General features: G+C 36.5%; 2 protein-coding genes across 2 annotated transcripts; both read right to left on the bottom strand.

The window, feature by feature from the left end:
* Nucleotides 1–14,822: 14,822 nt before the first annotated feature.
* On the bottom strand, nucleotides 14,823–49,827 carry LOC121992395. Its single transcript, XM_042546726.1, has 9 exons — nucleotides 49,759–49,827; nucleotides 49,444–49,647; nucleotides 48,882–49,361; nucleotides 48,574–48,783; nucleotides 47,784–47,975; nucleotides 34,143–34,306; nucleotides 31,234–31,386; nucleotides 16,819–16,897; nucleotides 14,823–15,494 (listed from the first exon to the last, which is right to left on the bottom strand). Exons 2-9 carry the CDS (start codon nucleotides 49,609–49,611, stop codon nucleotides 15,057–15,059), a joined length of 1,884 nt encoding a protein of 627 aa, XP_042402660.1. The 5' UTR covers nucleotides 49,612–49,647; nucleotides 49,759–49,827; the 3' UTR covers nucleotides 14,823–15,056.
* Nucleotides 49,828–49,847: 20 nt separating this feature from the next.
* Nucleotides 49,848–52,838, bottom strand: LOC121990948. The gene is made up of 6 exons (XM_042544991.1): nucleotides 52,358–52,838; nucleotides 52,189–52,275; nucleotides 51,372–51,428; nucleotides 51,128–51,201; nucleotides 50,182–50,353; nucleotides 49,848–50,048 (listed from the first exon to the last, which is right to left on the bottom strand). Exons 1-6 carry the CDS (start codon nucleotides 52,769–52,771, stop codon nucleotides 49,848–49,850), a joined length of 1,005 nt encoding a protein of 334 aa, XP_042400925.1. The 5' UTR covers nucleotides 52,772–52,838.
* Between the last annotated feature and the right edge of the window lie 19,251 nt (nucleotides 52,839–72,089).

Here is a 72,089-nt window from a genome sequence, read left to right as displayed (position 1 = left end):
GTGTTTCCTGATCGGTCTGGTGACCGATCAGATTCCACTCAGTAGCATACTGTGGAGTTCCTGATCGGTCCACAGACCGATCAGGCAACGATCAGAAGCGGAGAAAAGAAGCTCCTGATCGGTCCAGGGACCGATCAGGTGTATGCCTGATCGGTCTCCACGATCGATCAAGAGACGAGTGCGATTCTCTGTCTGTGAGAGAGCTGGGAGAGCTGGGATCGGTCTGGGGACCGATCAGGACAGAGCCTGATCGGTCCGCAGACCGATCAGGGATTCGATCGCGACACCTGATCGGTCTGGGGACCGATCAGGTGTCGAACAGAGGGTTCATACGCCTAGGCTGATCGGTCTGGTGACCGATCAGAGTTCTAGCCGTTGCGACGCAACGGCTAGTTTCTTCGCTGTTTCTTCTCCGCAGGTATAAAGGGGCTGAGGGCTTCTACAGGATAACTTCTTCTTCTTCTTGCTCTTCTTTCTGCTGCTGAGCTCTGCTGAGTTCTTGAAGCGTTGAAGCTTTGCGTGAGCTTCCCTTTGGCTGGGTCACCTGCTGTTGTAGGCGCTTGGAGCTGCTGCTTCTTCCAGTCGAAGAGAAGGCAAGCAAGAGTTTTCTTACTGTTGTATTTCTTGCTGTCTTTCTTTGTATTTCTGTACTCTCCTTACTTGCTGTTGCAAGAGTGTGTTGTGGCGAGGTTTCTCCACCCATAAGGAGTTTGTATTAGCCGGTTCTCCGGGGACTCATCCACCGACGGATTGACTGGACTCGTCCACCTTACGGACACGCCGAGGAGTAGGAGCCCTAATCTCCGAACCTCGTTACATCGGTTTGTTTGAGGTTTGTATTCTTCCTCTCGTTTCTAGTTTATTTTTCCGCTGCGCTAACGAATTGTAGGAAGAAACGAGCGATTTGGGGCGGCTATTCACACCCCCCCTCTCTAGCCGAGTACGAAGGATCCTAACATTAGGTTCATCAAAACACATAGTTATGTGTTTTCCAATCATTGGAAAAGCTAATGTACAAGTCACGTGCATTGAGCCCAAAGAACATGGTTGGATATTGGTTTTGAAAGTGTTTTTAAATATATTTTGGAAAACCTTGGTGAAGACTATCTTTTGATAGTATTCATCATTGAAAAGTTAGACACAAACTAGAAGAAAACACTAATGTTTTTACAAGTTTTCAAGTTTGTGTCAATCTTGGAAAATAGGATGTAGTTTCATAGAAAACTATTTTTCCTTGATAATATATGCCCTCAAGAATGTCTACATGAATTTTCATGATTTTTCGATTTTTGTAGAATTTTAGGGGAGTTTCTGAAATTCACTAAAATAAATTTTCAATTTTTCAGAGCTCCAATCGATCACCCGATCGATTGGAGTGCCTCAATCGATCGGGCGATTGATTAAGAGGAGTTTTTCCCGCGAGCAGAAGCTCGCTGGATCGATCAGCTGATCCATCCACGCAGTCTGAATCGATCAGTGGATCGATTCAGCAGGGTTCAATCGATTGGAACCCAACTCCAATCGATTGGGGATGCTGATTTTAGCTGGGAAAGCTTATTTTCAGCATCTTGATCCATTTTTAGTCTCTATAACCATTCCTTACCCCTCAAAACACATTTGTATATACATTTAGAGGGAGTTCTCATGATGAAAACAAGGATGGATTGGTTAAGGATGACTAAGTAGAGGTTTAGGTTGAGGTTTGGTTTCAATATTGAATTTTTGAACCTCAAAACTTCTAAATTTGGGTTTCCTATATGTTTAGGAATTCCAAGTCATTGTTGGTGCAATGACAGAAGTAACGTGCATATCTTTAGGGGGAGTTACTCTTTAAGGACATGAAAATCTCTTTTTCATACACCTTGGAAGGTGGTTAACCTTCTTTAGTAAAAATGCTCACGGTTGGGCATTTGAATATAATGGAGAGTGGATATCTTCATTATTCAAGTGGTGTATGCTCACGGATGAGCATTTGATGGCAATGAAGGGTATGAGACCTTCATTTGAGCGTTAAGAATAATAAAGGGTATGAGACCTTCATTATTGTGTTGTGAACAACGAGTGAACTTGTAAACAACGTTGGGTAACTCTTTAGGGGAGAGTTTTTGATGTGTGCCAATAGGGGGAGAATGTGTGGTTAAGTTAGGCCTTCATTACCTGAAGAGGGAGTTTGCCCTCTAGAAAAGGAGGAGAATGAAGGAAACCATCATATCTTACATTGGCATGAAGGAGAGTTGAGACTATGAGATTAGCCTAACTTAAAGGTATTGTCAAACATCAAAAAAGGGGAGATTGTTGGTACAATATTCCCTAGGTCAAGGTTGACCTGGTTGATTGAGCTTGAATTGGGTCAAGCTCGAGTCTTGATGTTTGGGTTTCGATGTTTGACAATACATGGAAACAAGACATGGAGATTACAGGTGTAATTGTTCATGTGGTGAGATTGTGAAGGAGAGACAAGTAGGTCAAGGGATTGACCGGATACTTGACTGGAAAAGTCCTGGTGAGTGAAACCAGACAGTTGAGGAAAATCCTGGTGAGTGAAGCCAGGTGAAAGACCTAGTGAGTGAAGCTAGGTAGTATGGAAAATCCTAGTAAGTGAAGTCAGGTGAAAGACCTAGTGAGTGAAGCTAGGAAGAAGGAAAATCCTGGTGAGTGAAGCCAGGTGAAAGACCTAGTGAGTGAAGCTAGGCAGTATGGGAAATCCTGGTGAGTGAAGCCAGGTGAAAGACCTAGTGAGTTAAGCTAGGCAGAAGGGAAGTCCTGGTGAGTGAAGCCAGGCACAGGAATTTCAGATGGATCAATATTGATCGGACATCTGGTGCTGGGAAGTCCAAGTAGGTCAAAGGGATTGACCGGATACTTGACACAAGGAAATCCAGATGAGTCAAGGTTGACCAGACATCTGGTGGAAGTCCAAGTGGGTCAAAGGGATTGACCGGACACTTGGTGAGGGAGTCCTAGCAGGTCAAGGGTGACCGGATGCTAGACATGTTGAACCAACAGGTCATAGTTGACCGGTTGTTGGTGTAGGGGACTTTGGACTTGTTTTTGGGCAAAAACAGGAGCTGAATCGATCAGCCGATCGATCAGCTCTTGCCCAATCGATCGACTGATTGATTGGGTGAGTCCCCGCGACACGCCTCCTCCCAATCGATTAGTAGATCGATTGGGGAGAAGTGTCGCACGAACAGAAAACCTCCCATCGATCTGCCGATCGATTGGGATCCTCCAATCGATCGAGTGATCGATTGGGAGTTGCGACTTTTCGCGATAAGCCCTTGATCGATCAACCGATCGATCTAGACAATTTCCAGGAGCACAGAGGCGCTCTGGATCGATCGGTCGATCGATCCAAAGCCTCCCCAATCAATTGGGAGCAATCCAATCGATTGGGATTCGACCGTTGGCGTTGTATTTAGCTGTTGGTGAGCGTTTTCTCTCAACAGATCTCTCAGCTTTCATCTTCGATTCACTGCGACTTCACAGAGCTTCTCCACAGTCACTCTCGCGCTAGATCTTGAAGGTTCTTAGAGGCATTTCCAAGTCAAGAGGCGAATCTACAGCAATAGAAGAAACTAGGGTTAGGGTTTCTTATGTAAACCGTGTAAGCTTTCCCTTGTATTTACTTCTCTTTGTTTCTTATTGTATTGAGAGCATTGTAGGGCTTCTCTACCTTTGGTAGTTACCGTAAAGGAGAGTTTTCTTAGTGGAGGGTGCGTGAGTGTATGGATCCTTGGATTAGTCACCTCTTCTTGAGGTGGATACCAAGTAAATCCCTTGTGTTACCGTTGTGTGTTTGTTTTCTTATATTTTCCGCTGCACATCATCTCAAGAAACAAGCGAACGACGAGCACGAGATCGCGCCGAGCTATTCACCCCCACCCCACCCCTTTCTAGCTACATTTCGGTCCTAACATAGATAACGGGGAAGGCTAAGTCGAGAGGATGGGGACGCATCCAAACCTAGCCGAGCATAAGACTCTTTGCATATGCCCGGATGGGAAAGGCTGGTCGGGCTCAAAGATGCTTAGCCTTATCAAGTTTGTGCCATACAAAGGGATAGGTAAAGGTTGACTGACCGAGGGATTCTAAGCATCCACCCGGACGGACATAAATTTGACTAAGATAAAAGGCATCCAGCCTTACAAAGCTTCTAGCATACATTCAGCTGAGTGAAGACCAAACAAGCGTAAGAGTGCTTGTATACGCTCGACCGGGCAAAGCCTGGCCGAGCTTAAAAGCACTTAGCCTTATGAAGTTTCTAGCATACGTTCGACCGAGCAAAGACTGAACGAGAACAAGGGTGCTGGTATGCACTCGACCGGGCAAAGCCCGATCAAGCTTAAAGACACTTAGCCTTATAAAGTTTCTAGCATACATTCGGCCGAGCGAAAACCGAACGAGTGTGAGGATGCTTATATGTGCTCAACTGGGCAAAGCCCGGCCAAGCTTAAAGGCACTCGGCCTTATAAAGTTTTTGGCATATGTTCGATCGAGTGAAGGCTAAATAAACATAAGGGTGCTTGTATGTGCTCGACCAAGCAAATCCCGGCCGAGCTTAAAGGTACTCAGCTTTACAAGAATTTTAGCATACGACTGGCTTAATGATCGACCGAGAGGTATTCAACAGAAGGTGTTCTCAATATATGATTGGCTTAATGACCAGTCGGGAGATATTCAATAGAAGGTATTCTCAATATATGACTAACTTAAGGATCAGTCCGGAGGTATTCAATAGAAGATATTCTCAATATATGACCAGCTTTGGACCGATCAGAAGGTATTCAATAGAAGGTGTCCTGTCATAATTCCCTAGAATTTGGATAGGTCTGTAGAACAGACATTATTGGTAGCTTGTATTAAACAACAGGCTAATCTGGAAATATAAAGTGGTTAGAGGACACCAATCATTCTATTCTTGCAACAAGGCATTCTATCCACTGATGGAGAGAAAACGCATTACTCAAGAAAAGAGTTGGATGTTTTACTATGATTGGGGATCATCTTTATAAAAGGATGTTCTCCTATCCTTTACTTAAGTGTATAGGACCCGATGACAAACAGGATATCTTACAAGAAGCACGTCAAGGCTCTTGTGGTAATCATATGGGAGGTCGATCTCTTGCTAGAAGAATATTATTAGCAGGATATTTTTGACCCATTTTGCAAACAGATGCTGCTCAACTTGTGAGAACATGTTTATCTTGTCAAAAACATCAGAATATTCCTCATGACCCCACTGAATTATTGAAGACCTCTATTGTATCCTGTCCTTTTGATCAATGGGGTATGGATATAGGAGGACTATTCCTTATTGCATCTGGTCAGAGGAGGTTTTTATTCATAGTTGTGGATTATTTTTCAAAATGGGTAGAAGTTGAACCATTGGCCAAGATTACTAAACAAGCAGTAATTAAGTTCTTATGATAACATATTATTTACATATTTGGTATTTCACAAAAGCTAGTTTCTGATAACGAAAGGCAATTCCAAGGCAGAAGAATCTGGGAATGGTGTTTGGGATATGTCATTACACTAGCTTTCACCTCTGTGGCATATCCACAGAGTAATGGGCAAGTTGAGATAGCCAACCGAGAAATTATTAGAGAACTAAAAACTAAGCTAGATCACATTGGAGGAAGTTGGGTGGACGAGCTACCAGTATATTATAGGTATATCGTACAACTCCTTGGGAATCAATAAGTATAACTCCTTTTCATTTAGTATATGGTGGTGAAGCTATAGTCCTGATTGAGATGGGCATGGAATCTGACCGGATATGTTTATATGATGAGGATAATGATGACCGACATCTTATGGAGCTCGACCTAATAGAAGAAGTGCGAGATAAGGTGATAACTCAGTTCATGTCATATCGCCAAAGAATGAGACAGAACTATAATAGAAGAGTTATTCCTAGATTCTTTCAAGTGGGTGATTTGGTGTGGAAGCATGTCAAGCCGGTCGAAGATGTTAATAAACTAGAGCCACAATGGAGAGGACCCTTTAGGGTGGCACAAAAACTCGCCTCAGGTTCTTATTATCTCGAAGATGTTGAAGGTCGTAGATTGGATAGAACTTGGAGTGCTAATCATTTGCAACCTTATAGAACCAAACAATTACGCATTCATGTATTTTGTTCTATTTTCCATCAATCAATCGATCACGTGCGAGCAACTTTAACTAAATACTATCAATTTGCGACTAATGGTGGAGACTTTAAACCATCAATAGTTGATCTGTCGCTTAGACAATCGGAGACTTTAAACCATCAACAGTCGATCGGCGACCTTAAGGGGTGTCCGGATAGGCAACCTTAAGGGACAACTGGAGACTTTAAACCATCAACAGTCCATCAATCGTTCAAACGACCGGAGATTTTCAACCATCAACAGTCGATCGGTCGATCAAATGGTCGAACGGTCAGAGACTTTAAACCATCAATAGTCGATTGATGACCTTAAGGGGTGATCAGATAGGCGACCTTAAGGGGCGATCAGTGACTTTAAACCATCAACAGTCGATCGACGACCTTAAGGGGTGATCGGATAGACGACTTTAAGAGGTGACCGGAGACTTTAAACCATCAACAATCGATCGACGACTTTAAGGGATGACCGGATAGGTGACCTTAAGGGGCCACCAGAGACTTTAAACCATCAATAATTAATCAGAGAATTCATTATAACCTTTGCTTATATTATGTATGACTAGCTTATTCTGTTCGGGATTATATATCCGATCAATCTATTACGTAGTCCGAGAATTCATTATTAACTCTGCTTATATTATATCCGGCTAGCATATTTCGTTCAGGATTATATGCCCGATCGATCTATTACGCAGTCTAGGAATTTATTATCAACTCTACTTATATTATGTCCGGCTGGCTTATTTCGTTCAGGATTATATGTCCAATTGGTCTATTACATAATTCGGGAATTCATTACCAACTCTGCTTATTATATCCGGCTGGCTTATTGCGTTCGAGATTATATGTCTGATCGGTCTATTACGTAGTCCGGGAATTCATTATCAACTTTGCATATATTATGTCCGGCTTGTTTAGTTCATTCGGGACTATACACCCGACTGGTTTATTATGTAGTTTATGAGTTTATTATAGAATATTTGTGTTGGTGCAAGGTGCACCAGAATCAAACCTGAGTTTTGATGTTGTCAAAGGTTCAAGTTAAGTCTTGTTATGATCTGATGATTTGGCTAAGTGTGCAAGCTATTTACTCAATCGACAAAGTCCTAGTCATGGCCAAACAGTAAAGTCCAAACAGGTCTGGAGGACCCAACATTCGGCAGGTAGGTTGAGGTAAATAACTGGAGGAGCGACAGTGAGGTCGGGTTCCTGAAGGGAACAACCTAAGGTCGTTGATCCAACTGAAGAAACCGGGAAGGTTTCTATGTTGAGATCAAGACAGTCCTAACTGTTATACTCATGCATATTACTACTCATGTATTATAAATATGCTAACTTTGTTTTACAGGAATATTATTATTATATCGAACTAACTTTGTGTTGCAGAATCATATGACCCCTTGAACTTCAAATGGTCATAACTTTTGACTCAGAACTCAGAATCAGGCTCTGTCAGCGGTCACGCGACCAGCACTCAGAAAGCTTCATTTGATCAAGGGTTCAGTCGACTGAACAGGAGGTTCAGTCGACCGAAAAAGTCATTTTATCAGTCGACCGAACAGGCAAAAATGGCAAAGCATATCAGGATCGCAAATATGGCATCACAGCATGATCGGTCGACCAAAAATGAGGTTCGGTCGACCGAACAGTAAAAGCATTAATGGAGCATTAAGTGTGAATCTCGGCGAGAAGGAAAGTCCACCGTTCGGTCGACCGAACAAGGTTATCGGTCGACCGAACCATTAAAGATCAGTTAATGCAAAAGATTGAGCCAACGTCAGACTCCAGCCAGGAAGGAAGGGAGCGGGTTCGGTCGACCGAACAGAGGGATCGATCGACCGAACAACAATGGCACTTATAAAAGGAGCTCGAGGTTTGAGGCTCAGTAACTCTTTTATGATCGACTCAAGTTCTGTTTTGCAAGCAAACCGTGCTACAAGCCTTCATCAGTTTAGCAAGCCACACTATTCGGAAGTGCCGACCAAAGCTTCAATTGCATTTACTTGTCGGTATATTTTTATATAAGCTTGCATTGTAATTCACTTAAGCAAGATAGTAGGGTTGTTACTATCTTGCTCATTTGTATGATCTGCTTCTTTCCGAGGATCTTGGAAAGAAGTGCTATAGTGATTTGCCCATCGGTCCGATCAAGGATCGGGGGCCTTCGAGTAGGAGTCGTGCTAGGCTCCGAATGAAGTAAACGAATTGTGTCTCTTTCTTATTTCCGCTGCTTAACTTTGAACTTTTAAAATACGAAAAGAATAGTTTTAAAAGACGCGATATTCACCCCCCCCTTCTATCGCACTACTCGATCTAACAATTGGTATCAGAACCTCGTTAGCTCTGAAATTACTTAACCGTTTTTCAAAGCATATTTTAAAACTTTTTCTTTTCATCATTTTTTTATTAGAATATTTTTTATTTTTCAAGCACTGCTAATCCCAAGACAAGACTCTTGGAAATTCTTTTTGTCTCTCAATTTTTGGTGCAAGAACAAATGACTCAATCCGAGCGATATTCGACCGTGCGTCCTCAGCTATTCGATAGAAGCGATTTCCCATACTGGAAAAAGAGGATGGAAGTTTTTCTCAAAACGGACATTGATCAATGGCTCATTATCCAATGCGGCTACACATCACCAGTCAACAATCCAGAGGAATGGACAGAAGAAATAAAGAAGAAAGTACAAATTGATACAAAGGCACTCAACACTTTATAATGTGGATTATCAAAAGAAGAATTAAAACGAGTCGGCCCCTTCGACATTGCAAAAGATTTGTGGGATAAGTTAGTTAAACTACATGAAGGGACAAATGATACAAAGGTAATAAAGCGTGATCTTTTATTAAATTCATTACTAAATATTAAAATGCTAGATGGTGAGTCGGCAAGCCAACTACACATGAGGATTAAGGACATCCTAAATGGACTACATATCATCGGCCATCAACTTGAGAAGCGTGATATCATCAGGTATACGCTTAACTCATTCCCTCGAAACTCCTTATGGGCATCTATTATAGATGCCTATAAAGTTCCGGATCCGAGATCGACATCGAGACCGACGAAAGCAACGGATTAGAAGATCCAAATATGGTAACAATTTATTCCAAGTCTAATTTACTTAAAGTAGTTAAATGTTTGTTTAAAAAATTATCAAAATTTGAAAAACAAAATAACTTGTTACTTAAGGAAATAGACTACCTTAAGCAACAAGTTAACTTGAGTGACTCGACTAATCGAGTTCAAGTCGGAACTTTAACTCAAGTTGAAAACCTTGAGGAAGAAAATTTTGATTTGAAAGGTCAAGTCGAGCGACTCAAGAAAACATTGGAAAGGTTCGAAATGAGATCCAAGTGTCTAAATATGGTACTTGGATCACAACGAGCCGTGTATAACAAATTAGGATTCGGTTACAAACCCAAACAAACAAATCATATTTATCCTTAATCAGTCAAAATACTAGAAGACAAGTCCAAGCATGGGTTCAAACAAAATTTTTAACCAAATAAATTGAATCAACTTTATACTTAGTCCCTAGGAGTCAAATTCATTACTTAGATAGACCTTATCTAAGCTATGACTCAGGGGGAGCAAGTAGAAAAGTAATACAACCAATTTGATTAATCAAACTCAATACTTAGGATTAGGTTTATTTTTTGCTTAGAACGGTTAGATGAAAAAGGTTTACCAAACCCTACAACATAGCATCGGAATGGATTGGGATGATAGTACGTCAAGGTAACTTTGTCTAAGGCATGTCTAGGTTGAATATGGAATTCTACCTGGTGCACTAGACTTAGTGGATCTGACCGAAGCTACCCCAGTCAAACATGGGCTAGTTAGACCAAAATTTAGTATTAAGGTCTTTGGGCAGGAACAGTTTGGAAAGTCTTCAGCAAGTGGTCTAATGATACACAAGTAGGTCATATGTCTCACCACTAAACTGAAAGCTTATCCTTATGAAGTTTGCTTGATTAACCCAAAGCTAAGTTTGAATTTAACATGGGTTCAATAACCTTTTTCTAACCAAATTCAAATCTAATTAATTATTCAAATATAATTATCAAATTTTAATTTTAATTTAATTATTCAAATTTAATTATCAGATTAAAATTCAAATTTAATTATCAAACCTAATTAAATTCAAACCTAATTAATTATCAACTTTTTTCAAACCTAATTCAAACTTAATTAAAAACCTTTTAAAAATTATTTTTAAAACTTAATTTAAATTATTTTAAAACTTTATTAAAATTATTTTAAAACATTATAAAAATTATTTTAAAACATTATTAAAATTATTTTAAAACATTATTAAAATTATTTTAAAACTTAATTAAAATTATTAAAAAATTATTTTAAAACTTAATTAAAATTATTTTAAAAACCTAATTAAATTTTTTTTAAAAAAAACTTAAATTATTTGAAAACTTATTTAAAATATTTTTGAAACTTAATTATTTTAAAACTTAATTAAAACTTAAAATTATAAACTTAAAGGAAAACTAAATTAACTCTAAATTCAAAATTAAATGATTAATCAATTAATTAATTAGTTAATTTTCTGTAACAATTAATCTTGAAATTTCTAAACAAAAATATAAATTAATAAATAAACAAAATAAATTTATAATAATAATAAACTAAAAATTAATTAAAACCTAAATGAAAATTTAAACTAAAATTTAAAAATATAAAATTAAAACTTAAAGTAAAAATAAAATAAAATAAAAACTTACACAACATAAAATTTAACTAATCTAGACCTAAACTCAATACTAAAGTTTAAAGCTTAATTCACATTTAAATTAAATTAACAATTAATCATCTCAAAATTACACTTTATCTTAAAATGATAATCATTTTTATTGAAATAAGTAATAACTAATCTAACAATTATAATAATGTAAACCAAATCAATCTAACTCAAAACTAATTTAATTCAATTAATTAACTCTTAATTAATCAAATTATTTAAAACTGAAATTAATAATTAAAGTTAAATTAAGTTAATCAACTTGCTCAATTAATCTAATTTAATAAATAAATGAATCAATTATTCTTAATTAATAAAATAATTACTAACCCTAAATTAATTATGTTTAAGTTAATCAATACTAATTAAAGTGTGTTAAATAGTTAACTTAAAAATCAACTTTAAATTAATCCTTAATTAATTAATTCTATTTTAAATTATACAATAAATTAGAAACTAAATAAATCATTAATGAATTTGAAGTTAACTTAAATAATTCAATAATCAAATTTAGCAAATAATATTTGATTAACTAAATCAAACTTAATTATTAACTTTAAACTTTAACCATAAATTAAACTTTATTCAAATATTAACTTAACCTAATTACCAAAATTGACTCATCTCACACAACTATAAGTTTATTTAGTTTGATAACTTAAAAATGGTGAGATTAATTAATTAAATTAAAAACTATTCCAAAACTTTGGTCTAATGTATATTTTTCATATCCCACTTGGACTTAGGTTATTATTTAATTAAGGGGGAGCATCAACATCATTTCAAGACCAATCTTTCCTAGAATTTTTCAAAATTCATATTTCCAAAACTTATTTGTTAAATATTTCTTTTAGACTTATGGATTTTAACATATATTTCAAAATTCTTTTTCTAAAATATTTCAAAAATTATACACTTATTTTACTAAAAAGTATAAATGTTCTTAATTATAAAATTTTGCTTAAGTCTTTCAAAATTTAACTTTTGCATCAAACTTTCTTCTTCAAAATTTTGACTTAGGAATTTTTAAAAAAAAACTCTAAAGACTAATTTCAAAACTTAGTTCACTATTTTCTCTTAGAAAATTTTTTAACTTCAAAAGTTTTCCTTAGAAAAATTTTCTAATAAATTGTAAAATTTATGCTTTCTTTAACTCACACTTATTCATGGAAATTTTTAAGTTGTTCTAAATTTATTTTTTTTAAAAAAAAATTAACTTAATCAAAATGCTTAGATATTTTATGATTTTTTTTAAAAAAAAATACTATTATTTTCAATCATATAACTTCTAATTTATACTCAGAGAACCTTGATTTCAAAAAAAAATTCAAATGATTTTTCTAACTCAAACTCTTAATTTTTCTCTTGAACTGCTTCAAATATGTTGGTTGTGTTACCCCTAATTTTGATGTGTGTCAAAGGAAGAGAGATAGTAAATTTAGGAGGAGTTATTGAACTCAGGGGGAGAGTTAAAATCTTTTTTACTTAACTCTGCATATTTTAAACTTAACTATGAACCTTAGTTGTCAAACATCAAAAAGTGAGAGATTATTGGTGTAAGGTGCACCAAAATCAAACCTAAGTTTTGATGTTGTCAAAGGTTCAAGTTAAGTCTTGTTATGATCTGATGATTTGGCTAAGCGTGCAAGCTATTTACTCAATCGAGAAAGTCCTAGTCATGGCCAGACAGTAAAGTCCAAACAGGTCTGGAAGACCCAACGTTCGGCAGGTAGGTTGAGGTAAATAACTGGAGGAGTGACAGTGAGGTCGGGTTCCTGAAGGGAACAACCTAAGGTCGCTGATCCAACTGAAGAAACCGGGAAGGTTTCTAAGTTGAGATCAAAACAGTCCTAACTGTTATACTGATGCATATTACTACTCATGTATTATAAATATGCTAACTTTGTTTTACAGGAATATTATTATTATATCGAACTAACTTTGTGTTGCAGAATCATATGACTCCTTGAACTTCAAATGGTCATAACTTTTGACTCAGAACTCAAAATCAGGCTCTGTCAGCGGCCACACGACCAGCACTCAGAAAGCTTCATTTGACCAAGGGTTCAGTCGACTGAACAAGAGGTTCAGTCGACCGAAAAAGTCATTTTATCAGTCGACCGAATAGGCAAAAATGGCAAAGCATATCAGGATCGCAAATATGGCATCACAGCATGATCGGTCGATCGAAAATGAGGTTCGATCGACCGAACAGTAAAAGCATTAATGGAGCATTAAGTGTGAATCTCGGCGAGAAGGAAAGTTCACCGTTCGATCGACCGAACAAGGTTATCGGTCGACCAAACCATTAAAGATCAGTTAATGCAAAAGATCAAGCCAACGTCAGACTCCAACCAGGAAGGAAGAGAGTGGGTTCGGTCGACCGAACAGAGGGATCAGTCGACCGAATAACAATGGCACTTATAAAAGGAGCTCGAGGTCTGAGGCTCAGCAACTCTTTTCTGATTGACTCAAGTTCTGTTCTGCAAGCAAACCGTGCTACAAGCCTTCATCAGTTCAGCAAGCCATACTATTCGGAAGTGCCGACCAAAGCTTCAACTGCATTTACTTGTCGGTATATTTTTATATAAGCTTGCATTGTAATTCACTTAAGCAAGATAGTAGGGTTGTTACTATCTTGCTCATTTGTACGATCTGCTTCTTTCCGAGGATCTCGGAAAGAAGAGCTATAGTGATTTGCCCATCGGTCCGATCAAGGATCGCAGACCTTCGAGTAAGAGTCGTGCTAGGCTCCGAACGAAGTAAACGAATTGTGTCTCTTTCTTATTTCCGCTGCTTAACTTTGAGCTTTTAAAATACGAAAAGAATAGTTTTAAAAGACGCGATATTCACCCCACCCCCACTCTATCGCACTACTCAATCTAACAGTTTGCATGATATCCGACTTGCACATTTCGTTTAGCCCTATATGCTCAGGTGGTTTATGATTCAATCAGGAAGTCATCATTGATTGCTTATGTAATATTCGACCTGCTTATCCCACCTGGTAGTTTATATTCGTCCTGTTCATTATTTAATCGAGGAACTCTATATTTAAGATTTCCTTATGTTATCAAACATTTTTGCATTAGGTATATCTATATATATATTCAAGACTTCAATTTGTATCATGAGATATGGATGGTTTTGAAGATACATGAAGGTACACAGAACGACAGGTGATAGGTACTAATGTGGTGATAAGGAGAGGCCCCGCCCCGCTGCCACGGTGGAGGTCAACGAAGGTTAGAGTCAAGACGGTCAACGGACGGAGGGTCTTGGCCAGTCGGGTGGGGCATAGCCCGACCAAGGGTTAAACACCGACCCACCATCTCCAACATGAAGTAATCAAATTGACGCTCAATGGACGCGTAGAAGTCGAACCAAGCGACTCTTCCGCTCGGCACGACAACAGACGACATGGATCCAGGACTTTCAGCCGAGCGGCTCTACCGCTCGGCGCGACAGTGGGCTTCCGGCCGAACGATCATCCCGCTCAGCCTAGCAACGGACAACACTTAGATAGGGGACTTTCAGCTGAACGGTCATTCCGTTCGACCAAACAACAGACACAGCAGGATATCCTTCGACATCCTTTTGAGAATTAGTACCGCCGACGAGCAGCATGATCTAGGGAAGAGGAGAAATTCCAAGAAAAAGCCGCGACAACAAGAAAATGATGAGGTAATCAATTGCTGAGAGGCGAAGAAGGAGAGATGCGAAGGAAAGCTTGTAAATCAAAAGGGAAGAATTTTTGTATCCACTCAGACCAATTCATTTAGACATTTGAGGATTGGTTAATTTTGTAAGTCGCGGAGAAGAGTAGATGCAAGTATCATTCCTCTAAAAAAAAATCATAAAGAGAAGTGCACTAATTTGAGGATTGATTTGGACATTTTAGCCGATGAATTTCACTGAAAAAATTTAATTACTTATTTATTTATTACAAATAGTAGTAACACTTGGTTGAGTAGAGACCATTAATTGTCTAATAAACAGCCAACAGTTGATAGGCTAACTCGCTAAGATCCCAAAGCCAAAAAAAGAAACAAAAAGAAAAAAGAAAGAAACAGAACCCACAATGAACAGAAAAAAAACTTGGCAAAATAATAATAGCCAAATGGTTTCTTCACATGACAATGGTCACCGGACTTCAGTAGTGTTGGAATCGACGACGTCATCCGGAGATGGTTTGATGTACTTACCGAGTGTCTTTTGCCTCGCCCTCTTCTTTATTCTTTGAATCTTATCTCTGCTCTGTTGTTTTCGCCGCTCTTTCTGCTTGTGCCTCATGTTCCGCTCGCGCTCGTATACACCCTGCCAAACTACCTCACCAGTCGAAGGCCACAGCCATCTCCGGGAAGGACGGTCAGAATCGGCTTCCTCTGCGAGATCCTCATCCATGGATTTTAGAGTGGCGTAGGAGAACCACTTGATCCACATCTGGCCTCTCCTGTTCTTCAGCCTGTGCTGTTCCTCCATAGCACCAGACTCCGGGTTTACATACACCATCCGCCGAGCGCTATGATATGCCCACACATTCACAAGCAACTCCAGAAGACGAGAATAGCAATGTCCGTCCTGTAGAGTGCAATGTTAATGCATTTATCCGAAAGCTTGCAAATCATTGGCAACTGCAAACATGGTAGTACACGCTGATGGATGATATAAATAAAATTAATTGGATTCCCCAAAATGATTAGTAACTTGCCACTTTGGACAACGTTGCTGTTAATTTGACCTCCTAAACTTGCACTCCTGCATCAGCCACTAAGGTATTCATCATAATCATGGCAGGCAAGCATTATTTCAAGTGAATAGATATTGCTTGAGACAGCCAAAATACCACATGGACCCGTATCCATATTGTGTCCGCACAAGAAGATTTCACTCTGTTGTTTGTGCTAACACAGTTTCAGCTATTCCATAATAGACAAGGCCTATTCTTGGCTGATACCATCTTGAATTGGACAATTTTCTTTTTAAGCATCATCATTTGCTACTCAAAGAAGGAACAAAACACTATAAAAGAGAGGTACAAGCCAAAGCAACAGGAAACAGCAGTGCCATTGAACTTGAAACCAAGATGTACCACATCCTACATTTGTTTCAAATTAATTATGTCAGACAAATGTGGCATAAGTATCTAACCTCTTGTAGTGCTTTTGCGCACCATATACTTATAAACAACATAAAAATTGGAAGGTCATCCTGAAGAAAAAAAAAATTGTTTATTATTTCTTTAGGGCAAGTGAAATTTATCGAGAGGTTTTTTTTACTTCTCAAGGGCATCTAGAAGTTTGTATCAGTTTGTCTTATAATCATTAGCTAGAAGGGCTCTAGCAGCGATGGGATCTCCTAATAGGTTGCAGAAAATGAACACATTATCAGCAGGTCACAGAATGAGCACATCATCACTGGTGTTTTTGGTTAACCGAAATATATTTATTGAGATATGGTGAGACCAATTCGAACAAAAGATGCATTGAGAGCATTAATTAATTTAGAACTTGTAAGTTTATGAGATTGAGCTCACTAAAATACTACAAAAATCAATTCTTTATTTCACCTCATGTATTGTTGTATACATCATCATAAGAATCCAATTAGAAAAAGTGATTTTTGGGATCTAGCTACCTCTTTGTTGATGTGCTATTTACAGCTTACATGCTCTGTCAGAGTTTGGTTTCGCATACGTGCAAATTTTATGCTTTTTGCACTCATGATGGACATGTGTTAATTGTTTGGTTTGTGAATACTAATCTAGTTTATGTAACAAACCATATATTAGGTATATATACGTGTTGTGTCTCTTCTATGATGATGCAATTTTTTTTTCCTCAAATTATACAATTACATAGAGATTAGCAGAATAAATGATTGAAGTTAATAGACCAAATATTACCTTGGATATGCTCAAAAAACAATGCCCACTAGTGCGGTGTTCATCATAAATCATCCTATCCATTACATCAACAAACATTCTGAAAATTTACAAGAAACACATACAGATCAGAGAATGCCATTGGAATTTGTATTTAGAAATTCTTGTCTACCAAACTTCTATGTAATAACTTATATGGCTCAACAATGGAACAGAAAGTCCTACATGATTTAGAGCGAACTAGTTCAAAGATGGACATAAATAGATGTATCAGCTCGAACTGAAATTTTAGTTATTCATGAGAACAGAAACTGGGAATTTTGCTTGATAATCTACAAAATATTAGTTAATACAATAACAGTAAGCAGGATCAGTAGAAGTCCAAATTCAAAGTTTGGTTTTGAACTTTCATGTGCTGACTTATAATTTGGTTAAAGTATGAGCTTGGGTAAACATAAAATTAGAAGATACTTAGTTCCTATAAAAGAACTACAACTTTGCGGTGCAAGTGTATGTAAAAGAACTCCTCTATTAGCGGGCTGGAAATGTGGGATTTTCTATAATCGCATGAAAAATTGAATGTTGGTTCCTACTAATAATCATGGATCAGAACGGAAAACAATACAGCCCATAACAGAAAAATGATATGGCTCAGGATCTAGGTCATATATATAGACCCATGCTATGAGTCTAGCAGCCATTACTGTATTTTTTCCAAAATGATTTCTGTTATTTAGGAAGCAATGCTGACATAGTTGGGACAAATATAACAAGCAGGGTCCCAATCATTTGGGATCAATTACATGGTGAAAGGAAACAAATATTGGCAATCAAGTGTAATCAAGAAAGCTGATTAGAAATAAGTTACAATAATCAAAAGCCAATCATGATCATGAATATAAAGTAAATGATTATTTGATTAGATTTGACTTTAGATTTCATTATATTGAAAAATTTATGCTTGGACATTAACCTTGATCCATTATTGTAATTCATGTATCTAGGTAGAATAAGTTCATATATCCATGTGAAGTTGCAAGATAAGAAGTATTTTTTTCAATAAAATTTTTGAGAGCCCACCACCTTCCAACAAAGTGGTATCAAAACTTATGGCATCAAAATCTTTTTCTTTCCAATACTCCCCAACTTACCAAACTCAACTATGAGAATTTGTCACTTAGAATAAAGGCTATTCTGGGATCTCAAGGAGTGTGAGATATCTCATTGAAAATGATTTTGAAGAGCCCTTAGATGTGACAACTCTACCTCAAAACCAAAAGGATGTTTTGGAAAAAGAAAGAAAAAAAGAAAAAAAGAGAAAAAGAAAGATCAAGGTGCTCTTACCATCATCCATCAAAGTTTAAATGAAGACATGTTTGAAAAAATAGCCAATGAGGCAACATCAAAGAAAGCGTAGGAGACACTTTGCAATACTATTATGGGAGTAGACAAGGTAAAGAAGGTACGACTTTAAACTCTAAGGGTTGAGTTTGAATCACTCTTTATGAAAAAGAGTGGACAATATCTCCGATTACTTTACAAGAGTTTTGCTATTGTCAATCAAATTGGGTAATTGAGTAATTGAGAAAGTACTACGCTCTCTTAACACAAAGTTCAATCATATTATTGTTGCAATTGAAGAACCCAAAGATTTGGATATCATGACTGTTGATGAATTAAATGGATCATTACGGGCTCATGAAGAAAGGATAAATCGTGGAAAGCAAGAACAATCATAACATTACAAGCAAAGACCAATTTGAAAACTAAAGGATGTGGTTCTAGTAAAGTCGAGGCCAATAACAAGCCAGAGGTCGAGGTTCAATACATGGCTGTGGTCAAGGGAGAAATGAGCAACCTTCTCAGTTTGATAAAAGAAATCAAACATGTAAGGAACTAGGACGCTAAACACGCTTAAGCGTAGTGGAAAACTTCTAGTTCCTCTAGAAGATCCATGCGAAGAGAATCTCATGATAGTATACCTTTGATGCGTGCGTACGAACTCCAAACAGCTTGGATCTCAGCACGATCACACGTTCGAGCCTCTATGGTATCCACATGAACAAGTGTTCGCTTGTCTCATAAACTCGCATAGTGGAGAAAGCAATCACCTAAGGTTGTGCTAGCAACCTTGATAGGAGGTCTCAGACCAAAGGAGAAGAGAAGAGGAAGGAGAATGAAGAAGTACACCAAAATGAGAGAAAATAATGTTCAAGTATTTTCAACCAATGAAAATACTTAATGAGCATTAATTCAATTAATGAGCATTAATGAATATTTATACTCCATTAAGGACCACATTGGAACCTCTTCATTTTGAATTCAATTTCAAAAATTGAATGATTCATTGAACTTCGAAATTCAATAAATTAATCTCCATTAATCTTCTTAGTGAAAGAATTTACTTGAGTCTAACTCAAGTCTAATCCACTTGAGTTTAACTCCAGTCCAATTCAATCGAGTCTTACTCAATTGATCTCATGTAATTTCAAATATAATAAATCATTATTTCATTAATTCGTATTGACTCCTTATATCTAGTTTGAATTGGATTCAATCCAATAATTAGATTCAATTGAGTCTAACTCAATAAGTCCAATTCGGATTAGACTTAATCCAATGATTCATCATATGAACCTATCTCCAAATCTACTTGTTCTTTGTGTGTAACCCAATAGCTTCTTGTAACGTTGGCAAAGTATCCAAATCAACATTTAGATACATAAACAATGAGTGACATCTAGCAAGGCATCATTGCTACCCAAGTGACGAGAAAGTCGAGATCCGACCTAACCTGTCCGTGACTATTATCTTGTATGATTTGGCACCTCTATCCTTGATATATAGATTGATCAATAAGGCATAAACTATGTCATCCTCTTATCAACCTTTTGTGTTTCTTGATCTCTAAGTAGACACTCAATCAAATAAGCTCAATATCTCATATTGACTCATTTGTGCATGGTCATGCTTTCTTGTGTCCTAATCAAGGGGCCCACAAATATCGCTTCCGTCATATGGAAGGGATAGATCTCATCTACATCACTCACATCCCTCCGCATAATTCATTGCATACCCAGTGATCGACTTTATTGTCCACCTTGTTACATGTGACGTTTGCCGATACCAAAGTACTTAACTCCTTATGTAAGGAACCGTAGTAACTTCAGGTCTAAGGACTATTCATACCAATAGTCACATGAGAATGTTTATGACACTCATATAACGATCCATGAAACATTCTTATGGCGGATCATTCAGTATATATTCTCTAATATTTACCCATGTGTCAACCTGATATCTCATATTTATGACTTATGAAATCAAGTCATCCGTTGACCTACATGCTAATCTCAACACATTAATATTATTCTTGTATATTAATGCTTGACTAAGAATAGTTAAGAATAGTGTTCCATGTATATCTACAATATTTCACTATCAATTCAACCAATTGATATGTTGTAGATAAGAACCTACTACCTAAGGATATTATTATACTTATTCAATCAGTACTGAACTGAAATAAATATAAAAACCAACTTTGCCTTTAGTCACATTAAAATGTTTATGACACTCATATAACGATACATGAAACATTCTCATGGCGAATCATTCAGTATATATTCTCTAATACATACTTATATGTCAACCTGATATCTCATATTCATGACTTATGAAATCAAGTCATCCGTTGACCTACATGCTAATCTCAACACATTAATATTATTCTTATATATTAATGCTTAACTAGGAATAGTTAAGAATAGTGTTCCATGTATATCTACAATATTCACTATCAATTCAACCAATTAATATGTTGTAGATAAGAACCTACTACCCAAGGACATTATTATACTTATTCAATCAGTACTGAACTGAAATAAATATAAAAACCAACTTTGCCTTTTATTAATAATGAAATATAATACAAAATGAATCATTTACAATCATCTCATAATTGGTACTAGGACTAATACTAACAAAACATCTGCAAGAGGTCGTGGAAGAGCAAGAGGAAGAGGTAACTATGTGAGGTATGATGATAAAAGAAATAAATCTCAAATTGAATGTTATTCTTGTCACAAATTTGGACATTATATTTGGGAGTGTCAATCAAACATGGAAGATGAAGAAGCAAATCTAATGGAGAACAAGAAAGATGATGTAGAGCAATCTTTGTTTCAAGCACTCAATGACTCTATTGGAAAAGCAAACACATGGTACCTTGATAATGGAGCTAGCAATCATATGACCGGTAATAAAAGTAAATTTGTAGGGCTTGATACAAACAAGAAAGATTTTGTAAGCTTTAGAAATAACACAAAGGTGAAGATGGAAGGTAAAGGTACAATTCTTCTTGAAACAAAGAATGGTGGTCACAAGTACTTGATGTTTATTATGTTCCAAAATTGACTAGCAATATTTTAAGTATTAGTCAACTTTTGGAAAAAAATTACAAGATTCATATGAATGACTGTATGCTTTGGCTATGAGATCAAGATTCTAACATTGTTGCTAAGGTGATGAATAAGAACAAGATATTCTTATTAGACTTGAAGAATTGAGAACCGTGCTTGAAGACTTGTATCGAAGACCATCGTGGATTTGGCATATGAGGTTTGGCTATTTGAATTTTGATGGACTTAAAGCTTTGGGAGATCATAAGATGGTGAAAGGAATTTCAAAAATTGATCACCCTAATCAATTGTGTGAAGCACGCTTACTAGGCAAGCATCCAAGAAAGAGTTTTCCAAAGCAATCCATTTCAAGAGCAACTAAACCACTCTAACTTGTCTGTGCTGATATTTGTAGCCTGAATCTCTCAGTAAAAGCTATTACTTTGTTGATGTGAACCCAACGAGAAAGATATCTCAAGAACCCACAACGAATTGAAGACAGAAAGAAGGAAGGTCTAAGACAATAAGATGCATGAAAAGAAACCTCGACCCAATACTTAGGAAAGCAGGAACTGGTATAGAAGATGTGGGAGATGTCACAACCTTAGGATTGAGGTTGACAAGTCTTTGAACGCTACAAGGAGATGCCTTGATAAATTCTAGTTCAATGAAGAACCAACAAGCGAGAGCCTCACCGTACTTTAGATTGAAAAATATGTCAAAGATACATGTGTGGTCGTCACCCCCTTTATTTATAACTATAGGGTGACCAAAAAACCCTAAAAGGCCAAAAGAAAGCCCATTTAGTAAAGACCTATATAGACTACTTAGCTATTTTAAATTTATGGCATTATTACAACCCAAATAAAAGTAAAAATTGAGTCCAAATTAAACCTACATATCCATATTACATAGATATGAGACTTAAATGCTAATTCAACTCATCTAAGGCTTGAATGGTGACTTTGACCTTCACATCTTCAATTAGCACATTAAGTGCTTCCCTCATCTTTTTAGCCTTAGCCCTTATAATTGAGCTTCCATTGATGCATAATAGATCATCATTAATATCTAGAGTGGGTTAAGTATGATCCATATCATAAGCTTGTTGCCAACTTGTTGTTCTCCTTCTTTTACTCCATCATTCCCCCTCTCCTCAAAAGGTTTCGTCCTCTAATCTTGATCGCCTACATCAAAAGGAGAAAGATCAGAAACATTAAATGTAGCACTCACATTATACTCACCTGGTAAGTCAAGCTTGTATGCATTATATCATTGATTCGAGCAATGACTTGAAATGGACCATCTCCTCCTAGATGCAACTTAGTACGACGTTTAGTAGGGAATCTTTCCATCCTCATACGAATCCAAACTCAATCCCCAGGTTCAAAGATCACTTTCTTTCGTCCCTTGTTGGCTTGCGCAGCATATTGTTCAATCCTCTTTTCAATTTGCAATCAAACTTTCTAATGCAGTTGCCTCACAAACTCAGCTTTTCTGGTATCATCTAAACTGGCACGCTCAAAGATAGGCAAAGGTGACAAATCTAAAGGAGTTAAAGGTTTGAACCCATATACCACTTCAAAAGAAGAAAAATTAGTAGTATAATGCATAGATCTATTATAAGTAAATTCAACATGTGGTAAACAATCTTCCTAACCTTTTAAATTCTTTTGAATGATAGCTCTCAATAAAATAGATAAAGTTCAATTTACTACCTCAGTTTGTTCATCTGTTTGTGGATGACAAGTTGTGGAAGACAAAAGCTTTGTTCCTAACCTTCCCCATAATGTCTTCCAAAAGTAGCTTAGAAACTTTACATCACGATCTGAAACTATGCTTCTCGATACTCCATAAAGCCGCACGATCTCCCCTTTTCTCATCAACTCTTCAACTTGCTTCTAAAGCTCCTTCATCTCCATAGGATTGCTCCTATAAACTAGTCAATTAGAAATGACAGCTCCTGGGATGAAGTCAATCTGGTGCTCTATTCCCCTAAGTGGTGACAATTCATCAAGAACTTCTTCAAGAAAAACATCATCAAATTCCTACAAAAGAGATTTAACAACACTAGGCAAAGAAGGATTAATATTGTTAGTGTTAAAATAAGTCTCTTTGTACAAAAGTACAATCATCGACTCTTGAAAATAAAAAGCTCTCTTTCTTTTGCATAAAAGCTCACTTTTTTACTCTCTTGCTCTAGATTTTTTTTCATTCTTTTTTTCACTTCTCTCATCCTCACTTTTTCTTTCTCACACTCCTTTTCCCATCGTGCATGACCCTCCTATCAAATTATCATGGTCTACCTAAAAGCAAATGACTTACATACATTGGTACTACATCACAAAGATCATCACCATGATACCTACCAATGGATGATGAAACCAATACTTGCTTAGTGACTTTAACTTCGCCGCAATCACTCAACCATTGTAGTTTATAAAATCTAGGATGTTTAGTGGTAAGTAAGCATAATTTCTCAACCAAGAAAGTACTAGCCACATTAGTTCAACTTCCTCCATCTATAATCATACTACATACCTTATCTTTAATGTGACAACAGGTATGAAATATGTTGTCTCGTTCTTCATCTTCTTCCTTCACTTGCACATTTAGAGCACGCCTAATGACAAGGGCTTCACCTTCTACGGCATACTCTTCTACATCACTTTCCATCAATGGTGGCAAGGCATTATCATCATCGGACTCACTCTCAGTTTCAATATCACCATTTTCTTTCAAAAGCATACTTCTTTTGTTTGGACATTGTGAGCAATATGTCCTCTTCCCAAACACTTAAAGCATTTAATATCTCTATTTCTCAAAGATTAGATAGGTTCTTTACCTTTAACCAATGGAGAATTAACATCTTTATTCTTCAAAAACTCGATCTTACTCTTTGATGCAACTTTATCATCTCTTTTGTTCCAACTAGATTTCCAAGTGGATGAATTAGAACTTTCACCATGCTTGATCGAACCCTTCCTTTTGAGTTGCCTTTCAATTTTCATGGACATATATATCATATCTTCGAACTCCACATAATGTTGCAACTCTACTATATTTCCAATTTCTGAATTCAAACCTTCTAAAAATCTTGCCATGGTTGCTTCTCGGTCCTCCTTCACATTAGCTCGAATCATGGCAATCTCCTTCTCTGTGGTATTCTCCTGTTGGGATGTATAATATAAGTCTAGCTTTTGTATGAACATCTGTTTTGAAATATTTTGAAATGAGAATCACTTTGATCAAATATATGCATTTTATATTTATATATATGTCAATGCAGTTGTCCATTTAATTTATATTGTAGATAACATGATGAGTGGTGTCACACAGAAGATCATGTTATCGATTCCTTATAAATTATAAATAGTAGCTCACAACCAAGATGGATTGGGACAAACTATTGGAACGGTTGTAGTGTAATTTAGTATTAGTCTGTCTTAACTATAAAATTACACTAATACATATGTATATATTGAGCAAGATTATTTGTGGTTGTTCGATTTATACTGACTACATAAAAGAATAGAACCTTAGTTATTATGGATGTGCGTCCTCTTAATCCCTATATAATAACAAACACGTATACTTAGTATTTATGTATTTAACTTATCAATGGGTGAGATTTATTTGTTAAATCAATATGTCCGATGAGTTGGGAAATACTACTGTGGCATATGGTGTGTTGTTGATTATAGAAAAAACTTGTGTCCTAATTATTTAGACTGATGATGTCCGCTTGAGGAGCTCATAAGGATTATCATGTAAACTCTGCAGGTGGACTTAGTCCGGCATGATAATAAAATTGAGTGGTACTACTCTTGGAATCAAATGTTAATTAATTGGGTTGTCAGTAACTCAATTAATTAACGGACATACGATATCTTAAACACGGGAAGATTAACGCACTCATGATAAGAAAGAGCTCATATTGTAATATGGGATTAGTGTAATAGTTCAATAATAACCCTTTAGTGGTATGGGTTATTATGGATGGACTTGGGTTGAGTGTTCGGGCCAAACACAGGAAGCTCAAGCCCATCAGGAGGCCTAAACCAATTACTCCCCTAGGTCCATGTTGTAACCTCTATATAAAGTCTTGCATCCACCCATCCATAACTTGATTTGGTTTAACTGGATTTGGTTTAACTTGGTTCAGTTTAACTTAACTTAGTTTGGTTTAACTTAACTTGGTTGGTTTAACTCGGTTATAGAAAGAGAGATGTTTTCTAAACAGATTCTGTTATTTGTTCTTTCTTTGTAACCGATGATAAGCCTATAAAAAAGAGTAGGTGGTGGCCCCTAAAACCTAATTTTCCTAATTCTCTTTTCCCTTGCTTATGGTCGCCGGCACCTCTCTCTCCCTCTAGGGTCGATGCCCCTTTCCTCCTCCTCCTTGCTTAGGGTCGGCGCCCCTTTCCCCCTTCCTCTCCTAGCTAGGGTCGACATCCCTTTCTAGCAATCCATTGGTGGTCGGCGGCAAGAAGAAGGAAAAAGATTAGAATGTACCCCATCCTAGAGCCTCCTTTTGTAGCCGGCAGTTTTGAAACCGAGAAAAGGAGGGTGGTGTTGTCTTGGTAGATCGTTGCCCACACGACGTCCAAGAAGAGGAGAGGAATACAACAGAAGATCAAGAGGTCTTTAGCTACAAAGTAAAGGAACAACTAGTTCTTAATTCCGCTACGTAATTAGTTTGTTTTCTTTGTATCGATTTTGGAATACCAACACAAGAGGACAGCGATCTTGTACTTCGATCAAGGTGTGCTTTAATCATTCAAGAACTTGCTTGATTGATCAAACACATGATTGATCGAACATGCGGGTTGCTAAAAAAAAAGTTCTGTTCTTGTACAATTTTTGTACAGGAAAATTGAAACAGAACGGAATTCTAGCGCCTTCACCTCCACGGTCTTGGATCCTTGAGTTAGACTTTGTAGCCGTTGGTACAAATCTCGATAGTAATGTGATGGAATGAACCTCTTTCTCATAATTGATTTCATCTCTTCCCAAGTGTCAACGGGTCTCTCGTTGTTTCTTCTCCTGCTTAGAATAACTTGATCCCACCAAATAATAGCATAATCAATAAATTCGACAGCAACAAGTTTTACCTTCTTCTCTTCAGAGTAGTTGTGACAATCAAATACTAATTCCACTTTCTTTTTCCACTCTAAATATGCGTCTGGATCACTTTTGCCTTGAAAAGAAGGAATCTTCATTTTAATATTTTCCAAGTTTCTATCAACATAATCACCCATCCTTCCCCTTCTACCACTAATTCTGATACCACCAGATCTGCCACTAGAAGTTATATCATCAATGTCCTTAGAAATACCATCATCATCATCATTGTTGTCTTCACGGTTATATTGCCTTGAACTTCATGTAGGAACTCTATTAGCTTGGCTATTTTGCAATTCAATAATTACAGCCTCTTGTCTCTCAAATCTGCTGAGGATTTGATTGAATCTGATTTCCATGCATTCTCTAGGTCTTGCTTTTTCTCCACTTGTCGCCATTAATGCAATCTGTTGTCACTCAACTCGCTAATGTTAGCTCTTTAAAGAACTTAGAATTATAGCAATTTCTTGTAAACGAACTAATTGAAAATCCCAAAGGTATTAGGATAAAAGAAAAGAATTGATAGAAGAATGCAAATTGCATAATTGAAAACTTAAATTAAGTTAAGAAAGGAAATTTGCCAGAATTGAATCTAGGCAAAACTTATGAGAATGTCGGAATAAAAGATAAAGAAACTTGAAATAAGAATTGAAAAGGAATTTGCCAGAACTTAATCTAAATAGGTGTTAGAATTAAATCTAGGCAAAACTTTAAAGGAAATGCGGAATTGGTAAGTGCAAATATAGAAATAACAATTCTCTACACTCACCTTTTTTTTTGTTTCCTTTTTTTTCTATTTTTCCGAAAATATTTTTTTTTAATTTCAGCTCTTTTTTTGCCGAAAATAATTTGTTAGCAACAAGACGAATAAATCTCACTGAGATCGAGATGATAATGATATGTAGATAATGTTTAACAAATAGACAAAGATTCAAGCACAAAGAAAAAGGATAACCAAATCGATTTAGAAAAACCAAAGCTCTGATACCAAATGATGTGAACCCAACGAGAAAGATATCTCAAGAACCCACAACGACGATAAGATAGATGAAAAGAAACCTCAACCCAATGCTTAGGAAAGCATGAACCTTGGTATAGAAGATGGGAGACACCGCAACCTAGGTATTGAGGTTGATAAGTCTTTGAACGTCACAAGGAGATGCCTTGATAAATTCTAGTTCAATGAAGAACCAACAAGCAAGAGCCTCATCGTGCTTTAGATTGAAAAATATGTCAAAGATACATATATGGTTGTCACCCCCTTTATTTATAACTATAGGTTGACCAAAAAATCCTAAAAGGCCAAAAGAAAGCCTATATAGACTACTTAGCCATTTTAAGTTTATAGCATTATTACAACCCAAATAAAGGTAGAAATTGAGTCCAAATTGAGCCAACATATCCATACTACATAGATATGAGACTTAAATGCTAATTCAGCTCACCTAAGGCTTGAATTAGGTTAATTAAGCCGGATGACTTGCTCTTTGTCAAACTCTTCAATGGTAGCTTTGGCCTTCACATCTTCAATTAGCACATTAAGTGCTTCCTTCATCTTTTTAGCCTTAGCCCTTGTAATTGGACCTCCATTGATGTATAATGGATCATCATTAATATATAGAGTGAGTTGAGCATGATCCATATCATAAGCTTGTTGCGCAACTTGTTGTTCTCCTTTTATTCCATCATTTGTGCTCTTTATTGATGATTTCAATAGAAAGACATGTGCTTATTTTTTAAACAAAAAATTTGAGGTATTTGGTACGTTCACAAAGTTCAAAGCTCTTATTGAAAAAGAAAGTAGATATCAAATTCAAGCATTAAGAACCAATAAGGGTAGGGCATTTATATCTAATGAGTTTAACAGTTTTTATGAGTTGCATGGACTTCGTCGTCTTTTGACAGTTCCAAGATTATCTCAGCAAAACAGAGTTGGTGAAAGGAAGAACGGGACAATACTTAATATGGCAAGGAGTATGTTAAAATCTAAAGACATGCCTAAGGAGTTTTGGACTGAAGTTGTGGCATGTGCTGTGTCTCTTTCAAATCAATCTCCAACAAAAAGCTTTAAGAATGTAACACCTCAAGAAGCATGAAGTGGGTGGAAGCCAACTATATCACATCCACAAATATTTGGATCCATTGCACTTGCCTATATCCATGAACAAGAAAGAGTCAAGTTAGATGATTGGAGTTAGAAACTTATTTTCATTGGATTTAATGAAAATTCCAAAGGGTATAGATTGTACAATCCACATAAAGAATTGTGATTAGCAAAGATATAGAATTTAATATAAATACATCATAGGACTAGAGCTTTAAGGAAGAAGGGTCATATGATTTTCTTCCTTACTATGATGTGGAAGAAGTCCAAGAGGAATCTACTCCACCAACAACTCCACATACACCTGGGTTATCAATAACATCGGGATCATCTTCAGGAAAAAAGACTCCAAAATATCGAAGTCTTGATGAAATATACAATGAGACTCATGCTATTGATGAAATGAGTATGTTTTGTTTACTTGCAAATGTTGAACCTTTGAGCTTTGAAGAAGTAAAGGAGGATGAGAAATAGAGAGGAGCCATAGATTGAAGAAATGCAAGTCATTGTGAAGAATGATACTTGCGAGTTAGTATCTATTCCAAAAGGTCATGAGACTATTGGTGTTAAATGGGTGTACAAGACAAAGAAGAATGTCAATGGAGAAGCAGAAAGGTATAAAGCACGACTTGTTGCTAAAGGCTACAAACAAAAACAAAGTATTGATTATGTCAAGTATTTGCTCCGGTAGCTCAATTGGAGACAAAATCATTAGAAGATTTATTAATTAAATGTTAAATCTGTCTTTCTTAATGGTTATCTGAATGAAGATATTTCATTGAGCAACCTATTGGATATGTGGTTAAGGGGCATGAAGACAAGGTCTTGAAGCTAAAGAAGGCGCTTTATAGTCTTAAAGCGGCACCTAGAGCTTGGAACAATCGTCTTGACAAATATTTGCAAGAAAATGGTTTCTTAAGATGCACCCACGAATATGCACTCTATATGAGGATTTCTTACTTGTTTGCATTTATGTGGATGATCTCATATTTACAGGAAATAATCAAAAAATGATTAAAAAATTCAAGATAGTCATGAGTTATGAATTTGAGATGACTGATATGGGACTTAGACTTATTTCTTGGGAATCCAAGTAAAGCAAATGGAGGATGGTACTTCTATTTTACAAGAGAGTTATGCAAAAGAGGTTCTTAAGAAGTTCAATATGTCCAATTGCAAACCAATTAATACCCCTATACAATTTAGAGCTCAACTATCCAAAATGAAGAAAGGAGAAGAGAAGATTGATCCAACTACTTTCAGAAGTCTTATTAGGAGCTTGAGATACTTGACTTGTACAAGATCCGACATTTTATTTGCAATTGGAGTTGTGAGTCGATCTATGGAGAATCCAACTGAGTCTCACATGTTGGCAGCTAAGAGGATACTTCGTTATATTAAAGGTACTCTTGATTGTGGTATTCTTTATTCATCCTCTAGCAACTACAAGTTGACAGACTATTGTGATAGCGATTTTGCAAGAGACATTGATGATAGAAAAAGCACAACTGGTTTTATATTCTTTTGGGGAAATAATGCAATTTCGTAGAGTTCAAAAAAGCAAGCTATTGTGACACTTTCCAGTTGTGAAGCTGAGTGTGTTGCAACTACTTCTTGCACTTGTCATGCTATATGATTGGGAAGATTGTTAAAGGAACTTCGTTTCAAGCAAGATGCTATAAGGATCATGATTGATAATAAGTCAACTCAAAGTTTGGCATAGAATCCGTTGTTTCATGAACGTAACAAGCATATTGATACAAGATATCATTTTATTCGGGAATACATTGCAAAAAAAGAAGATGGATCAAGTTGTTGATATTTTTACAAAGACACTCAAATATGATCATTTTCAAAGATTGAGGTTTGGAGTAAGGAAGATTCATGTTTAAGGGGGGGAGTGTTAGAAGTTGAATTAAACTTGAATACATGAACCATAAATGTTTTATGTACATGAACCAAGTGAAACATGAATCTTGTAATTCATGTATCTAGATAGAATAAGTTCATGTATCTAATTAATGATGTATGATCTAGTAGTTTCTATTAAGTAGTATAAATACTCATGTAATGTGAAGTTGCAAGATTAGAAGTATTTTTTTCAATAAAAGGTCATTCTACTACAACTCCTCTTCTTTTCTCTACAACTCTTCTTTTCCTAGAAAGTTTTTGAGAGCCCACCACATTCCAACAAAAAATTCATGGCAATCAAAGTGCAATCAAGAAAGCTGATTAGAAATAAGTTACAATAATCAAAAGCCAATCATGATCATGAAAATAAAGTAAATGATTATTTGATTAGATTTGATTTTACATTTCATTATATTGAAAAATTCATGCTTGGACATTCACCTTCATCCATTATTGTTTTAGAGGTGAGGGTCCATCTCTGTACCATGTTAAAGTCTAAGAGAGAGCTTTTATAATCTAAAATGACAGAGCATAGGTAAGAGATCTCCTGTTATCTAAATATATTGTATGAATCCCCATTTTAAGATGCAGAATTAAAGAGTAGAATCTACATTGGAAACCAATACACTTATTCTCCAATTTTCCTCTTCTTTGTCATTATCTTATTAGCATGGATCTTATAATATCCAAATAACTGAAATCAATTTGAATAAGTTAGTTCTGATACATTGATCATGTAAATAAAAAAATTGAATTGTTTCACCTCAAAAATAAGAAAGAAACTTGGATTACTTATCACCATGAAGCATTTAGTAAATTGGTGATCAAACATCATTTGCTAAATGTGCATTATGCACATGAAAATAGGAAAAGGAGTATATTCACATGAACCCGTACCTGGAAAACATTACGAACTCCAGGAAGGACCTTGTAGGCAAAACCCAGCTATTTGTAACAGACCATGAATCCCCATCATTTGGCATTTGAGGTAATGAATTCCAATCAGCTTGTATACCATACATCTTCCGAAGAATCTCAGCAACAGCAAACCTTTGTTGAATAAGAGAAGAGTTGAAGATAATTTTTGCACATAACTAAGTTCCATCAATAAAGTAAATATAGATTTAGTATAAACTGAACCATAACTTGATTAAGTAAATTAATAAAATATAAAAATAGAAAAAATCAGAATGAGAATAACAAATAGAAAGTAGAAATCTAACAATTGCTTTTATCCAAATGCCAGATCTCGGGTCTTGTATGGGTTTTGATTATTGCTCTACACCCAAAGATAAAAAAAAATTGTTCCCTAGTATTCAATAAAAACCATAAAAAAACAGTCATACAAACCATAATGATCAGTTCAATCAGATCAGATATGCATTCAAACCAAGTTACAAACCAAAAGAACAAGCCGGTTTTTTATCAAATCGGGACAGCCAGCCAATTCTATAGAAACTCGACCAGTTTTGTTACGCTCCTAAATTTTTTCAAAATGTCCATTTACCTACTCTAATATTAGATAGGACAAGATGTCTTATGTAGGACAACCAATAACAAAAAACAAAAGACCTAATTTTCATTCAACTATCCTAATTATCTACCCTTAACATTAGATGGCCTAATTAGCTACTCTAATATTTGATGGTAAAAATGTCTTCTTATTAATATTTACATTCTAGGTTCTAGTAAATTAGATATATTTATATTGGTCGTGCAGAGATATAAATATTATAACTAAAATAGCAATTGGGTAGGTTACAAAGTTTGTCCTACCAAATACCAAGCTAGGGCTGTAAACCCTTGATATGAACGAAGACAAGCCAAAGCAAGCTTAAAATTAACCAAGGTGCAGATGCAGTTGTTCAAGCTTTTTTTTTCTTTCTGAGCTTTGCCTTGGTTCATACTTGGTTCGTTTAGATATTATCAAGGTGTTAATTCGAGTTTCTTTGATTGTTTGAAGCTTTTAAATTTTTAAGCTTATTTGATTTGTTAGTGAGTTTCTTATTACAAACTTGTTTATTCGTTTAGAAAGGCTTTTTGTTTATATATAAGATTATTAATAAGCTTTATTTGTGAGCATTATTCATAACTGAACACATGTGTTCAAGCTTATCCATTTAAATTAATGAGTTGTTCAACCTTGTTGATTTAATTGAACTTGAACATATTGAACGAACATAAAGAAGCTTTTGAAGAAATGATCACAAAGCTTGCTCACCAACATTTAGTTCGTTTACAACTCTACAATCAGCTCCAATTCTCTGTTTGATTTACAATTTGACCAATTGACCCTCTGAAACTTTTTCATACTTTTAATCTAGTTTTATAACTATGAAAAATAGGGGAAAAAAATCAACCACAAGAGTTATAATCTCAGCCATGTGGATGATGCAAATGCCCTGATAACCATGCATCAATAAAATTAACTAAAAACAAATGCACGCCATATTAAAAAAAATCAAATTTAATATGTAGATTCATTTTAGTGTCATTAAAAACTTTAACACCCCAACTTAATATACTATAGATAAAGGAGTCTCCTAGCTAGCCCACATCAAAATTGTCTGCTTTTGAGCAGAAGAAATAAAAAGTGTTAACTATAAACACCAAAAATAAATTTTAAAAAATAGAACATCTAAACTAAGACAAGATTGAAAACACAATGAAAGGAATATACAAGACATCAAGCGTGACTATTAGTGAACTCAGTTTGTTAATGTTAATGAATAATTTATGAATACACTTATTTATTAAATTATGTAAAATTCAATTATAGATTTATTTCTTAATTTTTATTAAAAAAATATAGGATTTTATAAATTTTACAATCTTAAATTATTCATAATATGTTACAAAAATATAATATTTTATAAAAAAATTATAATCTTAAATTATTTATAACATGTTAAAAATAAGAAAATAATATAACTTTCATGTACCTAAATTATAACACAACAACATTGTTAATGAAACTTGATAAAAACCTTGAGTGAGCTTGATAAGATTTTAATAAAAAAGATTAATAGGAAAAAAAACAAGATTAAACACAATTAATCTTGGCTTGACTCAGCTTGATTACACCCTACTACAAAATAATTAGCGGCCATCAAATTATCATATAATATTTGACTTTTGACTCAATTAGCCTGTAAGATTTATTGGCCTACTTTCTTCCTATTCTAGCAATTCTAAAACAATTTAATCATTTTCTGTACTAATATTTCTCTAGCCATCTTTTATTTCTATCATGTTTTATAAATTCAATATATCATCTTTTGTAGATGAGCTGCAAAGTACAAAATAGCCATATTTGATTTTAGTGCAGTATTTCTTCAAAATTCCTTGTCAAAAATACAATTAAAATTATAAAATAAATGATGTAATACTATTTTATTGGCATGGAAATTATTTTATTATTGATTTATATGTTGGCAACTATTTATTATGTGAATGAAAAATATTTGAATCTCTTAAACGTAAATAAAAAATTATTTAATGCATTTTTTTATTATCACACTTATGATCTAGTGTATTTATTCTTTAGAATTAATAATTCCATTTTATGTCTTTCTCCTTGATCAATAATTCAATATTAGTATAATTTCCATTATTCAGCTCATACCAAGCATGTTATTAAATTCAACTTGGTTGCCTTAACTGCTCCAAAATGGCAAATTATCTTTATAAAAAAAGCATGTGAAGTAAATAAACACTTACTAAAATAAGCAGAGGTTGTCTTATCTAAGCATTTTATTTTGCATAATAAAACAACTCAAGGAAAAGAAATAAATACATCAGTCTACCTGCAATTTCCAGCATTTATTGCATCACAAAAATCCCAAAAAGCCATTTGTTGGCTATTTCTTGGATCTTTGTCCATCCCAACCCAAAAGTAGAAAGCATCTCCATGCCTTTGTGATTGAATGGCCTTCAAGAGTTTTGCTTCTGCTTCTTTAGATAAACTAAGCTGTGGACACAAAATTGCCAAATTAACAATGTTATCATTAAAATAATAGAATTACAGATTTTTAGTCTGCATGTTCACTGACACCAAAAATGTTTTAGATATTAGTTATAATTAAGAATATTACCCCATATTTGAGTAAGAATCATTCAATAAAAAAAGGTACATATGCAAGTAACAAAAAGTTGACCAAAGCTCAAGAGAGAAACTACAAAACCAATGACACAAGCAGTTCAGATGAGATGTTCCTAAGGAGATTCAGAGAGGGGAAAGGACAAGCCTAACTGATTTTACTAAAAAAGAAGTAAGAAAACTAGGGACTATTCCCTTGACTGTAAAATTGGGAGCATACCCGTGCTTCTGTGCAGTTTAAACTAGGTTTTGGGTAGTGGACTTGACTGCAGCACTGGGAGAGAAATCATGCATTTGAGCAGTGTAAGGAAGGTTACAAAGTAGATTTGTTTGATTGTGCACATTTTAAGCAAGTTGAAGGTTGTGGTATCTATTTACCACTTGACCACGAAGTTCCTGACTCCAAAAGGAGCAAGTACTTAATGGAGCATTGACTAAGTCAACAATTGCTATAAATACTTGAGATGGAAAGCCTTGTCAGATAGAGGTGGAATAGCCTGGAGTCGAAAAACACCTCAAACAAGCTAAAGGGTGAAAAGTTGGATAAACTAACCTGATTGTAGCTAAAATTTGAAAAAGATAAATATAACCTTCAGACAGAGCCAATGAAGGGCTCAGAAAATGGAAGCATGGAGCTGCGTTGAAAACTAAGGACACTCGTGGTATTTTGAAGTTGTGTAGTTTATTAAGGGAGATAAATTTAACCTTCAGAAAGTGCCAATGGAGGGCTCAGAAAATGGAAGCATGGAGCTGCATTGACAACTAAAGAGACTCATGGTAATTTGAATTTGTGTAGTTTATTAAGGGAGATTCTGCATGGTCATGGAGAACATACTGGGAATTCCAAGAGACCTAGCTGAGCACAAGTTGAACCTCCAAGTTGGAAAATAGCCAGGATAGCAGAAGGGTCAAAAGTTTGCTAGTGAGAGAAAGAAAGCACTAAATAAAGAAATTAATCAGATGTTGAATGTGGGCTTCCCTATATGACTTGCAAATGTGGTAATGGCTCAAAAGCCTTACAAAAATGACAAATATATGGACGACCTGAGAAAAGCTTAGCCAAACAAATATTTTTCTTGTTATTGTGCATAAACAAAATAGTGTATACAGCACAGCTGGATCTAAGCTATTAAGCTTCTTGGGAATTTCTGTCCTCATATAACCAGATGGACCACACATATTTTCTCAACATTTGAAGATACTATCTTTTGGTCTAAAAAATGTAGGTGCTACTTACCAAAGGTTGGTGAATAAATTGTTTGAATTGTTGATATGAAAGAACATGAAGCTCATATCGATGGCATGGTGGTGAAGAAAAAAACATGAGAGGGTAAGATGAGGTTAATCCCATTGAAATGTAACTTTTGGGGTAGAGTCATACAAGTTCTTAGGTATTATGGTTCAACAAAGAGGAATTGAAATGAATTCAGAATAGATTAGAGCTATTTTGGACATGAAGTTCTAAGAGAACAAGACCAAGGTACAAAAACTTAATGGACTGAAAACACCTAGGATTAGATTTATACCAAATTCAGCTAAAAGTTGCGCTCCAATCTTCAAAGTGTCAAAGCCCAAGCATTTGGTGTTGTGCCCGACAGCAGAAAGCATTTGAATGGTTAAAGGAAGTCTTTAGTCACATGGATGATGAAATCATGCAATGAGGGTGATATTATTGAAAGAAAAGGCCAGTGTGGAAAGGCCCAAATACTATGTCAATCATGAACTGGAAGGTTCCAATGAAAGGTATACACCCAAACAGATCTTGGTGTATGATTAATTATAGTTAGGAACCTCGGAGCTTATTTATAATGCCATGCCATCTGGGTGTTTCGACTTCAGCAAATTCTTTACTAGCCATATGTAGCGGGAAGGAAGTGTTGGGCAACAAAGTTGAATGAGTTTGACCTAGTGTTCTGGAGGTAAACCATGAAAGGACAAGTACTCAATATTCTTGCAGAGAAGACAAGGAATTGGATGAATCTGAGAAAAGATAAGAGTTAGGTATTGTATGTGGATGGTTTATCCATTCAAAAGTTTAGTCATTAATAAGCCCAAAGGGATCCAGTGGAGAAAGTATTGAGGTTCCAATTTATAGTTGCTAATAACAAAGTTTGAGTACGAGGCTTTGATAATGGGGTGGTTCTTTCTTAGCACTAGAAATGTTGTCTAACAGATAGGATCCCAGTGTTCAGCGACTCACAGCTTGTAGATAAGTAACAAGGAAAGTGGAGTTTAACAAAGCAATCATGATAGCATATTTGGAAAAGGCTCCTGCCTAGCGACCCTGTTTCTTAAGGCTGGAAAAAATAGAGATGCAAAAAGTGGTCCAGGGGAGAATTAGCCACTTTCCCTTGCTTCTATGAGAGGAAAATATACAGGAAATGTTTTCACAAGGCAAAAGAATCAACTTTTTTGACAAAATCAGACCGGGCCCAACAGCCAAAAAAAAAACAGCCCATGACCCTCACATTCCTAACCTGTCATGTTTTTCTCCAGCAAGGGGTGGCAATGACAAGGACAGGACATCACACTGAATTACCCCAATGACAAAATGGCAGCGAGTGTCCATGATGGCAAAAGGGCTAGCGTCAAGCATTGTAAAAAAATACCGCACTATGCCCGTCAGCGCTAGTGTACCGTCCAACAACACAAAAATGGTCTCATTTTTTATTTGACCGTCCAACAACACAAAAACGATCTCGCGAGGTCATGGAGATCATCCTCCATGAGCTCACGAAGGTTGCAGCAATGTCACAACGTCAAGGAGTCCGTCACAAGGTTACAGCTTCCACTATGTTTTATTGTTATTATTTTTATTTCTATTTTTATAAAATAAAATAAAAATAAGAAGAACAACGCAAGGTTACAATTTTTTTTTTTAATAACTCCTATCCCAAGTCCGGATAAAGGAGAAAGATTGTGTTAAATTGTCAGCAAGCATTAAAACTATAATAAATATTCAATAAATAGATCCATTGTGTTAATGCTAGGTTGTTTGCCAAAAGGAACGCGTTGCAGGGTCCAACTGTAACTTCTCGGCAAGGACTGCTACATTTCCAGAACTCGAGTGTAGTGCTAACATGCAAGAGTTCGCGTTGTGGGGTCCGACTTGAACGTATCAGCAAGGACCGCTACAACTCCATGAGAATTTGGGTGGTGTTAAATAATAGGTAAGAGTTCTCACAACATAAGTTGGATAAGAAAAAATATAATAAGAAAACTAATAATCTAAGATTTGGAACATGAAACATAGGAACCTTCACTAGTAAATCAATGGAGATAGTAGATACAAAAATTAGGATAAGTATTAATATTTTATATGTACAAGAGACAAAATGAATAGACGAACAAGCAAAACTGATAGAGAACTCGAATTTTAAGTTATGATACACAAGAAAGAGTAAAGTAAGAAATGGAGTGGATATTATTGTAGATAGTTCGCTAAAGGAAGAAATTGTAGGAATAGTTAAAAAAGATGATAGAATTATAACCTTTAAGATAATAGTGACGAAAGAAACTATGAACATAATTAGTAGATATGCACCGCAAGTAGGATTAAATGAAGCTATCAAATTAAGATTTTGAGATGACTTAGACGACATATTACAAAATATTCTGCCAAATGAAATAATTTAATATGAGATGATCTAAATGAACATGTAGTGAAAAATGAGGAATATGAGAGGGTATAGGAGTAATGGGCTTAGAACGAGAAATGAGGAAAAGAAGATTATATTAGATTTTTTTTCCAATAGCAGATGACCTTATATTAGCTAATACATTTTTTAAGAAAAGAAAAAACACTTAGTCTGGTTTAAAAGTGAGAATAATAAATCACAACTTGACTTTTTTTATGATTAGGAAGAAGAATAGAAAACTTTATAAAGATTATAAAGTCATCTTGGAGAAATCTTAACTACCCAACATAGGTTAGTAGTATTGAATATATGCCTCAAAGATAGTACCAATAGAAAAAAATGTATATATGACTCCTAGAATTAAGTGATGGAAGTAAAAGGATGGGAATCAAAATATGTTTAAGGAGAAGGTAAGGGCAAGGATTAAAATTTCGACTCGTGCCGAGGTTTCGATCTCAGATCGGAACGATACGGTTTCGGTATCGTATCGTACTGATAGAGTTTCAGTATTTTTTATTAATTTATAGTAATTATAAGATAAATATATTTATTGTGTATATAAAAATAAGTTGTATATTGATTTATTATAAGTTACCAATAATTTAATAATTTAATATTATTAGAAAAAATAATTAAAAATAATTTTATTTAAAAAAATTGATATATCAATAATTCAAATTAAAATAGAAGTATCTATAATAATAATAATAATAATAAGTATATAAATTAATACAAGATATTACTTTATATTAATAATAATTATATAAGTTAACTATTTATTCATTTAATTAATTATTAATTAAATAATATATATTTTAAATAGTAAAAGATAAGTAAAAAAATTTTAAAAAAATATCAGAATATAAATATAATTTATTGAAAAAAAATTAAATGAAATTTAAAATAATAAAAAATATATTAGAATATTTTTAAATGAAATTTAAAACATTATTTTTTCATAATATTAATTAATAAAATTTATTTAATTTATTTTAATTTTAAATATTTTATTAGGATAATTTAATTAGGATTTATAAAAGCCTCTTCGAAATATCACACATCCTCCTTAGGAATTGTTTAAATTAATTAAATAAAATAAATAATTATTAAAAAAATTGTGTACTTGCGTACGCGAGATCGCCCGCGATCATCGCAAGAGATGTCGCGGGGGGCGTCCGGTAGCACTGGAAGCATCGTCGGACGCCTCCGGCGGCGCCAGAAGGGTCACCCCTTGCCGGACGCTTTCGGCGCCGCAGAAGGCGTCGCGCACGACGCCTTCGGCGATACAGAAGGTGTCGCGGGACACCGCCGGAGGCGTCCTGCGTCTCCTCTAATGCCGACGGGGGTGTCCCGTGTCTCCTCTGGCGCCACCGAGACGGGGGCGCCTCCCGTGCCGATTTCGGAGGCCCGGTGGAACGGTAAAAATCGTCTGTGCCGGACGGCACGGAACAACACTTCAAATCCTAGGTAAGAGTACAAGCATTAGGTAAAATATACAGTGATTCTAATACGACATAAAAAAAATGGTATCAAAGTTGAAAATAATATCTAAGAGTGTACTCGGTGAGTCAAAGGGACATGCACCATTAAATATAGAATCTTAGTGGTGGAATGAAAAATTACAAGAGAAAGTGAAGAAAAACAAATAGCTTATAAGGAATTATATATTTATAAGAACGAGGAAAACTTTAAAAAAATATACAATAACCCCTATATAGGAGGATGTAACGACTAAAGTAAAGACTTCATACGAAATAACTGAAACATTTCTAATAAAGATAGTATTACATCAAGAATCAGCTCTAAGCCCCTATCTCTTTATAATAATTATGGATAAACTCACTGCACACATTCAAGACACAATACCGTGGTACATATTGTTTACCGATGATATTATTTTGGTAAATGAAACACGTTTAGGAGTAAATGCTAAACTAGAAATTGGTGGGAAGCACTAAAAGGAAAAAGTTTTAGGCTTTGTAGAATAAAGGCAGAATACATGGAATTTAAGTTTAGCAATATTAGACATAATAAGGCAATTGTTAAGATAAGAGATGATGAATTGCCCGGAACCAAGAGCTTTAAATATTTAGAATCATTTTTACAAATTAATTGAGAGATTGAGAGAGATGTCTTACATAAAATACAAACAAGATGATTGAAATTAAGAAGAGCATCGGATGTTTTATATGACTGTAAAGTACCTTTAAAGTTTAAAGGAAAGTTCTACAAAATCGCAATTAGATCTGTTATGTTATATGGAGCTGAATATTGAGCTATAACTCGACGACATGAGTAAAAGAAGAGAATTGCTGAGATAAGGATGTTAAGGTGGATGTGTGAATATACAAGAATGAACAAAATAAGAAATGAGAGCATTAGAGAGAAAATTAGAGTTGCATCAATTGAGAGAAAAACTTCAAAAGACACATTTAAGATCGTACGAGAATATACTTAGACGACCAATAAATGCTCTAGTTAGGAGATGTGAAAATATGACAAACACACATATCAAACGAGGAAAAGGAAGACCAAAAAAAGACTTGGTTAGTAACAATAAAACAAGATAAAATTTATTTATGTATAGATAATGATATAATAGGAGATAAAGTTTAATGGCGTAAAAGAATCCATATAACCGACCTCACCGAGTGAGATAAAGCTTAATTATTGTTGTTGTTATTTCTATTTTTTATTTTCATGGCATTTAATTCAAATTCTTTTCTCTTATTTTTTTCTCTTTGATTTATTAATTCTTTTTCCTTGATCATTATTTTTCCCACTTTTTTTTTTCATATGTGACAATAATCAAAAGAAAAAGAAAAAAAAAACCTTTTTACCTCTTTAGGTTAATTTTTTTTCCTCTTCTCCATCAAAAAATTATTAGAAAAAGTAAAAAATAAATAATATAATTTCTAATTCTATAAAATATATTATTATGAATTAATTATTGTATATATAAATTTGATTTAATTTTAAAATCATCGTAATAAATCCAAATTAAATCCATGTTAAACTTAATTTTGTCATGTCTACTTGGTAAACTTTAAGTAATCCTAAATTGACTTTTATTCAATAAGCATCAAACATTTTATAAGCCAATATCAAAACTTGAACTCAAGATTTAACATCTCAAATATAACACAATAGTAAGCATCTAAATCAATCTAATATTAGTAAAAAAAATATAAATATATTTATATTTAAAAAGTATTGAAACCATATCGATACGGCAAGATAAAGCACCAAAACTGTGTTGTTTCAATCATAAATTGAAACTTCAACATGACATAAAATTTTAATCCTTGGCTTCAAGCAAAATTATATCTATACACACACGAGAAGCTAATGATGATGTGGTCTATAAGGGGAAAGAGTTGCAATGCTAAGCAAAATTGCAACTATATGCACACAAGCAACCAACAATGTAAAATGTGAGTGAACTAATAGAGGGGCCATAAGTAGCAAGATAGAGAAAGAATTATGATGCCGAGAGAAACCATGAGACTAAGAGATAGGGATCAAGAGAAAGAGGTTAATATCCTTATTGGAAAAGTAAGATTGGTTATTTTTTGAGATATTTATCCGCGATAATTATCCATGAGAATAAAGTTTTCCTACCTTTTTCATTTTTTTCCTTACCAAGAATCACAACCTAAGAATAGTTTACTGACAATACTAAGGTTGCTAATATCTCAAAGATTGCTACGATTGAATATAGGTGCAGTCTAAGAGAGGTCCTCATTGACGACAACCCAATTTGGAGCACTAAGGAGGATGAATGTGATTTATGATTACTTGCACAAGGAAAAATTGACAAAAGAAAAAAGTTAGCCTTACTACATAGCTTTGCAAATCAAAGCTACTAACTACATGTTAATTGGTGGGACTTTATATAAAAGTCACTTTCTTTTCCTTATCCAAGGTGCCATCATAGAAGAATGCTCCTTTGGTGTTTAAGAGAAGTTCACAAGGTAAAATGTATGATAATCACATTGGAGGTAGGAGTTTAGACTTAAGATAGCAAAATATGATACTTTTAGCCAACCATACATTCCAAACCTATAAAACTTGTGCAAAAAGTATGAATTTTGATAGAAACTATAGACTCAGCAACCTATAGTTGAGTTGTCACAGCTTGACTGTGTTTAGCCTTGCTACCGATGGGAATTTGATATATTCAATACTTTTTTCCAAAAAGAAAAGGTTAGATGTAGTTTCAAGTAATGGTGAATCATTTCTCAAAATAGTAAGAAGCAGAACAATTTGAAATAACTAAAAAAGGGAAGGAAGATTTCTTTTGACAGAGTAAACAAGTTTGTTTGCTGGAAGTAATGGTGAATGATAATTGAACACAATTCACAATTACAAAGTTCAAAAGGTAAGGCTTCGCCTAAGAGATTGATTTGAGATTTTCATCAATGGCCAACACGAAAACTAATTGATGCAAAGAGAACCTTACAGTTCTAAAATTTTAATTTATAATTAAATTTATTAATCATAATATTTAAGGTGTCAAAAATTTAGTAACTTATTATTTGGTAGTCTCCAATCTAGGAGAGAGAATTTTTAACTTGTTATTCTAGTATGGTGGAATTTTGGTAGGAGTTTATCTTATCAAATTATAGAACTTTATTTCCTAAGTTATCATGTCCTTTAGGTATGGGGGTGTGTTTTTACAAATTTATTTAATTTTATTTTCAATTTTGGTTCGACTGAAACGTCAGCCCAACTCCCTTTGTAATTTAAGTCAATAACTATTTTATTTTGATAAATTTATTGTTGCGGAAACTTGGTGCTTCGCGTTCATCACTTCTCGCAACTTAGTGTTGTGTCAATTGGTATCACTATTGAAGCCTAGTGATTCAATTGATTCAATTCAATACTTCATCATCATTTACACCCGTTAATCCTAATTCCTTTAAAGTTGCATCTATAGCTGTCGTTTTTATGAGCATGGATCGAGTCTAGTGAAAAAGGCCCGGGATCCTAAAGCAAGGGAGGTATGGCTCATTTTAAAGTAATGGATATGGCATCAGTAAGGATGGGCTCAATCGCATGCTAGAGGTAAGATATACATGTAGTTAAGGGATCTACCATCTGGGATCTGTTGCGGGGCGGGCCGACCCGTGGTGGGCCGATCATTTGGCGGAGGGCAGGCTGACTCGTTATCTTGGCGGATTAGAAAATCCTCAACCTAACTCAAGGCGGGCCAATCCACGAGCCCACCAAAAAATAAAATTATATATAAAAAATTTAAAATTTTAAAATTTGGATTACAGATTAGGTGGGTCAAACCCACGATTTAGCATATAGATGTGATGATGTTAAATATTTCATATCCAAAGTTCAGTTGGGTTGTGGACTTCGCATTCTTAATTTAATAGTCTATTTTTTTTAGCTTTTGCTTTTCGTTCTTTTGACAATCGTTCTTTATTTGATTCGAGTACAGAAGTTGGCAATATCCAATCCGATTCAAGTTAAAGTTCCGTCTTCAAAGTTGTTGAATTTTCCATTTTAACTTTAAGTTTTGCGGATTTTTTTTTTGTCCTAAATCTGAATTCAGCCATTGTGTAATTGTCAGGTGATGTGTTTAATAATGAGATTAATTTCTAAATAAGTTTTGAAATTGCACCATCTTTATTAATGGACATGAAGATGGGGAAAATGTTGGCCTGAATTTAACTACAGAATGTTTTGTGCAGATTTTGCATGTTCTGATCACAATCCTTTGACACTTCTACCGTTCCTAGGGCTCTTGCTGTCGCATGCTATGATCTTTCTCAGTTTATCAAGTATGATCCTGCTAGAAGAATCATCGTGTCAGACCTGATGGCCAAGGACAGAGTGATGAAGCTCATGAATCATGAAAATGCTGAGGTGACGAAGAATGCCCTTCTATGCATCCAAAGGCTTTTCCTTGGGGCTAAGTATGCTAGCTTTTTACAATCTTAAGCCAGTGTTCCTTGAGTTGGAACTCGGCCTCTCTGTTACCATCTCTCATGTTGATATTGCGAGCCTTGGCTTGTATCCCCAGAGTCATGGTGATTCCTTGATAAATTTGGGGTGCTCTACACTTGGTTGGTGTCTTATAAAAAAAAACAATTTTTTTGTTGTTTCTTGTAATAAATTGTAAGCTCAATTTTATGTGACCGGGTAATGTTTAACTCGATGAGGATACCTGAAATAAACGACTAACAGAATCTTGTGTTTATTGTTTTGAGTTACTATCAAATATTGGATTGGCTTTCAATTCAGAAATATTGAACCCTAAAAAAAACCGCAGGCCAACCCAAGCCCGCCATGGGCCAACCCGCATGGGTCGCAGGCCAAGCGGGTCGGGTCGGCCCGCCTGGACCCGTCTTTAAATGAGTTGATAAAATTTCAACTCAACCCGTTTAAATTGTTTGGTAGGATAGGTCAATACGGTCCTAATCCAAATTGACGGTTCTAGTTGCATCCACCATTCACCACCTCCTCTCTCGCACCAGACACCTTTCATTCATAACCCCAAAATATGGCACCATCCATCTTGTAGCCACTTCCATGCCTTCCATCACAATTTCCCTTCACAACACCTTCGACTTCCATTAATCCCTCTAATGGCACCAACACCAATCAACCCTTCTTGTCAATGCAATATTAATTTTTTTTCAATAAACTTATCATCGTGAAAGTCTAGTGCTTGATGTTCATCACTTTCAATCGCCTAGTGCCTAAGATTTGGTAACTTTATATTTGGTTATGAGTTATCTTTCCAATTTGGTAAGACTTCATTTTCAACTTGTAATTATTTATTTCCTAAGTTATTGAGTCCATTAGATAGTGGAAAATTCTTGGCTATTTGTTTAATTTAATTTTAGAATTTGAGGTTGGAACATTTATAATGACCCTAACTCGCCTTGTAGTTTACTTTGAATCAATAATATTTTCTTTCGATAAATTTATCATTATGCAAGCACGATTCTACAGATTCGTCTCTTAACATAGCCTAGGGTTGCATCACTAATGGTGAGACCAAGCTTACCAATAGGATATTAGTAACAAATCCACATTTATTAATACGCATTTAATTTAAATTGAATAAGATTTTGATATGTAAAAATTGAATGTTTCAAGTGGAAGATCAATTATTGAGTAGAGGCAAAACTGTCTATAGAACAAGGCAATATGCTTCCTATCAAAGATGCGATAATGAGTGGGAGGAAAAGTTCAATCTAGAAATTTGAAGCTAGCTATGATGGAAGGAAAGTTAAGTCCTTAAGGACATGGAACTTACCAACTTAAGGTGTTGCGCCTATCTTTTCAATATTAGAAGGTAATCTGATTGTTAAATTGAAAAAGATGCTTGGAAAAAAATTCAAAATGCCCAAGATTGAAAGTGAAATTACAGGTTTGAATAGGCAATTTGCATGATTTGAAATCTCATATCATGCTAGTGACATAATGAAAATGCATCATTTTAATAAATTTTCAAAGTATTATACCGCTTAACATAATTTATCCTATCATTGTGTTGGTCATTTCATTGGGTATCAAGTTATATTGGCCTAGGTTCAAAATTTCAAACCATGCCAGAGTTTCAATATTTGAATAAAAGGATGTTAATTCAATATTATATAGATATTCTGAAGTGTGGACCCAGTGAGAAATTATAAGTGGAAGAAGGAGATGCATAACAAGAAAACAAAACAACTATATAGTTAACTTCAATCTTTGTTTTGCATTTCAAATGGTACGCTCTTAATATCAAGTTGAATGAGACAAGCTAAAAAGAAATAACATGTGTCTTAGTATGCCTTGGGCATTGACATGAAACAGTACTCATCAACATGATTGGCATGACACAAGAGACACTATATATTTTGATAAATGAGTGAAACACAATATTATTCGACACAGATAGTGTCTCGTGTCATGCCAATCATCAAATGTATCAAGAAGAATTGAAATATTATTTGTTATTCATTTAGCTTATGTTGGAATGGGGTGAAACACAAATTGTTGTCGTGTGACAATAAAGGTTCGAGTTCAGAAACAATCTCTTGCAAAGCAAGATAAGATTGCGTACAATAGAACCTTCTCCGAGACCCGCATGGACAGGAGCTTCGTGCACATGCTGCCCTTTTTTTATTCATTTAGCTTATGTTCATACAATACAAAGTTAAAATTTTACCATTATAAATGGGATGCCAAGGTTAAACTTTGATATAATGTTCTCCTTTATCTTCTTGTGTAACTTCTTTATCCATCCCCATTGAATTCCACACCGACACTATATGTCAAAACACTAGCATAGTACCAAATTGTTCCCGTCAAAATTCAAAACTCTGGCATGCATTGAGATTTTGATCTTACTCTGGCATGCATTGAGATTTTGATCTTGCTCGGCTCACAATCACAGCCACTACTGCCTTGCCAGAAAAGTACCTTATCAATCGGGCCAGATCAAGATGGCACATTGAGAACATCCTTGTTTATGACGCAAGCATCAAACTGGTCAATTTCATGAAGCTTTCTCAAAGGTTATTTTACCCTTTCCAACATGAATCTTGTTCTTCAGGACATAGCTTCAGCTTGCTTTGGGTTACAAGCATTCTGCACAAAAGACTCTTCTACACAATGTCATTCCTATTCCACTCCATTTCACCTTCATTACAAATAAATAAAAAAAGGACCTCTATTCCCTCAACAGACCTATTCCTCTTCTGTGGAATCAAACCTGCCCCCTCCATATAAATGTGCCCCAACTATCACTAGCAGGGTCATCTGAATAGAGACAATAAAAAGTTACTCTCAAAAGCCGATAGGCAATACAGCATGCTTCTGCTTGGTCATAATCATTAGCCCTATCGCATGGCACCACTACAACCTGCTTCAAGTAAAAGAATAAATCTATAGCTAGATGTTATTTCGAAATTATATGAAGCAATGGCTTCAACAATAATCCAATACACATAATAATATTGGTAAATGAGTTTCAACCATGTTTTAAATATATCTGTAGGCTTAAGAGTACCTATTTACCAACCAATTATCTCATTGGTTAGTTAAAAATAGATCAACGGAGGTACTAATCTCTCCTAATTCCTACCCACTCATGGCATTCTTGTCATGTTCTATCAAGTGGCAGAATATTCTTATGTAATAAAAAATGGTAGACCCAGTTGATCAAAACAATTTTAGGTATGGCTAAGCAACAAACAGGATCATTTATTTAATAACTCATCCATGGTTTACAAATAGGCAAACAGTTAGAATGTGGATGAATCAACAATTTGGAATTCATTTGTACTGATAAATAGGAACCAAAATATATTCTTATTTTTGTTGATAGAGAAATAAAGAAACAGAAAGAAATCACACAGCCAGGATGCCTATTTCAAGACCAATCAATTGATTCATCTGATGGTATTGTAGCCATCCAATGGTATTGTAGCCATAACCCTCTGAGGCAATGATTTATAACCTACAGGTACCTGATTCTAGCCATTGCAGAAGTTAGACAAGGAAGCCTATTTGAATTGTCAAATAATGAATCTGTTAGTTGAACATAATCACCTTATAATTACTGGAGACGAAAAAAAGTAATTAACCACAGTGAAAAAGTGACTACCACAAGCATGACAAGGGCATTGTTCTGCAATCAACAAACTAAATGGCATAAAAATAGACAAAAAACTGTGTAATAAACAGTAACAACAAAAAACCTTTTTAGCTGAAGCTCTCCACGACTGGAAACCAATCCAAGCATTCTTATGTACACGATCAATGTGGTAACCTAAAGCAAAGAATGCTCCATATTCACCAAGCACATCTCTGTAGTATGAATCACTAAGAAGTGGAAGACGTGAGGAAGCATCTATGTCATCAGCTCCAGGTCTTCGGCCTTTCGAGGACTGCTAAAAGGAAATTTTGTGGTGAGGGAAAGGTTTCATTTAGCTACTAAAAACTAAGATTGATGAAATGAACTCTTCGTGCATATAATACATTCATGCCAGAAACCCCAAGAAGATCATCCTCGTTGACATGGCAAGAAGTACCAAAAGTGGGTGATAATTTCTGATAAAATCATATTTGAATTTTCTACTAAGGTATCACAAATATAAAATTGATCAGATTAAAGAAAGCATTGAAGAGTAAGCAACTACTTGAGGAAAAGGTCAACATTAATTTGATATCTAAAGCAGTTGAACAAGATATCCAAATTTTAATTCACATACACTGATATCTCAAGTAAAAGCTTATCTTTGTATAAATGCAATTATTATTCAAAGATGTAAAAACAAAACTTCCAAGATTTTCAAGTATAACATTGATTCTCATGCACATTTAATAAGATAGATATCAATAACTACAACATTGATGAAAGTTATCAGTGTAATAACCACCCAGCTGTCTGTTGAAATAATTGATACACAAAGGGCAGGTATTATTTCCATCTTCCATTATGATTGTATGAATGATCAACGGAAACAAATTTATCATACTAACACTTACTAAGCCAATTCCACGGTAAAGTGAGGTATGACGAAGAAAAGGCCAAGCCCCTTGACCAAAATAAGGTTCATATATGCACAGGGGTTGACCTGTTCGCTCAAGCTCCCTGTCATCTCGCTCATGCAATTCATTTCTAGCCCTATCAGCTCTTTTAACGCTCCTGTAAACTTCATCCCATGTTCCATGAGGTTGATCAGTCCTATCTTTCAACTGCATCGAGTTTCAACAGAATATGCTCTGAGGAGAAGTTGTTAAAGTCAATATTAGTAGTCAAGTGAAAGAGCAAAATATATCGACCTTATTCTCACCTCTTCTTCTTGAATCCGTATTTTGGCAGTCACCATTTCGATTTCTTTCTCATCCTCCCACACTATAGAGGAAAATATTTTGTCAGCATCTGCAGAAGTATTACCAAAACTGCCATGATTCAGTGGCTCCTCAAGCCCTTCCAACATTTGGTAACTTCTAATGCTTAGATTGAGATTGCTGATGGTTCTTACATTCACAAAAAGATCCCATTGCCATTCTTTTTGTAGTCTTATAGGAATCTCGTCAACAGGTTTAGGAATTGCAATTTCTGATGGATAATTGAGAACCTTTTCCAACAATGAAACATACCCTAGAATAGTTTCTGACGCCATTAGATTTCTGGCACGTTCCTTTCCTAGTGATGCAACTTGTTGTGCCAATGGAGACAATTTTCCATTTGAAACCACTTCAAGTAGTATCTTACTCACCATGCCAACTTTATCTTTGGGGAAAAGATATGCATTTACCCCATTGTCAACCTAAACCATAAAAAATATTGCAATCACTGGCTGCAAATAAGATAATAACAAAATAATCAGAGGAGTTTAAATGTCTACTTACATATTTGCTAATCATGCTCAAGTCAGGAGCAACAACCAGTTTTCCCAGACACATAGCTCGTATAAGAACAGTAGGGATGGATTGTTCCTCAAGAAAAGACCCATATAGCACAATATCTGCAGCATTGATGAAGTCGTTCATGTTTCCATCAGCAACAATATTCTCCATAATGATGCTTGAAAAACCACCATTCCTAGCAATTGCCTGGAATTATTCATGGCATAGAAGTTAATTTTAAAAAAAAATAGTTAAAATAAATGATTAATTCATATGAAAAATGAAGAAGATAGATTATCATGGAAAAAATGAAATTACCTCCAAAATATTCCTATGCACAGTTGTTAGATTAGCATTCAGAATGTAAATTCTCAAAGAAGAATTCACATGCTTGTTATAGTGTTTATTTACAATTTTGCATGCTCTAGCAGCAGGCCACTATATGAAAATTCTCCGCCAACAATAGCAATAACAAAGTCCTCTTGTGTATAGCCAATTTTTGGTTCATTATGTTCTTTCCATGTGACTAAATTATCTGCTTCCCATGCTTCAGTAGGGCAACCAGGAATAACCAAAAAGTTACCAGCATCTAGTGATGAGTACATCATCTGAAAAACATAGAAATGAACAAGCTATATTAAAATCTGAATCAAACAACTAGGGTATTGGGCATTTTGGCAATTAATATCAACAAAATTTAATAACAAAAAAACCTGTAAACAGCTTAGCGAAACATATTACCGGCATTATGTGTGTTGAGAACACTATAACAGAAGCTCTGCTAAAAATTTGTTTCCACTCATTCCAAACCTTAACTTGACCATTCTCACCATATTTACGTAGATGAAATGCCAGGAATTTTTCATTGATGGTCCAGATGACAGGTACGTTCCTAAAAGGCTCCTGCAAAAGACTGTAAACCAGAATAAAAATTCCACACAGAAATCAAATATTGTATTTGTCCAGTTTAAGCTTTTGTTGGATGTGTATCCTGCATTGTGATTTAAAGTGATGTGACAAGTTGTAAATAAATTTGAGTCATAGCTCACAATAAGGAAAATAAAAAACTTGTAAACTACCATAGACATAACATATAAATACAGAAGAAACAATTTAATTGAGTGGAGTAAAAAACCAATGTAAGACTTAATGCTTTAATCTATAAAGTAAATTATTCTATTTTACCTTCAAGACCCTTTCCAAGTCAGCATCTATTAGAATTATATTGGCAGATATAAATAGTGGCTTTTGTAATATGCAATTAGAATGACACTGATGAGAGTAAAATTGATTTGATAATAAAATAGTCTATCTTAAAATCACTGCAATTTTGAGAGCAGTGAAATCAGACGAGTTAACAAATTATTGATTGGCAGAGTCAACTTGGCGATAAGACAAATGGCAACTAATATTACAAGTGGTGATTTTTATAGTTTACAGTAGCGAACATTCTATCTGCAATTCCTGTGGATTTAGAAGCCTAAAAGATAATCATATGAAAATGACAAGAATCAAGATGCACTTAAAAGTTAAAACACACACCTAAAGATAGATAATGACAAGGTAATTAAAGAATGAGAAAATATCTTGCAAGGTAATTTGACTGATACCATAAGGATACACAGTAAGAAAGTGTAGGATTTAAGTATAAAGTGAATAGTATGGGAGAGAGGAAAGTTGAATTTACCATGAAATCACCGGTTTTGAAATCATAGAATTCACAAGAATGCCATCATAGCTGTACAAAGGATGATAAAAAACCTGATCAGAAAGTAATTTATTTAGCAAGCCATAAATAATTCGCCTGGCTACACAAAAACACTTAAGTACATCAAACAATTAAATATTTAACTGCCACATATCAACTTTGTTATTTACTTTAACCAATCTACGGCGGTTTCCTGAATCGTTGTAGTAGGCAGGATTCTAACCGATAGCCCAATAGTACTCCAAACAGACTCAACAGGACCATCTTTGAATGAGAAAATCTGCAGAATTTGGAATACAAAGACTTCAAGAATACTAGCAAACAGTAGGAACAGGATAATGTTAAAAGATAGTAAACGGAATTTCTAATAAAAAAAACATATATTCCATCATTCCAACTAACAAAAACATATAGATTCTTAAAACTACAAAATGAACAGAAGCAACTGAGAATAAAAGCACAAGGGAATAAGGAAGAACGAAATGAACGCTTCAGCTGCATTAGGCATAGGGAAAAATATTAGCTTTGTGTTACAAATTTTATTCTCAAAGTAAAAGATAATTGCGGCATGATGGAGAACACTCGATTTTGCAATTGTTAATTTTCTAATGTAGAACTCTTTAGAATTACTACTGGCCCCAATGCATGACGTAATCAATTCATGACAAAAAAAACAAACTAGATATATAAGAGCTCCATTTGTATCGTTCGGTGACATAAATCTTCACCAATCATCATACAAAAACTAGGCAGAGAGAAGAATGTAGATCAAACTTGTTGGAAAAGTGGCTACAACTTGCAATTGGGTGTCAAAACATTTTACGACGAGATACCAAATAATTTGGCATTTCATTTAGGAAAAATGTAAAAACAAAAACAAGCAATAAAAGATGTAAATTACTTAGTAAAAAGACTATAAAGCTGCCAACATCAACAGGATCGATAAAACTGAACGAGAACCAACAACAATAGTGAACCACCAAAACAAGCGTCAATCTTTTTTTCTACCAAAGAAAACACCGATGTCTCTTCATACAGACCTGGATATCGTAGCCGATCTCCTTGAGGACGACAGCAATGCTGATCGTCTGCAGCTGCATGGCGTCGGGAAAGAGATTCGGAACCACCTAGGAACCAGGAAAAAAAAAAAGCCATCAGACTCCCCACATACACGGCAGTTAAAAAGCAAGAAACCAGTCAAAAATCCACCAAGGCAAGCAGCGGCTTTCTCAGCCCGTAGGTCCGTCGCGACCTTCCAGCAAAACCTTCGATCGCTGACAAATTCGCCTCCCGTCTCTCCCTCTCCCACCTCTCCAGCAGCTTGGAGGGAACGAACCGGATACCATCCCCGAACTCCAGCCTCGCGATCTCGCCCAGATGGGGCGAGTCCGTGCCCCCATCGGGACCCTCGTCCGGAGATCCGGGGAGGAAGGCCTGGAAAAGCGCGACGACGAAGAGAAAAGCTGCGACGGTGAAGACCCAGTGGAGGTACCCGACCTTGTCGGAGAGAAGAAATCGGGTGAGGCGGTGGAGGGAGGATGTAGCAGGCGCGGATGGGCGGAGGTGAGGGATCCGCTTCGGCGGAGTCGCTCCGCCTGCCGCCGCCTCGAAGAGGGAGCCCATTCCACCTTGATCTTTTCCACTGGCCGAGCAGCTGGACAGGAAGCTTATAAAAAGCCGTTTGGACTGACGGAGGAGCCATGGTGGGAAGCAGCGTTGAAATACGATTTTAATTACCGACAATAAATACAACTATTATTTAATAAAATACAGCAGTAAAATAAAGCACGACAACTTTATCATATATTAAAAAAATCTTAAAAAACAATAATGTTAGTGGCATTTTTGAGAACTGTGAAAGAAGGCACGTTACAGTGTTACTTGTTCCGTGTCGCATTGCTTTTGCTTTGAAATTACAAAATTAAGGAGGTATTCATATATGTGCATTTATGATTAGAATAGAGCGGAGGAAGGCAGACACGACAGACCACACTCGTGTCACGTGATCAAGTGGGCCCTTCCATTTTCAAATTCCAACGCGTTGTGTTTTTTCTAAAAAGAAGAACATGCTTACGTGTATTTATGTGTTGATTCGATGCTGTACAGTGTCTTTATCTCTTTATCATTCCTACGTGGACGAGAGAGATACGTGGATGCGAGAAAGGGGAAGGCAAGAGGAGAGATAGAGAGGACACTGTCCGTCCATATAGTATCGAATCAAACGTAGATTCACCGTCGTTAAAATCTCTTATCTCTTAGCTCGTTGTAGATCCGTATAAGTTAAAGTTTATACCTCTTTCCATTATAAAATATCCTCTCAATAATTTCTTATTTTTCATCTCTTTAATATTTTTAATTTTATATAATTAAATTTTTTATAAAATTTAAATTAATAATAAAATAATATTATTTAACTTTTCTAAAATATTTTAATATTTTTATTTATTTAAATAGAAATAAAAATAAGTATAACAAAACCTAAAGTACGACTCAGAATTTCAAATCAACGAAGGATCTCCTTCCCATCTTTCAAAGCATTTTCAGAGGATGCGTTTGGTTTGAGATTTGAGATTCTTCGTTGATTTGAAATTTTGAGTCGTTACTTCATATTTTTTATTAATTTTTTATTTCTATTTAAATAAATAAAAATATTAAAATATTATGTATAACTTTAGTAATCACATAACCAAAAAAATATTGTGTTTGGTTAAGTTATCATGTATAATCAAGGTTACGTGATTATCAAGTAATCACATAATCAAGATTATGGGAAATAAAATATATTTTTTGGTCCAACTTAAGTAATACAACAAAAATTTATTTGTTTAAAGGTTTTAATGAATAATTTAGTTTAATATTTTATTATATTACTCTTAATTACAAAATCAACCATATATTATTATTTTTTAAAAAAAACTCTACATTTTTTTAATATTTTCCTTTATTTTTATGTGTATTTTTTAAAGTTGTTTACATTTTTTATTTAAATGTTTTTCCTATTTTTATTTTTTTTTACGTTTTTTAAATTTTTTCCTTTTTTTCTATTTTTTATTTTTTTTTATGTTTTTCTATTTTAATTTTTTTGTTTTTTATGTTTTTTACATTTTTCTATATTTTTTTTGAAGTTTTTTATTTTATTTTTTATTTTTTTTTTAATTTATATTTTCCTTTTTTATTCCATTTTTCTCTTATTCAAGGGTATTTTGAGTTTAAAAAAATCATTAACCCTAGAATAAAAAAAACCTCAGTTTTTTTATTTCGGGTTGCATATCCCTTTTGCTGACGTCTCGGGCAAGAATCATCAATTACCTAAATCAAATAGGGTTTCGGTTGATAATTTTGGATGGATAATCAAACTTATCAAAGATAATCCCTAACAAACGTACCCTAATGTATATGGATATGAATATCAATCAAATAAATTTTAATAAATAATTGGATTTGAAATTTTAAAAAAATATATGTATAATTATTAATTATTAAAATAAAAAAATATTCATTTGGTTTAAAAAAAAAAAGAGTCTAGACAAGAATCCATCAACTCAATCAATCCATTTTTTTTAAAAAAAAAAAGATTGACTAATAACTTTATTGATCATCATCAAATCAAATATTTATCATTTATACTTTTTATATGATTCATTTTAGATTTTAAGACCACATCTAATAATCAATTAAAACAACGTCGAGATTTCTTCTAATTGAGCAATAATAATCAATTAAACGTCACTTTTGATACGATGAGGGAATTGGTAAAAGGAAGTCGGCAGTGTAAATTGATATTATTTAAATGCTACTCGTACATATCAATCAATGCCAAGGAACCATATGCATGCTCATAGCTCCTCAATAAATGCCTTGCTATTCTCGCACCAACATAACTTTGGAAAAGTACACTTCTTCAAAATATTGAAAAAAATTATCAGATTTGGTATTATCTAGGCAAAAATCACAAACGGCCTCTTTTATTATCTTTGTAAAAGAATACCTATTTTTTAAAATTACTAAAATAATACTTTGTTATACTTTTCATTTTGAAAATATTCAAAAGAATACATAGTAAAATTAATATAAGTTGATTAAAATTACTTCATATCAAATATATTAAAATATTTTTAAATTTGTTAATTAATTAAAATTATTTCAATGATTGGGAAAAAACCTCTTTAAATTATTATATTATAGAATTTTTTTCAACATAAACAACTATTATTATTTTTATTTTTGTTAATTTAAACAGATATGAGGATTTAAGGTATTAAATGGAAATGGATTTGGAAATTTTCCCACTTGTATATTGTGTCCACATCGCACATGATGCTTGTCACCTTTGCCCCTGTCACCTTGCTCCCACCCCATTGATTCCATGCCCTCCATGACTATTGGAGACACATGATATTTTTTTTTTTTATCTATAGTGTAGATCCAACTCCTTATGGACCACTATGTTTATTTACTTTTCTTAAAAAAATACAATGTGAATTAAATTTTTAATATTTTACCCTAGGTTGCCTTCAATAAGTGACGTTCAATAAGTGACGTTCTCTAAATATGATATGCAACTAGTTAATGTTAAGTTTTTAATTGTCCGTACAATTATTTTTTAATTTATCTTGATCGCGATGAAAAAAATTTATAGGGTTAAACTCGTTGTCTCAAATTTTGTATTACTGGTTCAATTTTTTAATTTTTTTTTAGAAAATTAGAAACTCAATACCACCCCTGATTGCTTATGAAGTTGTGGCACGTGGAATTATCAAGCTAACAACTCTTTTGAACTTTCTTGTTCATTGACTTAAATTTCTAGATGACCTAAGGTTGGAAAAGCTTGTAGTCAAAAGGAAAAAGGCAAAAATTAAGAGGCCTAGGCGAAAATTAAGAGGCCTTATTCTCTGTTTCTTTTAACTAAAAAAAAACAAGAGGCCTTATTTTCATTATGATGAAAACCATTTTTTGAAAGAAAAAAATATTAAAAAGACAATGTTGTCGTGGAGTATTGGTTAAAATTGCTTCAAATATATTCAAAGTTATTTTATGTTAGAACAATTTTATATAATTTTGATCAATTATTATATTAATTTTAATTTAGTTTTTTTTTAAAACAAAAACCCCACTTATGTTTTTGAATTTTGTAAAAGACTCACTATACTTTTTTTAAAAAAACAAACTAAGGATTACACTTAATAATACTCTCCCTAATACCAACCAACTCCCACCATGAGCTGGCAATCAAGAAAAACCTTTCTCCCATAGTGGAGGGAGGTTTTTTGTTTTAATCGAAGAAGTGGCTCTGTAGTTACGGAGCCGCTTCTTTATTATTATTTTTTAATATTATTTTTTTAATAATTGTAAAAAAACATAACAACGACTAATTTTTTAGTCATTGTCTGTTGTTGAACAATGGTTATAATTTAATTTTTTAATTTATAAAAAAATCTATAAATATAAGATTCATTTTCTTTTTTTCATTCATTCCATTGCTATCTTTGCTCTTTACTCATTTCTTCTTTTCATTCCCTATTTGCATTCGAGATGGATGAAAATCTCAATACTTCCTTTACAAATTTTTTGAAGTTTTCAAATACGGAAGGAAATACATCTTCTCAAAATAATCATATTCCTCCAAATATCCAATATCCTCATATTTTCTCTCATACACATGCAATATCCTCTAAATTTTTAAAAATTTTCATATGTTCCATAATATTCTCCAAATTTTTCAAATTCTCAAAGTTCTCAAAAATTTTTAATGAATCCAAGTAACGCCGCCCCAGCTCCATTTGGTATGTATCCACATCAAGATTTGTCAGCCATGGGTAGCCAACTTGGGATACCTTATCCTTACGTATTTTCTCCTACCCAACCACTTGTCATACTTTCGAATGAATCAAGAAGGGTTACTATTGACCCATCTATCAGCGACAAAAAATCTCTAACACCATTATCTGTTCCAGCATCTCAGTTGCCACCACACTCATCACAAGAAGAGCATGAAGTTGAGCTGGATGAAAATGAATCAAAATTAAGATTTTGGTCTCTTGATGAAGATGTGGTCCTTGCGAAGTCATGGGCAACTATAAAGCACTGATGTAATCATTGGTAATGACCAGAAGGATCAAGCTTTTTAGAAACGTATAGTTGATTACTACAATAAGCATCGCCCACTCGATCTATAACGAGAAGTTATCAGCCATTGAAATCACATTATTATAGGTTTGCACAAATGGGTAAATGAATTTTCTGCAACTTATAATAATTTTTATATTTATCATCAAAGCGGTTGGAATGATGAAAATGTGTTGGAGAATGCACTGAATATGTGGAAAGCCAATAACAATAACAAGGATTTTAAGTATATGCATGTGTGGAGGGTTCTCAAAGAATATGAGAAATATACTCCACAATCAGTTGTTCATTACTCTAACAAGAAATCAAGGATATCCGAATCAGGGGGATACACTTCAACATCAAATCCAGATACAAGTGTTGATTTAGATGACTTTAAAGTTCGCATTCGTCCGACAGGGCAAAAGGCAGCGAAGAGTTAGGGCAAATCTAAACTAGAGAGGGCGACACAATGGAACATAGCATCGACAAATAATGACAAGATATTAAAAAATATCAAATGCAAAAAATGGCTTTGCGAAAAGCCGAGATCTTTCATAAGGATTATGAAATTCTTATGAAGGATACTAGTGAGATGACACTAGGATAACTTTATTTACATTAGAAAATGGTGGAAAAAATTAAACAGAGACATGGCCTGATGTAGATGAGTTTAAGTTTATTTTTCTATATTATTATAATTTATGTCTTTTTATTTGATGCACTATAATATTTATATATTTTTTTAATTATTAATGTTATTTCATGTTAGCAATTTATAAATTTAAATTTTATAAAAATTCAATGGTGTATAATGTAAAATATGGAGAGATAAGAATTAACTTTTGATGAAAAGTGTGGGACTCATGAAGGAGTTGTTGAGAGGTTTTTTGATAGTGGAGAGAGGTGTGAGGTTTTTAACTTTTGATGTGGCGCAGATATGGCAATAAAGGAGCTCTCAATGGACTCTAACCATTGTGGATGCCCTAAGTCACTTAAACGTCACCTAAAGCTTCATGATTGCCAACTCATCATTGTGGTGTTAATTTCTCTAAATTCAACACTACATTGGTGTTGATCTATCAAATCCAACTCAATTATTCTAATATTTTCAACCACAATAGTTTACTATTGATTTTTTTAAATCAACACCACTATAGCCCTGGTCTCTCCAATTGAGTACCACTATGATGTTGGTCTTCATGGTTTTGATTTCTCTAACTTAGTACTACATTGAAGTTGATCTTTTTAACTCAAGAATACTACTATTATGATTTCTCTACGATGTTGTTGATCTTTCCAACCTAGCATCTAAGTAGTGCTGGTTTCTTCCAAGAAGAACCACAAATAGTGTTGGTTTCTTCAACACAACACCAGTGTGATTCTAGTTTCTCCAAAATAACACCACAGTCTTGTTGAATTAGGCTATGTACCAATTAACACAAAATCATATCTTTTTATATTGAAGCCTCACAACCACTCTTTCACAACAACACTAGCATTCCTACAGTGCCCTCTTCGTCTTCATGCTCTAATCTCATAATTTTGTACTTTTAGATCTATCAATGAGTATTGGTCAAAATTCATTGATAAAACTAGTTGTCTTTGATTGGTATCAATTCAAGTGTATTAGGTTCTTGGCTTAACACTGAGGGGGTGTTTGGTTTAGGGGAATAGGAGCGGGGAATGGGAATGGGAATCGTTGATTCCCATTGTTAATGTTTGGATTATAGGAATAGGAATGCAAATAAGGGAATGAATCCTTGAAATTGGGTAATAACTCATTCCCATGTACCTCCCCTTCAATGAGCCATTACTCTATTTTCATCAATCAAAATATTCCCTTATTCCAAAAATACCCTTGATCTAAAACTAAAATTTTCTCCCTTAATATCAAATATCAAAATATATTTATTTATTTTTTCTTTCATATCACTTCTCTCTCCTTGTTCTCTCTCATCATATTTTCTCTCTCATCATTTTATCACACACTTTCTCTCTCCTATCACATTATCTTTCCCTTTTTTCTCATTACACTTTCTCTCTCATCATACTTTCTCTCTCTTCAATCTCTTCTATCGTACTCTCTTCCTTCTTTTTTTCTCATCATACTTTCTCTCTCATCATACTTTCTCTCCCCTCAATCTCTCCCATCACACTCCCTTTTCTCTTTTTTTCTCATTTACACTTTCGCTCTCATCACACTTTCTCTCTCCTCAATCTCTCTTATCACACTCCCTCTTTTTTTTCCTCAACACACTGATCCGGTAGTAAGAGCAGGCGAGCCCGCCCTGTGAAGTCAACGCCACGTGGAAGCCACAGTGGCAGTCGTCCATCCGGAGAGGGTCGGGTCCGACCGGACGCCCGGAGAAGGCAGGGTCCGACCGGCTTGCCGACCGGACGATATACGGCTGATGGTTGAAGGCTCCCTGTCGAAATCAGGGTTCCGGCGCTCAGTGGAAAGGGTCGTGGGCCGAGCGGACCTCACGCTCGGCCAACGCCATAAGGTAACACTGCTGATAGTCCCCATAAAGCACGTGATGGAGGATCTCCCCAAATAAACCATCGCATATGTCCGACCGGATGTTGAGGGAGCTGTCCGCCCGGAAGCCAGATTTGGAGCAAAGGGGAAAAGGACAAGGAACGTCTTTTTCTGACAGCAGGTATGTTTCACGTGTGGGTCATGTTCCAAATCTTGTGACAGGGGATTCCGCTGTCCCATCGAGGATATGCTGAGACTGTAGCAGTATGGGTTAGGGAAGCTCACTGACAAGCCCTTACTGGGGTATGGGCCATGGACACGTGTACACCTCGGTAGGTGCACACTCACTTCTTCACTGCCCTATATAAAGGCCCTCATTCTTCCCCGGAGGTACGTTTTCTACGAATTCTGGAGCCACTTTTTCTCTCTTGAGCTTCGCCTGACTTGAGCGTCGGAGGGTCGCCGCCGGGAACCCCTTCCCGGCCTGACTTCTGTGCAGGTTCGCCGGAGCTGTGTTACCAGTCGAAGATCCACGTCGACAGCCGGAGAGCGCCCCGTGCCCAGCGTCCGTTGGTTCACCATTCGGACATGATCAATTTGGCGCCGTCTGTGGGAACGCTCCTGCATCCGATCGGAAACAATGGACGAGGCTGGACGACAACACACGGTGATGCTTTCGAACGAGGAACTCGACGCTCTAATCGAGATAAGGGTCGCCAAGCTCGTGGAGCAAAAACAGAAAGCCACAGCCGAGCGGCCGGAGCATCAAGCAACATCAGCGTCTGGTGGTCGAGCGGAAGCGCCACCAGCCACCGTTGCATTTCATCGAGCCCTGTTCCGCACCCCTGAAGCCGTACCAACTCACAGAGATAGGGGATCTTCTTCGGATGAAATGCCTAGACGAGATGCCAGAAAAGGGAAAACCCTCCGAGCGGAAGACCGTCGAGCTCCGACGTTAAATATCGAGAGACGAGCTGGCGTCTATAAACCCTCCGAGCGGAAGACCGTTGAGGTCCGACGTTAAATATCGAGAGACAAGCCGGCGTCTATAAACCCTCCGAGCGGAAGACCGTCGAGCTCCGACGTTAAATATCGAGAGACGAGAAATATCGAGAGACAAGCCGGCGTCTATAAACCCTCCGAGCGGAAGACCGTCGAGCTCCGACGTTAAATATCGAGAGACGAGCCGGCGTCTATAAACCCTCCGAGCGGAAGACCGTCGAGCTCCGACGTTAAATATCGAGAGACGAGCCGGCGTCTAAACCCTCCGAGCGGAAGACCGTCGAGCTCCGACGTTAAATATCGAGAGACGAGCCGACGTCTATAAACCCTCCGAGCGGAAGACCGTCGAGCTCCGACGTTAAATATCGAGAGACGAGCCAGCGTCTATAAACCCTCCGAGCGGAAGACCGTCGAGCTCCGATGTTAAATATCGAGAGACGAGCCGGCGTCTATAAACCCTCCGAGCGGAAGACCGTCGAGCTCCGACGTTAAATATCGAGAGACGAGCCGGCGTCTATAAACCCTCCGAGCGGAAGACCGTCGAGCTCCGACGTTAAATATCGAGAGACGAGCCGGCGTCTATAAACCCTCCGAGCGGAAGACCGTCGAGCTCCGACGTTAAATATCGAGAGACGAGCCGGCGTCTATAAACCCTCCGAGCGGAAGACCGTCGAGCTCCGACGTTAAATATCGAGAGACGAGCCGGCGTCTATAAACCCTCCGAGCGGAAGACCGTCGAGCTCCGACGTTAAATATCGAGAGACGAGCCGGCGTCTATAAACGTCCGAGCGGAAGACCGTCGAGCTCCGACGTTAAATATCGAGAGACGAGCCGGCGTCTATAAACCCTCCGAGCGGAAGGCCGTCGAGCTCCGACGTTAAATATCGAGAGACGAGTAGGCGTCTATAAATATTCCAAGCGAAAAAAAAGGGGGACTGCAACTGTCCGAGAATGCTCGCCGCCAATATTGTTCGACTGACTCTACGTTCCGCTCGGCTCAATGCCCAAAGGTTGTCGGTTTATAACGAGCGATCCTTACTAGCAAAGCGGAATATTTGCCCGAGCGGAAGGGCATGGCCAAGTACTTCGCAAGAATGCTTTTCGAATGCCAGAGGTGTGATAATAGGCGAGCGACCAACACACATATTAATTAGCAAAAAGACAAAGTGCAAAAAGATAGAGTGCGCGAAAGGAAAGCATTGCATTAAAAATAAAATCTCAGGTCGGGCGGCCTAAGTACAAAAGGGATCATATTTAGCTGAGTGGCCAAATTACAAAAATTACTCGATATAATCGTAGAGGGTCTTGGGGATGTTATCTAGGAGCGCCACCTGATCGCCGGCCGGAATATTGGTGGACTCCGGAAGAAGACCCTTCGACTTCAGATAGGTCATAGTGGCAGTCATGGCCAAGTCGAAGGCTGAGTACATCCGCTCGTAAATTTTCTCCGAGAACTTGGGCGATCGGATGTAGCTCTATCGCAGAGCGGCGACTCAGCTCGGCTCGGCATCTTGATATTCTTTGAAAGCCGCCTGGGAGCCTGTGAGGGCCTCGTTCAGATTCTTAAGCTTTTCCGCGTCGGCCGAGCGGCCCGCCTTCTCCCTGTCGAGCTGCTCCGTCAACTCTTTTATCTTCAGCTTCAGGCCCCAAGCCTCAACGTTCTTCTTCTCCAGATCGGAGATAGCTGTATTCTTTCGAGTGGTGGCCAGGGTTATTTTTGTGTCAAGCGACTTGACTTGTCGCTCGGACTCGGCCAAGGCGTGGGCCTGGTCGGCTGTCTTCTTCTGCTCGGCCGCCAGCAGAGTTTGAGCTTTCTTCAGCTCCTTTTGCAGCTCGGAATAGGAAGGGCCCTGAAGGCCGGATGGACCAACTGCGACCTTCAGTTGCCGTAGCTCTTCATCCACCTAGGCCAAGCGGTTGGAAATCGCAATTTCCTCCACCCATCTCTGGCAAAAGAAAATTATAGCTATTAGCGGCCGATCGGAAAGAAGGAACAGCAAAGCTTGTAGATTACAAACTTACCCTTGTGGCCTGCTGCATATGGCTGTTAGCCAAATTTTCGAGGGGTATCAGCGCAGTGCGGGCCCGAGCATCGGCCCACATCTCAGCTAGGGGCCCTTTCAAGGTGATGGTATGCTCGGGCGCAGGCCGGGGGTCGTCCGACCGGCGGTCGGAAGGGGATCAGAAGCCGGCGCAAAAAACTGGGAATGAATGGTCGAGCGCTGGGCTGAATGGCGAACGGGCGGAAGGGTGCTGATTGGAACAGCCTCCACTGGAGCGGCTGGCTCGTCCCAATCCGAAGGAGTCCGGTCGGACGAGATGGTTTCGGTCTCTGGCGCCTTGCCCCGAGCAGTTGCAGTGACCCGCTCGGATGGTTGGACCGCGGAGGTTGCCGACCGCAGTGGAGTCTCCACTCGGCGCCTCTTTTGTAAGGGCTGCTCCCCCTCCCGAGTGGAACCTTCCTCAGGGGCAGTTGGTTCTCCAGAAGGAGTGGCTCCGCTGGCTACGTTTTGCTGAGAAGCAGGAGTGGTCGACTCAGCTTGAGTCCCGCTCTCTCCTTCGTGGGATCCGACCGGCTGGATACCCAAAGCTTCCATTTCTTTAGCCGGCGCGGCTTCCAGAGCGGCCGCCTTCCTCTTCAAAACACCGGCCATGACCGAATCCATAACGATGTCCGCTGCAAAGAAAGGAAAAGAAATCAGTTAGCAATCAAAGCAAATGCCCAACCAAAGTTCTTACCGAAGCCGGCCGGAAGAGGGGTCCGTATAGGACTCAGCCCGAAGATGTACATCACTCCCTTGTGGAGAAGTTTGTTGATGTCAAGTCACAGACCGGCCAGTATATTTGCAGCGTGGAGGTAGTCCGGTCGGGTCTTGAACTTCTTCAACTCGGGAGTGGGGGGCAGACTGACTTGCCACTGGGTCGGGAAGTTTGCCTGATTGGGCATACGGATGTAGAAAAGTAGTCCTTCCAATGTTTATTGGAAGTAGGGAGTTTGTTGAAAAAGACCAAGCCGGGCCGAGCTTGGAACATGAAGGTACCCGACTCGGCTTGCTTGGGGTAATAGAAATAAAAGAAGACCTCCGGTCGGAGGGGGATGTTATGAATCTTAAACAAAATGACAACACCGCAGAGAAGACGGAAGGTATTGGGTACTAAACTGCTGAGCGGCACACCGAAAAAATTACAGACATCTATAATGAAGGGGTGCACAGGAAAACGAAGACCGGCGGTAAACTAGTCTCGGAAGACACAGAAAGCTCCGCGCGGCGGCCTGTAAGGCCGAGCGGAAGGACCAGCTAAACGAATTTCGAAATCCTCTGGGATTTCAAAATTGTCTGTCAAAATATCGAAGTCCCGCTGTTCGAATCGGGACTGCATGGTGGTGTACCATGGGCCGAGCGACTGATCTGCGGGAGTGGAAGAACTAGCCATGGGCCGATCGGAAGGAATCAAACGACAAAAAGGCAGGAAAAGAACAACAGCAGAAGAAAGGAAGTTTCAAGGATTGAAACTGAGAAAGAAATGCGGAGGAAACACCGGAAAGGAGGGAGGAAAGATATAAAACCTTGCTGCGGAGAAAGGGATCAAGGAAAAGGCGCCGGAGAGCGTCGGAGAGCAGAAACAGTGTCGCCGGAGCTCCGAAGCGCAGGAAGCAATGGTCGAAATCGCGAAGGCAGGTGAGGAAGAGAAGGAAACGAAGAATTTATAGGGTGAAGGCCGGGCGGCCTCCACCGTTGGATCCAGGTCACGGGAAACAAAGCATGCATCGAGCCGTCCATTTCGAATCGCTTCGATCACATCAAAACACCACGCCACCGCCGCCGTACACCGATGGCAAAGCTCCACGTGGCATTCAATCATTCGGAGCATTTAATGAAAGCATGCTCAACCTTAATGTCGAAGATTGGCGTAGGATACGAGGAGATCCGGTGAAGACCATTGTTGATTCGCTTAAGGCTACCTCTATGGTTGGCCGAGCGGATGATACAAGCATGGAGGAACCGCTCGGCCGGATTCTTAGTCCAGTCAGTCGGACTATTCGCCTCCTTCGACTAGACTTAAAGGGGAGGCAAATGATCCGGTAGTAAGAGCAGGCGACCCCGCCCTGTGAAGTCAACGCCACGTGGAAGCCACAGTGGCAGTCGTCCATCCGGAGAGGGTCGGGTCCGACCGGACGCCCGGAGAAGGCAGGGTCCGACCGGCTTGCCGACCGGACGATATACGGCTGATGGTTGAGGTCTCCCTGTCGAAATCAGGGTTCCGGCGCTCAGTGGAAAAGGTCGTGGGCCGAGCGGACCTCACGCTCGGCCAACGCCATAAGGTAACACTGCTGATAGTCCCCATAAAGCACGTGATGGAGGATCTCTCCAAATAAACCATCGCATATGTCCGGCCGGATGTTGAGGGAGCTGTCCGCCCGGAAGCCAGATTTGGAGCAAAGGGGAAAAGGACAAGGAACGTCTTTTTCTGACAGCAGGTATGTTTCACGTGTGGGCCATGTTCCAAATCTTGTGACAGGGGATTCCGCTGTCCCATCGAGGACATGCTGAGACTGTAGCAGTATGGGTTAGGGAAGCTCACTGACAAGCCCTTACTGGGGTATGGGCTATGGACACGTGTACACCTCGGTAGGTGCACACTCACTTCTTCACTGCCCTATATAAAGGCCCTCATTCTTCCCCGGAGGTACGTTTTCTACGAATTCTGGAGCCACTTTTTCTCTCTTGAGCTTCACCTAACTTGAGCGTCGGAGGGTCGCCGCCGGGAACCCCTTCCCGGCCCGACTTCTGTGCAGGTTCGCCGGAGCTGTGTTACCAGTCGAAGATCCACGTCGACAGCCGGAGAGCGCCCCGTGCCCAGCGTCCGTTGGTTCAGCATTCGGATAGGATACACTTTCGCTCTCATCACACTTTCTCTCTCCTCAATCTCTCTTGTCGCACTCCCTCTTTTTTTTCCTCAACACACTTTCTCTCTCATTATACTTTCTCCCTCATCATACTTTCTCTCTCCTCAATCTCTCCCATCACACTTAATGTTCTCTTTTTTTCATCACACTTTCTCTCTCATCATATTTTATCTCTCACCATACTTTCTCCCTCCTCAATCTCTCTCATGACACTCTCTCTCCTCATTTTTTCTCATTACATTTTCTCTCTCTTCATCCTCTCCCATCGTACTTTCTCTCACATCATATTTTCTCTCTCATCTTCTCGCATCATGCTCTCTCCTATCACACTCTCTTTTCTCATTTTCTCTCATCACACTTTCTCTCTCTTCATTCTTTCACATCACACTTTCTCTCTCTTTATCCTTTCTCAGCACACTTTCTCTCTCATCATTCTCTTTCATTATATTTTTCTCTCACATTTATCTTTCTCTCACATCTAATTTTTTCTCTTATTTTTCTTTAAGGGTAAAAAAGAAAATTTTGATTTATTCTGATAGAAAATATGCAACTAACCAAACATTACTTTTAAGAGTGATATCCATACTCATACTCATTCCCATTCCACAATACAATGATTCCCATTCCGATTCCTATTCCTAACAAAGAACCAAACTGTTAGAGTGTATACTAAAAGCCTAGCTTTTGGTATAAACATTTATAAGAATCACATTGGTCAAATGTCTACATTTATGATAAATGTAGTTGTTCAATTAATTTATATTGTAGATAACATGGTGTGTGGTGTCACACACAGAAGATCATGTTATCAGTACCTTATAAATTATAAACAGTAGCTCACGACCAAGATGGAAAGGAACAAACCATTGGAAGGTCGTAGTGTAATTAGGTATTAGTTTATCTTAACTATATAATTACACTAGTATACTTAGAGTGTATTGAGTAGGACCATTTGAGGTCATTCCTTTTGTACTGACTTTATAAAGGAACAAAGACCTCAGTTATTATGGAAGTGTGTGCTCTTAATCCTAATATAATAACAATCACATATATTTGATATTTATTTCTTTAATTTATCAATGGGTGAGATTTAGTTCGATAAATCAATAAGCCCGATAAGTTGGGAAATGATATCATTTATAGTGTCTGTTATTGATTATAGAAGGAAACTGTGTCCTAGTGATCTAGGTTGAGAATGTCCCCAAGAGGAGCTCATAAGGATTGTCATGTTAAACCCTGCAGGTGGACTTAGTCCGACATGACGATGAAGTTGAGTGGTACTACTCTTGGAGCTAGATATTAATTAAGTGAGTTGTCAGTAACTTACTTAATTAGTGGACATTTGTTATCTTAAACACAGGGAGACTAACACACTCATAATAAGAAGGAGCCCAAAATGTAATTTGGGATTGGTGCGGTAGTTCAATAATAGTTCTTTAGTGGAATGAATTATTATTGATGAAATTAAGTTGTGTGTTCGGGGCGAACACGGGATGCTTAATTTCATCGGGAGACCAAAACCAATTCTTCCTCTCGGTCCCTATCGTAGCCTCTAGTATATAGAGATTTATACCCACCGCATACCCACCTTCTTACCCATCCAATGGGGCCGACCAAGCTAGCTTGGAACTCAAGCTAGGGCCGGCCAAGACCAAGTGGATGAGCCATGTAGGTGGCCGGCCAAAGCTTGGGCTCCCAAGCTTAGGTGGCCGGTCACTAGAATATTTAAAAGGATTTTTATTAAAATTATTTCTTATGTGGATATCATGATTTTAAAAGAGAGTTTAAAAATTAAAAATTTCCTTTTATAGCTTTCTACAAAAGATTAAGAGAAGAGATTAATCTCTTTCCTTATTTGTAGTTTAAAAGGATGGTTTTAATTTTTGGTAAAAACTTTCCTTATTTGTAAATCATCTACATGTTTAAAAGAGAGTTTAAAATTTGAAATCTTTCCTTATTTGTTGATTAAAGGAGGATTTTAAATTTTAAGAAAACTTTCCTTTTTAACCATGTTTATGATTTAAAAGAAAGTTTAAAAATTAATAATTCTCTTTTATTAGTTTCTACAACAGATTGAGAAAAGATTTGATATCTTTCCTTATTTGTAGATTAAAAGAGATTTTAATTTTTAGAGATAACTTTCTTTTTATCCACATGTTTAAAAGAAAGATTTTAATTTATTAAATTTCCTTTTTATAAATCAATCATGAAGGGATTAAATTATTGGAGAAATTTTATAAATTTCTGGAGACAAATTAGGAAGTTTTAATTAATTAAAACTCTCCTTGTTTGTAGCTTTGGTGTGGCCGGCCAAATAAAATTGAGAAAGAAAATTGTTTTTAATTAAATAATTTTTCCTTTTCAATGGAAAAAGAATTAAGGAAATTTTTATTAAATTTTCCTTATTCGCCAGGATCAAGGATTATAAAAGAGGGGGTAGAGGATGCTTCAAAGCTAACGACTCTATTATATTTTTCTCTCTCTTTTTTTTCCTTGGTGGTGTGGCCGGCCCTATTTCTCTCCTCTCCTCTTGTTGGCCGAAACTTACCTCTTGGTGGAGCTTTTGTTAGTGGCCGGATCAAGGAAGGAGAAGAAGGAGAGAAAGCAAGCCTCGTTTCTAGCATCCCTTGGAGCATGGTGGTGGTGGCCGAACCTCTTCATCCTAGAAGATGTTTTGATGGCCGAAACTTACAAGGAAGAAGAAGGTGATTGGTGGTTTCTCATCTCGGAAGATCGTTGCCCACACAACGTCCGAGGTTAGAAGAGGAATACGGTAGAAGATCAAGAGGTCTTTCTAGAAGGTATAACTAGTAATTTTTCCTTTTCGCATCATGCTAGTTATTTATGGAAATAATACCAAATACAAGAGGCTTACGATTCTAGTATTTCGAATATGTTTTTCGATATTGTGTTCTTTTATTTTTTCTTTTCCTTTTGATTTGATTGTTCTTTTCGGTTAACCTAAAGTTATTTTAGGAAATTAAATATTAGATTTCTATAAAAGGTTTTGTCTAGTCGGTGGTGGTTGCTCCCATATCCAAGAAGGCCATGTGTCTTGCCACGTCAGTACTGGGAACCAATTATGGAAATTAATATTTAATGGAATTAATAACTTAAGGAGATTTGGGTCAAACGTGTTAAGTTCCGCAGGAGATCTAAGTCAAAACCTAAAAGAACAAATATATTAAGTTTTGGATCAAACGTGTTAAGTTCCGCATGCGATCCAAAATTTAATTTAAAAGAACACATGGTAGCTAGGAAAAGGTTCATACCTTTGTACAAAATTTTTGTACAATGGAACCTCTAGGTTTTCCGAGTAGCAGTATGGGTTAGGGAAGCTCACTGACAAGCTCTTACTGGGGTATGGGCCATGGACACGTGTACACCTCGGTAGGTGCACACTCACTTCTTCACTGCCCTATATAAAGGCCCTCATTCTTCCCTGACTAGGTACGTTTTCTACGAATTCTGGAGCCACTTTTTCTCTTGAGCTTCGCCTGACTTGAGCGTCGGAGGGTCGTCGCCGGGAACCCCTTCCCGACCCGACTTCTGTGCAGGTTCGCCGGAGCTGTGTTACCAGTCGAAGATCCACGTCGACAGCCGGAGAGCGCCCCGTGCCCAGCGTCCGTTGGTTCAGCATTCGGATAGGATACACTTTCGCTCTCATCACACTTTCTCTCTCCTCAATCTCTCTTGTCACACTCCCTCTTTTTTTTTTCCTCAACACACTTTCTCTCTCATTATACTTTCTCCCTCATCATACTTTCTCTCTCCTTAATCTCTCCCATCACACTTAATGTTCTCTTTTTTTCATCACACTTTCTCTCTCATCATATTTTATCTCTCACCATACTTTCTCCCTCCTCAATCTCTCTCATGACACTCTCTCTCCTCATTTTTTCTCATTACATTTTCTCTCTCTTCATCCTCTCCCATCGTACTTTCTCTCACATCATATTTTCTCTCTCATCTTCTCGCATCATGCTCTCTCCTATCACACTCTCTTTTCTCATTTTCTCTCATCACACTTTCTCTCTCTTCATTCTTTCACATCACACTTTCTCTCTCTTTATTCTTTCTCATCACACTTTCTCTCTCATCATTCTCTTTCATTATATTTTTCTCTCACATTTATCTTTCTCTCACATCTAATTTTTTCTCTTATTTTTCTTTAAGGGTAAAAAAGAAAATTTTGATTTATTCTGATAGAAAATATGCAACTAACCAAACATTACTTTTAAGAGTGATATCCATACTCATACTCATTCTCATTCCACAATACAATGATTCCCATTCCGATTCCTATTCCTAACAAAGAACCAAACGCCCCTGAGTGTCACCATGCCCTAAAGTCATAGCCTTATGACCTTCTAAGCAGCACCTATTTTCAAAAAATAGTCTTCGTGCCAATTAGCACAAAGGTATACCCTCGTTTTGGAATATGATAACCACTCTTGCATAGCAACAATACTTTCCCTACACTCACTTATTCCTCTTCATGCCCTAGTTTTTGAATTTTGTACTTCTGAGTTCATCAATGAGTTTTAGTCAAAACTCATTGATGGGTCTAGCCATCTCTAATTGGATTTAATTCAAATGCTTTAGGTTCCTAGCTAGCTTGACACTGAGTGTTACCATGCCTTAAAGTCATAGACTCATCACCTTTTAAGTTGTAGACCACCTATTTATACAAAAAAAAAATCAAATTTTATGTCAATTGACACAAAGATATTATTAGTACAATCAATCTCTAATTAAGGTTAGCCAAGCTCAAGTTGGATCGAGTTGAGTTTCAATATTTGATTAATATATTTATTGATTAAATGATATGTTAAGTAAGCCAAGGTTAATTAGATACTTGACAGTTAATAAATATACTTGATGGTTGAGTGAGACATCAAGTAACAAGGAAGATTGTTGGAGAGTGAGAGTGTTGGTGCAATAGACCTCGAGTCAAATTTGGTCGTGAATGTGAGATCAAAATGTCAAGTAAGTCAAAATTGACCAAATACATGATAGTGGAGAAATCCAAATGTGTCACATTTAATCAAACACTTGACGGTTAAAAGTCTAACATGAAGTTGTTAAGGGCAAAGCCTAAGTGAGTCATAGAGGATCGAACACTTGACATAAGAAGCGAAGTCTAAATGAGTCATAGAGAATTAGACATTTGGCACGAGGTGTAAAGTTCTAAGTGAGTCAAGGTTTGCAGGACACTTAGAAGTGGTGAAGTCTTGATAGGTCAAGGTTAATTAGATGTTAGACATGAGATGAGAAATTATGGCAAGTTGATAACCAACAATTTGAGACATTATTTTACTCTCGTATTTAAAGTTTTAATCCTCTCGTATGATTAATTATTGATTTATATCATATTTTATCAGCTTGGATCTATTTCAAGCTTCAAATCAATTTTTCCTATATTTTTGGAATTATATCTAAAAATGTGTATCTTGTCTTAAAGAAACTTAAAGACGAGTCTAAGACTGGACTCGAATCGAACCAACTTTAGCTTAAGGCTAGAGTTAAAGGGGAAGCCCAATTTGGAGTGATCTAAGCCACCCATTCAGATGGAGTGATCTGAATCTTCTACTCATATCTAGAGTGATCTGAGCCACCAATTCAGATGGAATGATCTAATTCATATACTCAGATATGAAGTGATATGGCTTGTTTATTCAGATTTGAGTCATCCTTCTTCCAAGATCCCTAATCTCATGTATGAGGGTGGCTCCCTATTGTGATTTCTTCTCCTCTGGATCACTCCTCTTCCTCATCACTGTTGCATCTCCGCCTTCTTCCTCACCTCATCCCAAACACCTTCATCTTCCTCTCATCCACTCCATCTTCGGCCATCGGACACGACCGGAGCTCCATCTCATCTCCGCTGTTGGCAACACATCTCCCTCACCTCTCTTCTCCAGGTTAGAAGGGGAAAGCTTCCTCTCTCACATCCATCTCCCTCACCTCTCTTCTTAATTTGGGTTAGAAGGTGAGAGCTTCCTCATCCACAAATCTATTTCCCTCATCTCTCTTCTTCGATTAGAAGAGGAGAGTTTCCTCTCATCTGCATCTCCATCTTTAACATCTCTTTTGTTTGTGCAACAATCTCTAGAGTTTTGATGTTTGACAAGCAACATGAGTTGGCTAAGTTAGTTAAAATGTCCAAGAAAGTAAAAGTTAACTAGATGCTTAAAGTAAGTGAAAATTCTAAGTAGAATCAGATAGTTGGTAGTTTGGGAAGAAGTTCTGATAAGTCAAGACTAACCTAGGAAAGAGAGAAGTCATGATAGGTCAAGGCTAACCTAAACAAGTGAGAAGTTAGGACAGGTCAAGGTTGACCAGATGTTTGGCAAAGGTAAAGCCCAAGCAAGTAAATGATGATCAAACACTTGACAAAAGAAAAACTCTAAGCCTAGGTAGTGAGAGGTCTTAAAAGAGTG

The sequence above is a fragment of the Zingiber officinale genome, chromosome 6B (assembly GCF_018446385.1).
Source record: "Zingiber officinale cultivar Zhangliang chromosome 6B, Zo_v1.1, whole genome shotgun sequence".
NCBI lineage: Eukaryota > Viridiplantae > Streptophyta > Magnoliopsida > Zingiberales > Zingiberaceae > Zingiber > Zingiber officinale.
Note: the sequence above shows the minus strand (reverse complement) of the source record. Positions and strands in the feature narration are given on the sequence as shown.

What these genes read in the sequence shown, in the direction of transcription:
- LOC121992395 (XM_042546726.1), bottom strand. Translation starts at nt 49,611, where the DNA reads ATGGAGAATATTGTTGCTGATGGAAACATGAACGACTTCATCAATGCT. An exon ending in TACGGATTCAAGAAGAAGAG is followed by an intron (nt 48,784 to 48,881) that starts GTGAGAATAAGG and finishes AACTCGATGCAG; the next exon opens with TTGAAAGATAGGACTGATCA. An exon ending in TTTACCGTGGAATTGGCTTA is followed by an intron (nt 47,976 to 48,573) that starts GTAAGTGTTAGT and finishes ATTTCCTTTTAG; the next exon opens with CAGTCCTCGAAAGGCCGAAG.
- LOC121990948 (XM_042544991.1), bottom strand. Translation starts at nt 52,771, where the DNA reads ATGGGCTCCCTCTTCGAGGCGGCGGCAGGCGGAGCGACTCCGCCGAAG. An exon ending in GGAGTACTATTGGGCTATCG is followed by an intron (nt 51,202 to 51,371) that starts GTTAGAATCCTG and finishes CTTTCTGATCAG; the next exon opens with GTTTTTTATCATCCTTTGTA. An exon ending in TCTCAACACACATAATGCCG is followed by an intron (nt 50,049 to 50,181) that starts GTAATATGTTTC and finishes TATGTTTTTCAG; the next exon opens with ATGATGTACTCATCACTAGA.